This window comes from Ambystoma mexicanum, chromosome 2q (assembly GCF_040938575.1).
Source record: "Ambystoma mexicanum isolate Mex_15411 chromosome 2q, UKY_AmexF1_1, whole genome shotgun sequence".
Classification (NCBI taxonomy): domain Eukaryota; kingdom Metazoa; phylum Chordata; class Amphibia; order Caudata; family Ambystomatidae; genus Ambystoma; species Ambystoma mexicanum.
Genome location: NC_090924.1, coordinates 742,711,171 through 742,783,259, shown reverse-complemented (window position 1 = coordinate 742,783,259; position 72,089 = coordinate 742,711,171).

Below are 72,089 nucleotides of genomic sequence, written 5' to 3'. Positions count from 1 at the left end.
TAGTATGATTTGCTCCGGTGATCTGTTGCCTCCCGGGCCATAGGCCTCTTCTTTGTTCTTGCACCTTTTGTACCTCTTTCCAGAAAGGTTCTATTTTTGGACATCTCCACCAGATGTGCTCTGCCGTGCCTTCCATCCCACACCCCCTCCAGCAGGCTCCCGAGGTCTCTGGATATATCTTGTGAAGGCGGGCCGGCGTTAGTGCCAGCCAAACAGTATCTTATACCACCCCTCTTGTAGTTGGGATGCTCTTGCTAATTTGGGTATTCTCCTCCATAGCCTCTCCCACTCCTCTCTTCCCATCTCCCTCCCCAAGATCTGTTCCCATTTCCACATATATGGCCAGTGTTGTCTGGGTAGTGCGCTATCTAGGATTCTTTAGAGGTTTGATATTAACCCCTTTGACCCGTCATTGGACAGGAGAAACTTTTCAAACTGCGTCATGTTCCTGGTCGCTGCCTGTTTGTTTCCGGGGTGCAAGACCCAGTGCCGTATATGTGCATACCGCAGCCTTTCCCCCTCCCGCAGTCCGAAATCCCTCTTACAGTCCAAGAATGAGAGAATTTCCCCATACCGGAATATATCCCCCAGCCTTTTGCAACCCCCTTCCTGCCATTGCTTGAACGCCCCTTGTTCTAGCCCAGGTGTAAAATCCCCATTGTTAGATATGGGTGTGAAAGGGGAGGGGAAGGTTGTGATTCCTTTGGATCTTACCAGTTTATCCCAATTATCCGCCACTAATTTAGATATAGTGCTCACATAAAGATGCTTGGGTCTGAAGTGTTTCGGGAGCCACAGGACCTCTGCCAAATTGGGATGTATGACTGCTCTGTCCACTTTCACCCATTGTTTATTTTGCCCAGATTCCCCTTCTCGGAGCCATTCTCTAATTACCCGCAGCTGCGTAGCCTCAAAGTACTGTTGAAAGTTCGGCAGGGCCATCCCTCCCTCCCATCTAGGCACCATCAATAACTGCCTACCAATTCTTGCTTTTTTCCCTTCCCTCAAAAACTCGTTGGTTATCCCTGTTAATTCCCTGAAGAAGCCTGCCGGTATCGCCTAGGGGATTGCTTGAAAAAGATATAACATGCAGGGGGGTGTGTGACCATTTTAACTGCCGCCACCCGACCCATCCACGAAACCCGGAGGTTTCCCCACCTACGAAACTCACGCGTAATGCCCTTTAGCAGTGGGGGGTAGTTGGCAGCGTACCAACCCTCGAGAGTTGCTGTGATTTTTATCCCCAGATATCTAATCCCCCCCGGGCTCCATACAAATGGGGTGGCTGTCCTCAGAGATTCACGCATCTCTGCTTTCAAGGTCAGATTCAAGAGTTCTGATTTGCCCACGTTGATTTTTAAGCCAGAAGCGTGCCCAAACTCCTCTAACAGGCTTCTACTAGCTTGAATAAATTCCAACGGCATTGTCAGGGTGAGCAACATATTGTCTGCGAATGCTGCCACTTTCTGAGTGGTCCCCCCAAAAGGAATGCCCTGTATCTCTCCCGTTTCCCTTATTGCTTGTAGGAGTGGTTCCAGATAAATTGCGTATAACATTGGGTACAGAGGGCACCCCTGTTTTGTGCCCCTAGTCAGCCTAAAGGGTCTAGACATGGCCCCATTCACTGCAATCCTCGTGGATGGTGTTTGATAATTGGCCTGCACCATTTTCAAAAACTCCCCACCAGGCTCATCTTCTGCATAACCCTAAATAGGAAGGACCACTCCACGCGGTCCAATGCTTTCTCTGCGTCTAATGCTAACAGGACCGCGGGAGTGTCCGTCCGCTGGGCTTTTTCCACTAAGTGGGCCACCTTCCTAATATTATCCGCTGTCTGACGAACTTTTATAAATCCCCCTGATCCCGGTGGATCAGTTCTGGGAGGAAGGGCTCTAGCCTCGTATAGATCTTGGCGTCAATATTTACCAATGCAATGGGTCTTTATGATGTCGTTTCCTCAGGGTCCTTGTTGGGCTTAAGAATCAATCTTAGCTTGGCTTCTTCTATAGACGTGGTTATCCTCCCTGTTCGCCGGAAGGTGTTAAATAGGGAAGTCAGGTGAGGGGCAAGTTCCGCTGCAAACATTTTATAAAAGGCCGAGGTATAACCATCCGGGCCCACAGCCTTATTTGATGGTAGGTTGTGGATCACCCCTCATACTACTTCTTCCGTGATTTCCCTTCCGAGGAGTTCTAGTGACTCCATCCCAACTTTTCCGAACGCGACCCTTTCCAGGAATTCTGCCTGCCAGTGGGCTTGTGGGCTCTGGGACATATACAGGGATTCGTAATATTCCATCAGTGTTTCCTGTATCTCTCTCGCGAGTGTGACCCGTTCCCTTGTGCCTTTCTTGAGAGCCGTAATCGCGTTACTAGAATTCACCCCTCTCAGGAGGCGTGCAAGGAGTGCATCCGCCTTGTTGGCTTTTGCGTAATATTTTTGACGAACTCTCAGGAGCGCCTCTTCAGCTTTTTTCGTCCGGAGGATCTCCAACTGCCCTAGTGCTCTCCTGTACTCCCTCATGGAGGCCCTGGTCAGAGTTGCTCCCATCTTTTGCCTTGCTGTTTCCACCTCCGCCTCAAGCTGATCTTCAAATATCTTCAGCTGTTTTTCCCTCTGTGCCCTTGCTGCTATCTGTTCCCCCCTAAGTGTGGCCTTGAAGGCATCCCATCTTATCTCTTCACTCGAGTCCCCCTTCCTATTTTGTGCGAAGAAGTCTCTAATTTTCCCTACCGTTTCTTCTCGGATTACTGGGTCTCTAATTAGGAACTTCGGGTATTTCCATCCCCACACTCCTCTCTCCTTGCGCCCCAAGTCCATAAGCATAGATACCACCTTAGGTCCGCTATGCCAATGGGGCCCGTCATCACCTCCCCAATCTGACCCATCAGACCCGTTGACACCCAAATATAATCTATTCTGGACTGCAATCCATGAACACCCGATAGAAAGGTGTAGCCCTCTTCGCCTTTTTGCAGTTCTAGCTAGACATCCCTTAGCCCTGCCCTCCCAATCCTGTCCTTGAGCGATGTGGACATCCCTTTTGCTTGATGCTGCCCCCTTGCTCTCCCATATTGTCCCCTGGGAAACCCTGGACCTCTGCCTGCTGCATCCCATGTTCCACGTGAAATCCACCTCATCCCCACTCTGTCCCCGTCCCACCTCCTTCCCCCACCCCCCTCCCTCTTAACCCCCTTACTCCCACCCTCACTGGAGGGGCTTGCCCTCCCCATTCCCCACCTCACCTGCCTCGGGTTCCCTCGCCCTTATTGATTCTCAGATGGTTGCCCTCCCGCCTATGCTCAATTACCACCTTTAGAGGCCCACCACCCCTAAAGTACCGGTCTCATTCATGGCTCCTCTTGTTCCGCCGGATCCATTTCTCCTGCCGGCGCCCTGCTCTCATCTTGTGGTGGCAACTTGGACAATCTTGACCCCCTTCTCCTTTTCTCTCTCACCGTTGTCCATTCCCACGGCCTCGGCTTTGGTCTATTTTCCACGGCTGTTCTCCCCCCTCGCAGCTCCATCATCCAGGTCAATTTGCAAGATACTCGCTCCTTCCCGCGCCGTTGTGATGCGTTTCTGAGCTCCTTTCCAGTCGAACGCCAAACCAAATGGGAAGGTCCATTTGTAGCAAATTCCTCTCTCATTGAGAGCCTTGAGCACTGGGCCCATCAATCTTCTTTTCAACAGGGTGCTAGTCGCCAGGTCTTGGAACAGCGCTATTCGGTGATCTTTGTACATGATCGGTTCCTGTTTTCTTGCCACCTGGAGCACTGCCTCTTTCTGAGCGTATATATACGCCGCCAATACTTCCCTTGGTCTTGCAGACGGCCCCTTCACTATTCTCCCCACCCTGTGGATGCGGTCCAGTTCCATCCTTTCAGGCATTGACTCTCCCAGGATCTCTGCGAAGATTGACTGGGCCACCGCCTTTAGGTCCTTGTCTGAGACCGATTCCGGCAGCATTTTCACCCTGATATTGATCCTGTGTGACCTGTTTCCCATGTCCTGTACCTGGATTTCGAGGTTCTGTGTTGCTATGTCGAGTCTTTCAATCGCTTCGCTGTTCGCTGTTGTTTCTTTGTCCATTTCCTGTATCCCTTTCTCCAGGAGGTCTGTCCTCTCTCCTAGTTGCCTCATATCTTGCCAGATCTCCCCCGAGGCCAAGTGCTAATGTCTGATCTCATCAGCTGAAATTGTTCATGCAATGTTTTGGACAAGCTGTTCTGTAAGGCCTGCATTTCTCCTTGAAAGTCCTGCCTTGACATTGGGCCGTGCGCGTCCCCCTCTCGTGCTGCAGCTCCTCTGCTGGGGCTCTCGGTCGTGACTATGGCCAGTTCCCTGCTGTCCTGTGAGGGCCAGATGCTGGGTAGTGTTCCTGGGGCGTCCGCCTGGTTTTGTGGGCCTTTCCCGCCCCTTCCCTTCTGTTTCACTGACATTGTTGCCCCTCCTGCTGGCCCTTTTCCCCCAGTGGGAATCTCCGGGGTGGATGCTCTGCTCTTCTCACCGGGGCCCTATAGTCCACCCGGGCTCTCGATGTACTTCCGGGTATTTCCCCCTTGTCCCCCGCTCCCTACAGGGAAGCCCCTCACTCCTTTAGGTGCACTCCTCTGTTCACCCTTCTCGCCTTCCGCCATCACAATAGGGCTTAGCCTCTTCCAAATTCACCCCCTTAAGTCGTGTCCCAACCTGGGTGCTCGTATGGCAGGTTTCAATGCCCGCGCCTGTCTGCCTCTCCTCCTGGCTGCTTAGATGGCAGTCGTGACCCAGCAAGGACAATTAGTGGATCGGTGGTCGTTGCCTCCCGCCACCGGCCCTCGGATAGATTTGCCTCAGGTTCAGTCCTCCCCGTGGGTGTGGGGGCTACTCAGGGTCTTCTCTGTCCTCCCGGATCTTATATGTAATCCCCTAGCGGGGTTGCAGGCAGTTTGAATGTCCGCTTTGCTGACTCTTTTTAGGGGTGCCTTGGCAATCTCCCCCACACGCTAGTTGTCCCCAATGTCCCTGGTGGGTTTGTGGGATCCTCTTCCTCACTGCTCCCCCACTGGCATTGCTTGCCCCTTCTTCAGTGCCCCAGGATGGAGCGTCTTCTCCTGTACTTCGGGGCAGGGAGGTGATCGTGCCGTGCAGCAACACCACTACCTCCACCCGCGCCCATGGCTCCTCCCCACCTCCCTGCTCCAAATCGTCGCATTGATCAGGCTCTGGTGCGGGCCAACCCCAGCTGGCCCGTCTGCCCTGAGTCTCTGGCCCAGAGCCCCGGAGTCTCCCACAAGCAGCGCCCCCTCACCCTCTGGCGCTCCACCTTCTCTCCAGAGCACACACGGGAGTCGCAGCTTCAGGTCCCGCTCTATCTGCATACGGGAGAGGCCTCTTCTCCGTCGCTCTTCTGAGCTATTGGCGGGGGCTCTGCTCCTGCTTCCCGCTGCAGCCTCTACCGGTGGGCAATTACGCGAGGCCACATGGTCCCGCAAGCGGGGGCCCCGGTCCGTCCCGCACCGCCGGCTCGGCTTTCGCTATGGGGTGCCGAAGGGTGCCTTTTGCCGTCAGTCTCCCCTCCGGCTGTCTCTTCCTTGTTGGGGGGGGGTCATTGCGTCCCCCCTCCCCAGCAGTCAGACGGGCTGGTGGGCACCTCTATGTCGCTGGGTCCAGGAAAGCGCTGTCAGCACGTCATCCTGGTGCTGGCAGCCATCTTTGAATCGGGTTTGGTAAATTTTAAGCTTCTACTGCCTTGATTTATATTAAACTTCTTACACTTGGTGATTTTAGTAGATGGTACGATTATATAGCGCTGTCTGACTGTATTAAACTGAGAGACCTATTACATTGTCATGCATTCATGTCTTTTCTTTAAAAACCCTTCTCAAATGACCAGCCATTTCCTCCACCTCACTATACATGGAGATCTTACTATCACAGACATCGCTGCCACTCCTGTGTCTTGGAAGGATCCCTCTATAAGGTTTTTTACATTGATCATTTGGTTAAAGTTGAACAATCAGAATGTATCATGGTCACGCAAAATTCTGCCTCCTAGCCCAGAAAGGGATTTAAACTGTGAAAATGTCTTAGAGCAATATATGTTGGGTCTCCAACGGGTAGTAGATCATTTTGCTCCTTTAAAAAATATTGGAGAAAAAAATAAGTCTAAATCATGGTACTCTCTGAACCTAAAGATCCTAAACATTTTTTATAAAGCATTAGAAAAGGTGGTAACAATGAAGAGAACTATCCTCCCAGCTGCTTATATATACCAGCCTTAAAGCCTATAAAAAAGCGATTTTTGAAACTAAAGTGGACCATCTCCACAATCAGATACTTTCAGCTGGCAACAAACCTAAAGAACTTTTCACCATCACTAAAAACTTGACGTCTCCAGATTGCAAACTAGCCTTCCAGCTGGTGAATGATTTTAATATATTTTTCATCTTCAAAGTAGCTGCCATTCATGAAAAACTGCAAAAGGAACAGATATCATTACATGCAGTTACAATGGTTTGGGCGCCTTATCTTGATGTACACAGATGTAGTCTTGCATTTGTTAAGGGCACTCAAGCCCTCTCAATGTTGTCTTGATACTGCGAAGGCATCATGAAGTAGACACAGACAACAGATTCAAAATTGGTACTCAAATTAACTTAAAAGGCAGGATGGAGTAAGGCCTAACGTGCCCTATTCTAAGGTGGGATTTCCCTACCTAAAAAACACTAAGGATAGTCTGTGTCAGGAAGTCCAAATCGAAAGTATGTCTGTGCCCAAACCCTATATTTTCTCTCACAACTAACTGTATACAATGTGTAGGGATATCAGCATCAAAACAAATAGTGTTCAAAAGAAAGTTTAGAGCTTCTTCCAGCTCTTGGTTTATGGTCAGATTCCCCAAGCTCAAAACAGTTCACAAGTTATGGGGGTTCCCTTCCCCAAGTTCAAATATTACAGCTTTCAAAAACAACACAGTTCCTTGGGACACTTCCCAGCTTCACTAATATCAGTACTTTTCACCAGGGCACATATGCATTTCTGTTTCTTGACTTCAAAATCACACCAAGGTTGTTGCAAAACACAAGATTCTTTATAGATTATTTCATTGGCTTTTCCATACAGGGGCACTTGGTCGAGGCACAGTTGTCAGACCACACGGTCCACCCATTACAGGTCACGCAACCGGTACACCTTCTTGACTGCTTTCATCAACAATTAGCCACTGCTTCCATTTGACAGTGACATTTAGTTGATTTCTCAGTGTCACACTCTTCTGACACTGTACTGTGGCTTGGTAGGCCACCATCCGCTTTGTTACTGAGGATATGTCTTCCTAGTTGGTTGCTTCCTCATGCCAGTATTGAGGTGGTGTTTCTGGGGGACAGTTTGGGGGGATGTTCTCTCCCCATTCCCTGAGTTCCCTCCACCCAGGTGATCCTCCCTCACATATTCACCCCCAGGGTTAGTATCCAAAAATGATGGCCATTCCCTGGCCACCCGAGAGGAGGATCCAGGGAGAAAAGAAGTGAGGATGCCCTCAGGTTCCTCACAATACCATTCATTCTTCCCTGTTATGGTCTTTCTAAATGTGTGTCTGATGTCGCTAATCTAGGTTTGAAACTCTTAATCAGTGCTAAATTCCCCTTTGCTAAAAACAAATCTAGTAACCACAAAAAGGAGTTATAGGGCGGTTCCCTCCTGTTTATGCCAATCGCTTATAACACTCAAAACAACAGAAGGTAAAGTTATTGTAAGTTATTCCTGTAGCTAGATCCCTAGCCAACAAATAAGTCTCCCTATCTGTGAATAATCTCGAACCAATAAGAGGGGTCCCTAGTTAGTGCTGCTGGGCCGACTACAAATGGTGTCGAGATCTTCTCCCTGGTCTCTCTAAAACACTTTCCTGGTGTCTAGTATGTGCACACAGTTTGGAGGTCGATTCTTGAATTTTAATATGTCGCCCCCAATTTGTGTGTCTTATCGTTAAAAAACACAACAAGTGCTAATCCCAGAGTATCTGGTTGAGAAGCCAGATAACAATGGCGAAAATAAAAAAGATTTTTTTGTGTTAAAAAATTGTGTGGAAAGTGAAGATATTAATTCTTCATAACTCCCAAAGGTTCAGATTGAACAATAAATTATATGGATAACGAATTAAGTTTTCCTTGAAACAAGCCCTTTGTTTTCTTTTAGAAAGGGAATGTGGGTCTGGGTTATCCTCCAGGCCTTTTCTATGGTCAACCCGTTTCAGCGGGATTCTTGAGTTGCCGCTTTCTTCAGGACGAATACTTCAAGTTGAGGTATCCTAAACAGTGTCTTCAACACTGTTTAGATGATAGAGGGTGTCCAGGGTTTGGTAGGGTAATTACTTCCTAGTCCTGTATGGACAACAAAAACAAGAAAAAATGGGGACTATAATCAGTCTCTTGTACCAACAGTTTCTACTTAAAAAAGATTTTACTTGAAAGAAGGAGATTTTTTAAGGTACTTCTATCAGTACCACCTCTATAGTGGAATCATACCTCTGTGTTGTAATTCCAGGTTAGCTGCTTGGTTTTTCAGCGGTATCCACTTTGCAGCCAGAATACTCGCAAGGTAGGTCTTATTTCGTCCTTACTTCTGGATATTGTCCCTCTGGGTGCCGGTTTGTTCCTTCCCGAATCGAGTCGTATCCAATACTATGTTCCCCTGTGTCTGTTGTGCTTTTATAGCAGTGTGCGTGGTCACGTGACCGTAATGTCCGATCACGTGATCACGCGCACGCAATCGCGTCTAAAGCGCGAGATCGGGCAAACATGCCCGATGTGGAACCGTGACTCTTAAAGGGGACTTTGTCAAAAGCAGATTGTACGAAGTAAGGGCTTAAGTGCAAGGTGGGAATTGCAAAAATCTGTACCCTAAAATGGGTCATAGTTAGCTAACCCTGTTCATCCAAGGGTCGCCAGAGCCTGCCAGCAGATCTCATCATTAAGGCCAATCACGTGACTGCGTGTTCTGTATATCCACTGTTGTTCCCTCTTTAATAGGAGTGCTGTGATGTTTCCACCTCTTGCCGGTGCTTTCACTTTTTCTATTACGGTCCACATAATATCATCTGCAGTGTGATGGTTCTCGATAAAATGTTCTACTAGAGGAGCCGTCCTTTTGCATGTCCTAATATTGCAACTCCACCAATGTTGTGTACCTCATACAATGCCCCTGCAATAAAAAATATATTGGGATGACGACTCAAACAATAAAACTACAGATAGGAGAGCACCGTTCCAATAAATAAAATTAAAGAATCGACCTCCAACCTGTGTGCACATACTAGACACCAGGAAAGTGTTTTAGAGAGACCAGGGAGAAGATCTCGACACCATTTGTAGTCGGCCCAGCAGCACTAACTAGGGACCCCTCTTATTGGTTCGAGATTATTCACAGATAGGGAGACTTATTTGTTGGCTAGGGATCTAGCTACAGGAATAACCTAAAAACAAATCTAACCTTGATCCCATGATTATGAGTAACTTCGTCCAATCGTTCAGGCACCGTGGCTAGCGAAGGTACTGAGAAAATTGGAGACAATACAACTTCAAGAATTAATTAAGGAAAAGGGTATATTTGAACTATGTCAATCAGGCTCAGTGCTGTCACAGAGCGAGGTATGGTACATGGAAAAACATTTGGTGAGGCCTCTTCATTTTTTGCACTTGGCCAGTGGCACCGTAAACAAGTGAAGCGATGAATCTATATTTGAGTTTATTTATGGAAGAACTCGAATATGGTTTATTTTTATGAATGCAAATCAACTTAAGCAAAGCCATGCTTCTAAGCTGAAGAAAGGTGCATTCCAGACTTGGTTTTGTATCATATGCATTAATATAGATCGTCGAATGTTGCACAATGCTTTTAAAAATCCTACATAGTCAGCCACTGCACAGTCTCCACGTTTGCCATAGCGATGTGTATGGGAGGTCATCCAATCCCTATGCTTTCCTCCAGTGCCTCCATTACAAACATTGCTCCAAAGACCGAGAAAACCTCTTCAAGCCAATGTAATTTTGTGTGAATTGGGTTAATGCAGCCATGTTTATTCAGGCCTGAAATAAGTCTAGCAGGTGAGTTGTGAAAAGGTTGCATTTGGGAGAGACTTGAAAAGGGGAGCCCTAAATACAGAGCATTGTCATAGTCAAGAGGCGCGTGTCACAGCAATGCATTTGGCACTGTTGAGAGTAGTGAATGCATTATCTTCAAGCGCTTATTAGAAATAAATATCTATATCAACTAAACCTGTGAAGATGTGCTCAGTTGTTTAAATTGTCCACATCTCGGTTTCACCATTTAACCAAATTGTGTGATCCCGGGCAGATCATTTAATCACACTGTGTCTTATCTGCAGCTCTGTGATTCACATCAAGCTTATGTTAATGTAACATGCTGTTATTTAAACAGTGCAATTTAGGTATTTTGCACCACAAAGTTATTTGCCACTTGGCTTACTTATGACAACTTATTCTAAAGTCACTTCCATGGTGCCCCCAAGTATGAAAGATTGATGATGCTCCTTGTGGTGTCCTTTTCTGTGAAGTCACTTCTGTTTGTGCAATCCATATGCATGTATTTTGCCCCAGAGCGCCTGGACAGAGCTCTAATAGATGAGTTTCCTGCATCTGTAATGGCTCTGCAGTTTTCTTTTGTTGTGTTAAAATGCCATCTGCCACTAATGTCACCAGAAAAGTAGATTGTGGGGGCGAATGAGACCATATGGAAATGGGAGCATTACTTTTGGAGAGAAAGTAGCAGGACCTTTTTCGTGGCTCGATCCCCCAGCCCTCTCTGCATACCCTATATATTGCGCTTCCATTATTCCCGTGAGCGTGCGTCACCTGACAAGCTGACATACCCAGCCAAGCACGCAGCGTACCAGCTCTACTATTAGTTTGGCAAGCACTGGCTGCCAGAGGCGACAGCGGTGTGCATGCTCTTAGCTGCCAACTGGCCCCACGTCGTGCTTGACACATCTAGCGGCAAGTCCTCACTTTTCACTTTGCATGTTGGGTCTTGTAGTTGCTACAAGGCCCAGCATGCAAAGTGAAAATCGCAAGCTGCCTTATGGTGTCACTCGGCAACTATGTGAGCCTTGCTTTGGCGGCGAGGGTGACGTAATTATTTATTAGAGCCCTGAAATAAAGTAAAGTAAGTGTAGAGATATCGCGAGAGCCGCAACTCTCGCGAGATCTCGGCCGCGGCCACTAGGGCCGCCCCCGCGCGCTCGGCCGCATTACGGGAGCAGCAGAGGACGCGTGAGGACGTGTCCTCCCAGCTCCTCTGAGAATTAGGCCCCCAGCCTAACAAGAGACAAGACAGCCTCCCAGCTGCAACACATTAGTTAAGAGGCACGTTGCCCAGTTGGATTTCCCCACATATACATCTATATGTGACAACTGATGTCGTATGCTGAATAAAGGACATCACAATAACTAAGACGCCTCCTGTCATCCTTACAACTATTATACAACAGTAAGCTCTATTGTCTACCCCGGACTTGAAAGTGCTGAGTGTGCAGTTTCTATTCAGAGGGGCACCCGGCTCCACTGAACCCGCATTGTGTATCCTGCAGCAGCGCTGAAGAAGCAAGCTCTGGGAAAATGGCGGCCTTCCCTTGGAAGGAACTGGGATCCCACGCAATCCTGTGGTCTAAATGTCTAAAGCGAATAACTCGAGAAACAACACCATTTAAAACATGATAACAACACACATTCAAGCCATGATTATTGAGAGTTACAGAACAGCATTTTTAAGAATCCCATTCTCTGCCAGAAGTTCGTGCTTTAGTGAAGAGACAGAACCCTTTACTGTGATGCCCAACCATGCTCTACTGAAAGATGCAGCCTGGCTGTCTCCCCATGTATACAATCCAAACTGTGACAAATGTGGCTTTGTGGCATGCACACGCAAGCACACACTGAAACACACACACACTATCTCATTTTGTTACTGTAAACAACTAAAGTTATAAAATAAACAAGTCTCCACGGAAAAATAATGTGTTAAGAGATGCCAAGGCCAACACTTGGTTTTGGTGGAGGGTTCGCACTGCCCAACCACAGACCGTGCCCACCCCAATAAACATTAGTTTGTATTTTGTGGGATTTCTCACACGTCAAATTAATATGGAAAATGACACAGTTTGGTCCTTATCCCTGGCCACTTATTAAACTTTGCATCAGGCCCCCCAACGTCAGTTCCTGCTTCTTTGTTAGTGAAGGTCCTGCATTTCTCACCTGAAGCCCCCTGTTTATTGTATAAGGCCCTCAGCAGCGCAGGTCCCTTGCCCTCGGCACCAGCCATCTGCAGATCTTAGCTCAGTGGGAGGTGCTCTCTTTTGAAGCTCCAACCCACTGCTCAGTGTGCTCCAAGGGACTGTCTGAGACGGTGCCCTTCGTGGCGACTTAAGGAAAAATGGAGCTAGATTTGATGAAGAGACTTACTGGCTTGGAGCACGCTGGGTGGCAGGTCACAGCCAGCACAAATCAAATGTATACATTTTTAAAACAACAGCAGCAGCAGCAGCACTTTAGTTGCTTACTTTGCAGGGGCACACAAATCTGGTCACACGAGTCTCATTGAGTTGTGGCTCCCTCGCCTCGTCGACTAGGGCCCTGAGCTGGAGTCACTACTAATGGCCAAACAAGCAGCCAGCAGCCATAGCTCTCAACTCACACGCTTTTGGCGGGTGTCACCCGCCTTGTAAAGCGCTGACTCACCCGCCAAACCTCCTGCACGCCCATTCATTTCAATGGGCGTCTCACCCGCCAAAAACAAAATCGGGTGTTTTCACCAGCCTATGCGACACAAATGGTTGAGAGCTATGCAGCAGCAGGTCAGGCAGCTCCATAAAACAACGTGCTGACGCCGCTCGTTGCGTGTCTCCTCTCCTACTCCCTTTGCACAGACTGCAGAATGCAGATTGTATCGACTACTAGGCCAGGTCCAGTCCCAGCCTCCCAGGCAGCAAGTGCTCAAGTGTGGTGGCGCAGCCAGCTGCCAGACCCAATGCCCATGATTGGCGGGACTCTGGAGCAGTAAGTGTCACTGATTGGCTGCTGGGCCTGGCTGGGCCGACCGAGCTCACACATCCCCGCCAGGCCAGGCAGCAGCAAGGCCAGGCCAGCCCATTTTGATGGTGTGAAATTGACAAGTTAATAACAGTCTTGAGTGCGCAGGGTGGACCCCTGCCACCCCCCATGCTTTGTGTTGCACTTAACTTTTGTTTTGTTGTATCTTCTGTCTCTGCTGCAGGCTGGTACTGCAGCCAACAAATCAATGGCACACTCACACCTCACACGCACACAATCTATTCTCGTGACACCACCAGCCACGAGGCCCCCCAAAGTGCGAGGCCTGGGGTAGCTTCAAAAGAGCACCTCCCAGTGAGCTAAAATCTGCAGATGGCTGGTGCCTTCACCCTAGACGATTGCTTGTGAGGGGTTTGCCACTGGAAGACCAGGAATGGTCTTCAATTGAATCCACCTGAAACTGAGGTTATTTATTATTTTATTTTGTATTATATTTGTTCATAGCGACAAGACCCAGAGGTATCACGGCACTAGAAAGGTTACAGTACGGGTAGCAGAATTACTGCTAGCATTACAGGAAGTACGTTTCTGGATCGGTCAATATTGTACAGGTAGCAGAGTTATAGATGTTTGTTAACAGACAGCACATTTCTGGTGAAGTTGTGCAGTAAGTTCAGGGATGTTTATGAAACCGTGCCATTTGAATTTTTTATTCGAAAGGTGGGATAGGAGGCGTCATCTTGGATACACGGTGGTGGGGCGTTCCACGGGGCAGGAGCAATAACGGGGAAGCAGGATCGACCCACTCTCTTTCTGTTGAATCTGGGGGTGGTTAGTGAGATGGAGGTGCACAAGCTGCGTAGGTAAGGCTTTTTAGTGATGCGATGGGTGAGGTACACCCAATGCTGTTGGGTCCGCCTTACCTGCTTAAAGACCCGGTTTGATCACTCGCACTCCCGATCCTTCTTGGCCTCTCGACTTCTTATGTCAATATAATGACAGATTTGGGGTTTATCTGGGATGCAGACCTTTCCCTGACAGCCCAAGTCAACAAACTATTCAGAGCATCCTTTTTAGTTTGGGCTGTTAGGTGGTACTGCCACCTATAAGCTTAAAATATTGCATTGGAGTATACAGATAGGGAGAAATGGCATATGAGGAGGGACACAAAGCATGAAGGTGTTGTGTGTTTATTTGGCCACCCATTGACTGCCCACGGCCATGCTTATCCATTTGGCAATTCCCACCCAGTTCCTGCCCCTCCCGCCCAAAACACCTCTTCATGGGAACTCTTTGAGCTTGCTTTAATCAAGCCTTACCATCAAACTTTGCACTTGAAGTGCCTACTGTTGGTTTCTCAAAGAAGTCTTCTGAGAGTCAATGACTTAGTTGGAGCTGTAAACAGCTACTGATGTAATAAAAATGTCTAAACCAGGTCTGCCTTGAGCCATTCCATTTATAAGCACTATCTGTGTCCTTCACTGAAGTCCTGTTAAAAACAAGCATTGGCAAAGCCAAAAGTTTTGGCTTGTGTATAAGTATTAGGCATTTGCTAGGCACTGTATTAGTTACCCAGCTACTCGTACCCTTTTGAAGCTGCTACCATCAATGGCCAGTTAATACCAGTATGGCAGTGCCTGGCAAGTGCCTTTTCCATGCTTGCACAAAAGCCAAAACTGATTGCATTGTCAATGCTTGTTTTTTTGTTGTGGTTGCTCAGGAAGACCCTTCGGTTTCTTCCCAAAGAACTGCATGCTCTTGTGGCAGGTGCTCATATAAATTTCCATTTTGATTCTGCCAATGCCCTTTTCATAGACATTTCTAAAAATGTCCTATACAATTGGATCAAAACACTGCAGTCCATTTGATTTTCAATCGCCTCAAATTTGCTAGGGTGTATACTTATCGTAGACAACTACTCTGGCTGCCTACTGAACAACGTATATATTTCAAACTCCTGTGCCTTACTTATAAGTGTAGTTATGTCCTAACCACCCCCTAAGTTCTACATGAAGATTTTTTGGTATTGTCCTATTGGATCTCTTCGCTTGGAAGATACAAATGTACTGGTAGTGCCTAGATCTTGCTTTCATTCTCGAGGCGACAGTCAATATTAGGCCCCAAACATTGGAACCAGCTTACACACGAGATTCAGAATTCAGATTCCCTTATGCTATTGACGAAAAAGTAAAAGACCTTTCTTTTTTCAATAATGCTTCTTGCTGTGAATTTTGTTTAAACCTCATCTGTGCCCAGATGCAGGTCTACTGCGAGGTTCCCCAGTCGCGGGGCAATGCGTGTTACACATTTTTTAAAAAAAACAAATACAAATGCAGGATGGCCTTGAATAGTTTATATCCGTTGTCCCCTACAGAGTCAGAAATGCAGAGGAAAGTGGAGATGCAGACGGAAATATAATGCAACGCCACCAGAATGTTCAAGCATAGAAGTGCCCAAACTATACTTGCATTAAGCAAAGAACCACAAATGTTCAAAGACAAGGGGCACACACTGGGCAAAATGGACAGTACAAAGGCAATGCAGGGGATGTTCAAGATCATTAACCAACACTCACATTGGTCTTACTTGAGCATCCACAAAGGTCCTCTGGAAATCCTGCTTAACACAGTTCAAATCAGTGCTCTATGCTCAGTACTATTCCCTCACAGCCAGTCCTCAATGAGTCTCTGTAATAGTACAGCAGATAGGTGAGATAACTGGGAGAATTGTGCTATTGACGATAGAAGCATGAAACTCGGGGCACATGCACTATATATGGCAAGGTTTTATTTTGGCTATGAGGCCATCCCAGATTTTCCCCTGAACAGTAATGGCAGAGAATCAAAATGGCGGCCTCGTACAATTGTGTATCTGCTCTTTCGTATGTTATTTGATGCCATTACTTGCATATTAAACTTCTAAGTATGTTAGGGTAAAGTCAGGGTACACGTGTGCTAGGTTACCCTCTAATAAATAAACGGTTAGCTGCAACCGCAGGTGATATAGATGTTACCCTACACCTGTTGTACAAGTTTGGACACAGAGACTTTCAACTCAAATGATTGCGCTATGCCATTAACTATATAAACTATATTTTTACTTCCAATATTAAAGGGTAGCATACAATTAGGTACAAAATTAGGAAGTAGTTCTTGTCAGTTCCAACTACTTACAATACATGAGACACTGATTAGGTGCCACGCCTTGGGGATCTCACCTCTAGATTGCAATGGTATGAAATGAAAAAAATGTTGAAGTCAGTAGGAACTAAAACAATTATATAAACAAGGTTCTTATTCTTAAAGTATAGTTCATCAACAAGAGTTCTAATATATTCACAGTAATGTCTGGGAAGCGTGCTTATGTGATTAGGACTGACAAGTATTATTTTAACCTCAGCCTTTCGAATCGAATGGTCATACTAACCATTGAGCAGCAGGAACAGTGGTTAAACATATTGGTGAGTTAGAGCTAATATATATATATTTATTAACATAACACATGTTATTAAAACATAGATCAGTTGCAAAGGATCTTTAAAATTACACATTAAATAATCAAGAAATATGCCAACAGATTGGACATTTTGGTGAGTCCAGTCAATTGGCCATGCTGAATAATGGGGCATGTTCAGTACTAGAAATATGAGCATGAGATTCACCAGTTTACATATGGCATGAATTGAATCAGCCATGAGCACACTCTGGTGAATGGGACCTAGTGCATGTCATAACGGTGTGGTGGGGATGCCCTTGCTTTACTGCGAAAGTCTATTAGGTGGTCTGAGGACCATAAACTGTAATTTGACATGAGAGGTGCATAAATTGAAGATAATGAAGGATCAGATTAATGGAAACTAGCTGATATTTAATGTTTCTCTTTGTTTTCTCTCTGGTTTCTTTTGTGTTCTTTTTTAAATGTGGAATGGTTTTACTGATCCATGATCAATGTCAAATTACATTTATTTCTTCGAATGGTATTTGGATATACATATTTTCATAATGTCAAATGACATGTTATCAGAAAGTGCCTTGATTAGAGTGACAGTCTTGAGAAAGACATATGGATTGAGACACATGTCGCCTACAATCTTAAAGGCACATAATCATTGTAACATGTATGATCACAAATTGTAAAGGCACCTAATCAGAGCTTCATATATTGCAAGTAGTTGGAACTGACAAGAACTACTTCCTAATATTGTACCTAATTGTATGCTACCCTTTAATATTAGAAATAAAATCCAGTTTATATATTTAATGGCATAGCACAATCATTAGAGTTGAAGGTCTTTGTGTGCAGACTTCAATATTAAACGTGATTGTCCATGCATTTATGTTATAGATATGTGTGCAAAACATCCAATAGTTCATAAACATGCATACAGAAAACAAGTGTGAAAAAAGGGTAGTGTAATAGTATAATTATTTTGTTCACAGATAAAGGAGTTTGTATGACAATTTAAGAAGAAGAAAAAGAAAAAAGAAATATGGAGAAAGCTAATAAGCTGATTAATCTGTTCAAGCCTGATACTTCTAGACAAATCACAGAAACAGAGTGAAACTAGTGTTTCATCTATCAAGAAGATAATTTGGAGGTTCTTCACTGTCCAGCAGAGTCTAACCGTGATACAAAGAGAGCTGGTTATCAGGCAATATTCGATCTGCTTGTGGGGATTAGTAGTGTTGGGTGTTGACCAAGGAAAATGTATCTGTCGCGTCTGGATGAAGGTGGCGGTATCGAGGAAACATTGGTGCGACGTAAAGCTTGGTTTTACAAATCATGTAGATTGCAGTTCAATAAAACAAAACTGCAAAGAACAGAGAAAAGGAAGATATCACCAGCGGATAATGCTGATAGTTCTACAATATCCACCTGTCAGAGTGTTCAAGAAAAAAGTTAATTGAATACAAAACCAAAATTCTTTTTTGTGACATGCCAGCCCCAGCTGGAAGATCATTGTGTACAGCATCTATATTTGGCCTTGATACACGCGTTTGTTACAGCGCCCTTAAACTAGAAGACAAACAAACCCCTGTTTGCTAACCTGAGTGCAGGCGATCATATTGGACAAAATAGCATGTACCATATTCATTGCCTCATATTATTATATAATAGAGCAAGAGACAAAAAAAACACAAGAAACTGAGATGGATCAAATTAACCATGGTTTTGCATTTGCTTACATCATACATCAAAGAGGCTCAAACGGACAATGAAATTGCACCCATATTTAAATGTGTTGACCTGTTCAATCTGTACAGTATGTGGATGAAACAACTTGGCAGTGATCTTTCAGGATACATACATTCCACAAAACTGAAAAACTGGTTTACTTTCCTGACATGGAAGCGCATAAGGCTGTAATGTGATGCTTATATTCAATAATGATATTGGATCTGCACTGAGCAAAGCTTGTGGATACGATGCATATAGTAACAGTGTTCATCTTGCTAAAGCAGCAAATATAGTTGGAAGATACATCTTTAAAATGAAAAATCACTTCAACCAATCATTTGGAAACAAGTGTCAGGAAGACTCTGTGTCAGCATCTCTGTTAGCACTGGTTGCTATGATTACAGATGGCCCAAACATTAACGCACATGCCACAACCAATCCTCACTGTTGCAGTTACTAATGTAAAAGAGTTTGGTGAGATGTGGGGAGTATGAGTCTGAAAGAGCCTTCAGGTACAACAGAGAACGGAAACTCCCTTGCTTAACACCTTAGGTATTTTAATCCATAAAAAAAACTTGCAAGTGTAAACTGTTTGAACCCTGCACATGCTCAGGTTAAGCATATCATACGACCATGTGCTGCACATCTCATCAGAACTTGGCAGTGAAGTATGTCATCACTACCACACTAAAAATTCTGTCATTCCTCTTCAGTTAAAAGGAGGGCTCTTCACGACCACTGTGGTTGGCAATATAGACCACAATCCAAGTTCTACCAGAGCTCATGACTCTTTGCATGGTACAGGAATATCAATATTTCACCATCCAGATCGGACTATGACTAAAATGCCTTGTGCCGAGAAAATGATCAAACTTCTTCCTGAGTGCTACACCAGCATACCCCGTTCCTCCTATGCGAACTGATTGTCCTCTGCCAACAGAAGAGGAGAACTTAGTTGACTACCAAGTTACGCTGCACGCTACAGTGAAAGAATACACATGGCTGGAGCATGTAACACAGGTCCTGGATAGTGACAACCTACAAGGGGCTGAAATAATCACCTGAGCAGCATACCACACAAGTCAACAAGAAGACACTCCAAAGGATTGTGAATTAACATTTTCATCCCTGCTTCCTCTATTTCCAGACCATGCTATGTCAGTGGCCATGATTTGCCATGCAATTGATATTGTGAAGACAGCAGCTACAGGCCTTAATCCTGGGCAGATTACAATCAATATGTTTGACCAGCCACTCTATGCATTGGCAAAACATATCCAGTGGAACTGGCCGACAACTCATGGCGAAGATCAATTCATTGTAATATTTGGTGGTATGCTTATTGCGATGGCAGTTCTCATGGTTCTTGGAAATCTCTTGGATGAAAGTGGGTAGACTGGAGCACTTGTTCGTACTGATATTACCACAGCTGGAAAAGCAGATATGTTTATTTTATTTTAACATGTTTTAGTTTATACATAAATATTTTACACAAAGCAATCAATCAATTCCAACATTACATCAAATTGTTAAATCTCTAGAAATATAGAAATATAAACACATATTAAATAAAACCTAAAATGCATCATACATGCAATACGATTCCTGATAAAATTCATATTCCAACCACCTCTCAAACCTTTGTCGCGCCTACTCGCTTTACCTAGGTACACCATATGTCTTCCCAGATTAGATAAGTATTTAATTAATGAACTTCAATTCTTCATTGGACAATTTCTTTGCCACTGTGCTCCAGACTCTAAACAGAGCCATTTGCAAGGCTCGGTTCTTAGTATTTATACATCGCTTCCAAAAGGTTGGAGACTTAATCATGTCAAGGTGATGTACATATTTACCTAAATGGTTCATATATATTGGACCTACATTTAGGCATTCCGTGAGGACAAGTTTAGGAGTCTCCAAGGCTAGCGAATTTTGATATATACGACCAAACCTTTCTTCTTCTGTCAAAGTGAGCGATATACCAATGGAATTTAAAACAGGGAGGCGGTTTATGCGCAACAAGAGTATAATCTCTGAATATATGTGGACGGCATATGACTAAATAAGGCTGAGGCTTTTTATATGAGTATAACATGTCGATGACAAAGGTATATATCTTTAGGGTTAATAGATGCGAGAAATGTTCACACCAATCCCATAAATCCATCTGCCTCACCAGATTTATTTGATGCACGATAATCCCAATTGGGAGTCCATCAAATACATTCGAACAACTGTGTCATACTTTCCTTAGAGTTTGGTTTTACTCTATTCCCATTAATCACTTTACCCAAAATATCTAGTAGAAGGTTTGTGGGGCTACTCATTTTAATATACAGGAGTGAAAATTTTTTCAGGACCACGGCTTTAAGCGGAAAAAATCCCTAGCTCAAGATGGATAATGGCCATAGGTACACAGCTGGGAAGACAAAGAAGTATTTTCCAGAATCTCCCTTCAATACACTGGAGCCATTATAAGTCTTGGCTTGTCAGGCACTCGAGACCATATATGATAGACGGTACTAGGCATTGTAAGTAAAGTCGCCTGGCTCCCACATTTGTGAATCCACCCGTTCTCTTAAACAATTGGTCTATTAGGGAAGTTAACTGTGCCGCCTTCCTAATGTGAATCTCTATGCATGTCTTATATCCTTGACACTGATCAAACTCAAATCCTAGGTTCTTGTATTGCACCATATATTCAATTTCAGCACCTTGGATGATTAACCTAGGGCATGCTATTTTTTTTAACGTAAATATCCTTATTTGAGTATTACTCCTGCTAATAGGCAAGGAATTCTGCACAGCGTAATCCCATAATGCAATAGCAACATGTTGCATGCCTGTAAATGTATGGTCTAGGATTACAAGATCGTCCGCGTAAGCTAAGACACCACACTGGGTCACATCAATTATTGGTGGGCAGCCTCTAACACCTAACAAGCACTTTGGAAGGTCTGAAAGATACAAATTGAAAAGTAGGGGGGGCAAGACACAGCCCTGCTTTACTCCCCAACTAGAGGGAACAGCGTCAGTCATGGCCCCCCCAACATCAAGCTTAACTCGAATTGTGTTATTTGTATGAAAAAGCTTTATGTAATGAAGCAAACCAGAAGGACATCCATATTGTTACAACTTCCACCATAATTGGTCCCTACACACAGAATCAAAGGCGGCTTTGAAATAGACAAACAACGCATACAAGGGGGGGCACGCTTTTAACATTTGCTTGTGCCACTAGAAAATCCATAAACCCTATATTATGGCTTGTGGAATAATCTGGCTGGAAGCCACTCTGATATCTATTCAACAAGCCCTCCTTGTCCACCCACTTCTGGAACATTTCAAACAGCTTGCCCGTACAGTCCAACATAGATACGAAATGATAATTTCTCACATCTGTTGGGCACCCCTTTTTTAGCAAAGTAATTAACGTTGTAGTTTGCCAAGAAGTGGGGATTCTTCCTTCCTCCATGACCTTATCAAAGATGAACTTTAGCAAAGAGGACCAAAATACAGTATTTTTACTCAGAACCACATTAGCAAGGCCATTTGGCCCTGGCGCCCTTGATTTTAATTTACTGATCTTCATTCTGAGGTCCTCCTCATCGCTTTCTAAAGACCAATCAATTGGTTTTAAATCCATGTGCACTTACGGTGCAATAGTAATCATGGTATGACAACATGAGAGAAATGCTACCCATTTATGCTCATCAATGGGATTAACTAGCTGGAGATTCTTACTACCTTTACCCTTCCCTAACATTGACCATATACCCCTCGAATTATTGTTACTAAGGGCGGCAATGATACGCTGCCACTGGACACACCTAATGGAATTTTTGCGACCAACGTAACCAATTACGGTATGAGTCCTTTATTGATTTCATTTCCCACAGCCAAGCCGTGTGGGACTGCTGTTTGACTTTAGCTCTTACATCGATCCCCGCCAAACTTGCGTTTCCTATCTCTAATGACTATCGTAGATGGGGATTGCTTTATCTTCTCTAGTAACCATACACTGGTTACTAGAAGCATGGTGGCCAGCACAAGTAGAAACCCAACACTCCAATTTCCTCCATATCCTTATGCTTAAGTTCCGAGAAGACAGAATGATTCATAGACTTAAGTGTGGATCGATGTATGTTATTTTCAGACCACTTGATCCGATTACCTGAGTAGTTAACTTCCAAATCCCCTAAACCCTTTATCAAAATAGCCGGAACAGGTACATTTAACTTAAGGATTAGTGCCCCGTGGTCGCTGCATACATTATCCCTAACATACATGCCAGTTACCTTAGTGACCACTTCAGTGTTAACGGAGAAGTAATCCAAAGTTGCAATAGAGCTGCCCCTGTTCCATGTGTAACCACCATGTGTATCCCACTTGGTGCGGTCATTTAAAATTGCGAGGTCCCAACTCTGAAAATCCCACAGCATCAGGAATAGGCTGCTTCATGGTACGTTTGCTAGACAATATTCCATCTACTTGCGTTCCTTCACCACCCACACAATGACAATTCAAATCACCACCCACGATGATACAGTAGCATTACTTCTAAACCAATACACAAAAATATCATGCAATGATTTCTGAATCTATTCTCTAAATAGTGCTCCGGGAGGATTATAGATGTTAACTAACAAAATATGATGTTACAGAAATGTCCCCCTCCACAGTCAAAAGGTTATCCAGACCAACAAATGTTAATTTGTGAGATTTCAGGTGATGGGCAAATCCAATAACCAAACCCCCAAAGGGTCTCCCCCTAGTGCCCTTATTATTTGCTACAGTTTGGTGGATTGTATACCCGTTTATGAATTTGCTGTCGTTAACCAAGTCTCCTGTAATAGGAAAATCGGGTGTTGAAGAGCAAAGGACAGAGAGCCGCAAATGGATAACAAATGGACAAACCGTTGAGTGTTCCACGAAATAAGAGAGGGTATTCAGTGCTTAGTAAGCGCCACCAGCAGGGATTCCTCCAAGCAATTTTAGCACAAATTGGATAGCAGATATCTGAACCTTATCTTTAGATGGCAGTTGTGAAATTGGCCTCTTCCAAGAACTACAAGCGTCTTGGATAGGTGGTAAATCTGATTCCACTGTGTCAGTTTTTACATCGAGCTCAACCCTACACCTCAACAAATGGGTCCGAAAATGGCATAGCAAATGAACAGTGTCCATATGCTTAGCCGACACATTAGAGTTAAAACACTTCAACGGCTCAAAGAAGTCCAACTCTTGAGACACCAATTCCCAAAGTTGTGATACTTGTTGGAGAAGGGAAATAAAAGCAGAACGAAAAAGCCATTTTTCACAGGATTTTTGTTAAGTGTTTTTCAAAATTGTACTCTCCAGCACAGTCGTTCTCAGTGAATCAGCTACTAACAGACATCCCTTCTTAATTGGCATTCTTTGAGCCGGGGCCCTACATGGCAAGTTAGGAGTCGAGTTATTATCCTGCCCCTCTCAGATACATTTGTCTCCAAGCTTGTATCAGGTAGTTCAGTCTGTGCAGATATTTCCTCCCAAATCAACTAGCTTGTTAAATTGCCCTATTGTTTTCCTTTGGCGCTTTTTATGATATGCAACCTTACTACAGGTTTTCTTCGATTTTTTTCACTGGAATATCCATGACGGGTATAGAAGCTGCACTAGTGCATGGCAATTTGATGGCCGCAGCACGTCTCGCTAATTGATGTTGGTTCCTCAAAAAAATATATCAGACCTGTCCGGCAACCCCACCATCGTGACTGGCAATGCCTCTGTCACTTAAACAAGAGGAGAAGGATCACCAGCCTTGCTCGTGGGAGTTTTGGCTGGTACACTACTACAGGGCAACCTGTCTTTAACAACCACTGGGGAGGCCACAAATCCTGTTGGGGACTGTAAGTCATGAATGCCATGTATTCGCCCACAAGGTTTTAACAAAATGTTCATTGCAAATTGAATTGACATCATAAATGATTGAATTACCAAAAATGCAGTGTCCCCAGATATGGAATATTACAGTAGAGCCTCCCCAGTGATGTCAACTAACCCTGCCATGTTCTGTTGGATAGATACACAAATCCAATAAAGAGTTATCAATGCTATCAATAGTCATTGAGTCGTGAGGCACTATCGCCTCGTTTGGGTGCACTAACTGCTGTAATTACCAGCTCCGGAAGGAAAAAATAAGTTATTATGCCCTTATGCCTCATAGGCGCTTGCGTGCAATCTTCCACACCCACTGATACCTTATTTACAGAGTCGGGTTCACACAGTACTCCTGAACCACTTCGCCCAGCCACCCCCTTACTCGGGCCCTATCTGTTCGTTTTTGCTCTGCTCTTATATGGCATCTTGGTTAATGACAAAGTTCAACTGAGCATCCTTGGGCAGATACCAACCGCTGTTTAAAATAACTTACTTTGCTAGAAATTCAGGATAAAGCCACATCTCGTGCAGCCTGCAGCCGGCAAGCCTACAGAACTTTTCCCAACGGCATGCACGCTGAATGCGTGCAGCCAACTGCTTTTGTAGGTTTCTGGTTCGGAGCGCAGGTCTTGCCCTAACAGCCAATGAAATGAATGACTTTTGTGCTGTAGGGCCAATCAGCAGCAACTCGGCTTGTTTTAGTGGCAGCAGCAAAGAATAAATACTTGTGTCCAGCTCCAAGTACAGACACTTTCATGCACAGATGGACACAGCGAGACAGCACTCGCCCACAGCACTCTTCCCAACTGCGCACGCGTTAGTTTATAAAGGTTCCCATTTTACTCGTACCCGTGGGGCTCATCAAATCACAGCCAGTAGTCTCCATTTAATTCTGCAGCAGGCCTAAAATGACTACAGCCAAGACAAAGGATAGCAGTCAAGTTAAATCACTTGAAGACAGGTGTAAAGAAAGAAGTAGAGTCTGGTACATCATTCTAAAACTAGAACTTCTTTTGATGACTTTTTAAAGAGAGATTTCCAGATCTATATAGAGGTGCTATCCAAGAATGTTCCCTGGTTCTTTTCCGTGGACCATACTCACTATGTATGATGTGTTCCTGTCCACTTAAGTGATATGGTTTCATTTAAAAAACATCACCCTAACAACTATGGAGAATTCATGTAAGGAACGTTTGTCACAAAAAGTCAAAGCATGCGTTCTCTGCTATTGCCATTGACCTGGCCAAGGAACACCATAACACATCAGCAAAGGTAATGGAGGGGCTGTAAGCCTGACAGGAAACACAACAGTTCAGCATGGTTGGATAGTCTCCGTTCCTAAAATGGCCTGCTTAGTTGAAGAATGTAATTCTGCAAAGACAAAGAGATGGGAAAAAGATGAGCGTCACCACGAGGCCAACAAGCATTCGGCAGATGGCTTTTGCAAAAGATATCAAGTATCTTATTCATACAATACAAGATATGGGAAATCCTTTTAGCGGTGATCTAATGGTACTTGACAGCAGAAATATAGTACAGCCAGCAGTAGCAGACACATTGCTAAATATTAAACACATTGGAGTTGACCAGTATGAGTTATATGTCAGCGACAGGCTTCTTAATCAAACTAAACGTATCACAGACCAAGCGGAATAACCTCCACCTCTTCAGCCGTCCTCCAGTTTGTGAAAAGTCAAGTAAACAGTTACAACTCACATTGCTGAGGAATGAGTGTGATGCAATGGAGAGTCTAGAAAATAGCAAGCTTATACATAATGGAGATCTGGATGATTTCTTTGGACAGAAAAACCCAAACATATATTCCAGTACTGTCGAAGTTAGCTAGTCTGAGAACCTGAACAAAGTCTGATTTATTGATTTGCCTGGAAGAACTCACATCCGGAAAAAACACTATTTCCAAACCAACAGTCCAAATGACCACCCTTGATGGTGCTGCAATTGTCAACATGTTGCAACCAGGATTTGCGAAAACATTTGAAGATTATGCCAGTACTGTGTTCAACACGCTACATCAATTCTCTGCTTCAATATGTTAGCACGCTTGATTTCATCTGGGATGTGTCCAGGCGTGACAGCAATAAAAGGGGGAAATGTGCTGAACCAAGAAATGCACTTCCTAAAAATTGATAGGACTGAATTGTTCTCTTTCTTGGCAAAAACCTTAACAGCTATTAGTATCTAGCGAGGGAGAATCGGAATGGAATAACCATTCTGATTGGCCCTCGCCGTGGCATTACCCTGCCGGGAATCCCTCGGATTTCACTGTTATGTCCCTGGCGGGGGTCGTGGCAGCCCCTCAGCCAATGAGGAGGCTCGAAGCGGGGCCATCCCCACTCGTGCCTCCACAGCTGCAGACCGCCTTCATCCCCCACCAGGGATTCAGGTAAGTGTATATTTTTTTTCCTCCCCCCGGTCCCGCCCTCCCAACCCTACTTACTTTCTAATTTCTTCTTTTCTTTCGGGGCGAACGCGCTGGGAACACTTCTGTTCCCAGCGTGCCCGCTCCCGATAGCCGCCATGGAAAGGGAAAATGGACTTCGTTTTCCCTTTCCCGGCGGCCATTTCCTTTGACATTTTTTTTTTCTTTTCTGTTCCGAAATGTTTCAGAATGCTATTAGTACCCCGGTCTGTGGGCTGGGGTACTTATAGCAACATGCCCCTCACAGCGGGGGCATTACTGAGTCTGGTAATGCCCCGGGGCCTTTGTTAAGCTTCCCTCATTACGCTTCCCTCGGGCCTATAACTATGGGCCCTGGGGCATTACCTAACTCGGTAATGCCCCCGCTGCTCAGGGCATATTGCTCAATTGACAAGAGCAAGCAGGTAATTATCACAAATAGTAACAACATTATTTCTATGAATCATTGAGATATCTTGGGACTGGATCCATACTCGCATCCCACTCCATGTATGCAATGCTGTGCAACAAGGATATAAGAAAGCTGAAATACGCACTGTGGATACCGACATTGTCGTTCTCGCCATCACATCTGCACAACGTCAGAACATTGAGTAACTATGGGCTGCATTTGAGTTGGGAAGAACTTCCGTTTTTGCCGCTCATGAGTTTGCAAGAGCTTCGGGTCCTGATCGTTCTACTGCCTTACAGCTGTTTCACGCAATAACTGGGTGTGACACTGTGTCCTTTTTTGGAGGAAGAGGCAAGAGGACAGAATGGGATACCTGGAATGCATACAGAGATTTCACCTCAGCTTTTTGAGGACTGGCTGACAGGACTAACCAGTAGGCAGCAGGAGAAATGCTGAAGCCATTGGAGAGATTAGTAGTTTTGCTATCTGACCCTACTAGCAGCAACAAATATGTTAATGAGGTAAGAAAAAACCTATTTACTTAGAAAGGTAGAGCAATTGGCAATCTACCTTCCATGCAAAATGCACTCCTTCAGCACTCAAAAAAATCTGTCTACCAGGCTGGTTACTGCTGGGCACAAACGATGGTCGCAACACCACAGCTTCCATTGCCAGGTGATTGGCGGTGGAAGAAGAAGGATGAAGGTCGATGGCAAATATCCTGGACAGCTCTACCAGAGGCTACACAAGCTTACAGGGAACTCATAAGATATGACTGCAAGAAAGGCTACACACTACAGTGCAATTGTAGGAAGGCTGCCTTTCACAGTGGCGTAACACAAAATGTGGGGGCCCCCTGCAAGACTTCCCAATGGAGCCCCCCTAAGCTCCACCCCAAAATAGGTATGCCACACCCACCAATTTAGAATTGACCCATCACCATATGCCCTGCCCATAAAAATATGCTCCGCTCTTATATGTATGCTGCACTGATAGCCATTCGTCCCACTCATACATTGAAGAGCATCTGCACTCAAGGGCAACGTTGTCACTTTTATTTCTTAAACATTGCTACCAATTAGTATCCTTTCTTGTGTGCCAGGTAGTGTATTTTTAGTAGGGTGATTACTTCAGTTTTCTCACAAAATCGGTGTCCAGTCAACAGTTTTTCTTATCATTGCTTGTATTTTCTTTTACAAGTTATCCAGAGAAGAAGATTATTTCTTAGCTTTAATATTCACAGGTCTCACACCATTTTTCCTTTCTGCCCTCCCTCCTACCTGGCACAACATGACATTATCGTTTTGGGCTGGTACACTGGCGCCTGCCTGCCTCCCTGCTGGACAGTCAGACATGCTAATGACGTCTTGTGCTGGTACCCTAACTCGACTGGCCTACCCTCCCTCCTGACATTGACGTTCAGCACTGGTATAACGGCTGGATAAGCTTTATCTCCCCCTTGTGGCATTCCTTCATGACATTGACGTCCTAATGGTACTTTCACTGGACAGGCCTGGTCTTCATCCTGGCCCAGTCCTACATGACACTGACATTGTGTGATGGTGCAGGGGCTGTGCAGGCCTGTTCTCCCATCCTGTCGCAGTACTTCATGACAGTGAATTCCTGCACTGGTACAGTGGCTGGATAGACCTGCTTCCCTCCTGGCCCAGTCCTACATGGAATTGGCATATGCACTGGTACACTGGCTGGAGAGGCTTTCCTCCCTCCTGGCCCCTTCCTCTATAATTGTATGGTAGAGTACTGACTGGACAAGTTTGCTTCCCTCCTGCCCACTGTGCCCAGTACTACTCCTATATGGATGCTACACACACTGCTATACTGGCTGGACAGGCCTGCTTTCCCCTTGGCCCAGTGTTAATCCTACATGGTATTGACTCATGCGCTGGTACACTGGCTGGACAGGCCTTCCTCCCTCCCGGCCCAGTCACACACCTACATGGCTGTCACATCATGTGCTGATACACTGGCTGGACAGGCCTGCCTTCATCCTGGACCAGTCCTACTCCTACATGGCTGTGAAGTCATGTGCTGGTGATACACTGGTTGAACAAACCTGCCTTCTTCCTGGCCCAGTCCTACATTCCTGTGACATGATGTGCTGCTACACTGGCCAGACATGCCTTCCTCTCTCCTGGCCCAGTTCTGTATAGTCGCATGGTAGAAACATGTCTTGCCCTTCTCCATCTTGGCACAGTGCTGCTGCATGCAGCTAAAGTCCGAGTGGTGTGCATTGGCTGCACATGCCAGCCCTCCCCCCACAGGCGCTGTCCCATGGCTAGAGAGCATGGAGAGCAATCAATGCTTAAATAAAGAACACCAGTGACGAGTCCCATTGTCCCAACAATTATTAAAGGCGATCGGGGTTCGCGAGATTCTGTGTGCACTGGGGGTGCTCCTGGCCCCTGGGTAAATATACATCTCCAGAGGTGTGTGTTCACGTCACTGCATGTTTAATGTATGGAGGTAAAGGAGAGCAGGGGCGCAATAAAACCTAGATTTGGGGGCGGGGGTGGGGGGTGAAGAGGGGAGGCTAACCCTTTAAATATTGGGAGAAGTGCTAATTTCAGATACAGTGGGGAGAGGCAAACTCATTTGTGTGGGGGGCAGCTAACTTCTCTTTGCATTCTAATGACACTATTCTAGTGCAGCTGCAATGTTACAAGCAGTTAACTCTCTCCTTTAAATCTGAAAGCACCAACTTAAGGACCTCTGTGAGAATGAGCAGACTCCTGTCCCTTCTCTACCATTCCAATCACTAACCTGGTATGCAAGTATTAACCCCACAGCACAATTTTAATTGCCTAAAAATGTATGCATATGAATGCAGGTTCTAACAATGAAAATTCCTTACGTTAGTAAGTGCTGCGTTAGTAAGTGCCGGGTATTTGTTAAAAGCGAAGCCCAGGCGCTTAACATATGTGTTCTGTTCTGTTCATGGCTATAGGTCAGCCAGGCCGAGTCAACATAGCCCACAATTTCAGGGGTGGGGGTCTGAGGCAGTCAGCTCAATGGTGCTGCACCCAGAGGTCGAAGTGGTTGGGAGAGTTGCTCCTATACTTATTTTCAAGTTTCACTGTCCCTATACTTTTATTTTAAAAAGAAACCCTTATGGAATGGTTTAGTTTTAAAATTAAAGTGTAGGAAGAAGTTGAAGCTTGCACTTCAGTGCGCTGCACTGAACATTCCCTTAAATAGCAGCTGTTTTTGTTTGGGAGTTTGGATTGTGTGTGGGAGGGGGCGTGGCAATGGGGTTTGTGGAGAGCGGGGCAGACCAGCAGGGAACATAAAACATAAAAGCAACCATCCCCACCATATCACTAGAAATATACCATATGGAGAACTTCTCAGGATTAAACCGAATTGCACCAAAACTGAAGATTTCGAATACCATGCTAAGGAAAGAATCAGAAAATGTCTCAATAGAGGTTACAATCCCAACCTTTCAATACAAAGCTATTCCAAAACAGAACAAAGAACAAGAAGTGATCTTCTTATTCTTAAGAACAAACCAAAGGAACCCTTGACAAATGTAAAAATAAGATTAATCACAACTTATACCAGCAATAACAAAATTCTTACCAACATTTTAAAGAAAAATTGGAATATATTACAAACAGACAATGATTTGGATTCTATATTAGAATCACAACCAAGTATAACATACAGAAGGGCTAAAAACTTCAAAAACATACTGAGCCCATCTCAGTTCATCAACAAAAGCACATCAAAAAATATACCAGAATCTATGCGTCTCAAACCACCAACTAAAGGTAACTACAAATGTGGGTCTTGCAACCAATGTGCATTTTCAGATAATGCGAAAACCGTATTCAAACTGCCCAATGGACAATCAAAGCAAATCCAACAGTTTATAAACTGCAACAGTAAATATGTTATTTACGGAATTCAATGTATCTGCGCAAAACTATATATTGGGAGTATGATACGCACTTTAAAAACCAGAATTGGAGAACACATAAGATCTATCACAAAAGAAATACCTCAAACACCTTTGGTTTATTATTATCAAGAAAATCATCTCCTAAAGGACATTGAAAAATTAAGATTTTTCGGAATAGAGAAAATACCACCACCGAGAGGAGGCAACATAGAAAAAATTCTAAGAAAAAGAGAAGCATTCTGGATTTGCCATCTGGACACCTGCCATATAGGATTGAATAAAGATCAGGAGATGCATCATTTCCTATAGTAACTAAAATACAACATTGGGCAACCTATATATTTCAATAAGGTAAAGGTCTGGCATCTGAAAGGAGTAAAAATCAGAGAAAATAAGGCTGTTTGGAAGAGAAAACCACAACATGAATAGACCTTACAAACAAATATTATAATTTTTTTTTCAAACAGAAGGGGATGTACATAAGAACATTAGCAAACACACAGAAACATAAATCATTTTAAATAGCTTCAAAGATGACACCTAGAAGGATGAGAAACCAAAATATAATGTACAAAACAAAGGCATAACTATATATAGCCATATATACGTTCCCAAACCAAGATGCCGTTTAACAATAGAATCGAACGTGAAACAACGTGGCCTTATGCAGGAAAGCCTATGGCACAAGGTGCAAATATATCGAGAACCAAGACAATCTGATGAAGAAATCTATAAATATGGGACAAAATCATTATACCAAGATGTTATTTACAAGTACTCTTTAATTTACACATTAAATGAAAGCAAGGAATTCAAGGTTAAAGAAATCAAAGACAATGTAAAATAACACATGAAAGCAATTAAAACGCATAAAAACGGAGGATTACTACATGGAGCAACGTTCCCAAACCAAGATGGCGGTCAACAATAGAAGGTAACGTGAAACAAGGCGGCCTTGCGTAGGAAGTTAAATCATGTGATTGGAACTCAGAATCTGGACGAGGAACACTCGCACAGATCGGCGAACAGCACGAACAACAGCGGATGCAAGAAAGAAGCAATTTAAAAGGTAAAAATAATGTTTACTTGCAGTAGTTAGGATTTTTTTAAACTAAGCACAGGAGCATACCTAGAATAGATATAATTTAAAGTGAAAATTTCACGATTGACACAGAATGCTCAAACTCATTACCCTATGTTTTATATGCATAGGTAACTGCAACAAGACTCTGGCTTACAGCAATGTGTTCACGAAGATTCTGAGGAAAGATTTTCCTTTTGCAATCATTTGGAGCAAAAAGGTATATTACAGTCGTATTACAATTGTAATAACATTGCCACAATAATGTTGATAAGCATAAGATAAATGAGGCATAAATTCCTTTTCATTTTCAATAATATACAAATGACCATTCTATAATAGGGCGATTATGATTTTGAGTTTAAAACACTAACAAAAACCAAAATGTGGTTTTCTTTTTCAGAAACAATGATTCTGTGCAAGTATTCTGTGAATGTTAACAGAATATAAACATAAACCAATTGTGAACAATGACCATCAACAGAATGTTGAAAGTATAACAATAGCAATCAAGAGGAACGGACACAAACATTAGAAGCCAATTAAGGAAAATATAAATATCTGTGACTAACAACAGAACAATAATTGGAAAATATAAGAACTTTGAGTGATTTCTAAAAATACGTTCAAGTGTAATTAAAAGTGGAACTGTGACTAAACAACAGAACCAAAGAATTTCAAGTGACAAGCTAATTACGAGTGACTATTTAACAGAACAAAAAGCGAAGAACAGTTTGATACAAAAACGGAGAAACACGTGTCGAGGAGCCTAAAAATAAGAGGAATGTACTAAAAGAAGAGTGTGATAACAACTATTAATGGACAACATTTCCACAAGATAAATACTGTAAAGAGTACATTAATGCTAAAATAAAGGTGCCATTTCTTAAATACAGAATTTGTCTTTTGTTTTCAATACTTTTACACCCTGGTCAGCCTGAGGGTATCTGTATTTAGAAAAAGAGCTGCCATTTCTACTTACTACTTTTTCTAACACCATTGGGCGCCAGTAGCCGCTAAAAGGCTGACAAATAGTTTCTAGACTCCAGCAGGGAACATAGCTCCACTACTTCTTTTCGTACACTTCGACCCTGCACCGCTGAAGGACAATAACAAAGGAATGCACAGCTTCATCCTAATGGCTGTGGAGTCGGACATGAAGGAAACCCATGCAAAACATGGGTACAATGGTTACCTCAGCATCAGCAGATTAATTTCGGATCCGAGGAACACCGAAGCACGCTTCATGCTTGCAGATTATAAGCTGCCGATCATCACATAATTGGGCTGTGGTTAAGACGTTTATCTTCTACATATGGCATTTTGGCTTACTGCACAAAACACCCAGACTCTCTTGTAGTGGAAAAGGTCCCTTTAATGTGACAGACCAAAGCTCACAAATAACCGCTGATCTGGCTCCCATGGCCTTACAGACTAACAAAATGTTTTAAAAACCAATTTAATAATTCAACACTTTCATTTTTCCCCAAAAAATAAATAATTAAATAGCTCTGCTTTCTCCCTAACTTTCCCTTGGTCCCTACCGTCTCCTTACCATCTTCTCAAGGCGTCCCGCTTTCTCCCCGGGGCCATGCCCCTCCAGGTTCAATACCTGTTCCCCCGGGGTAGCTTGTTTGTGCAAACAGCACCACCCCTATCCTTTCCCACGCTATTCCCCCATTCTGCTTCACTCCCCCCACACCTAAAGGGGCCATGCCCACGGCAACAGAAAAACCCGCCACCAAGGTTTTCTTTCTGCCCCACCCCTACCACTTCTTCCTACTTCCAACTCCTTACTATCTCTTCCACATGCAAGGTCAAATCCGCCAGATAATAACTATTCCCGTAAATTGACAAGTCGACGCCATCCTCTCTGAAGATCTTGAAACCTTCATAAACTATTTCTTTGTGTTCTCAAACCTTCACCGCTACCGAGGCACAACATTTTCCCATCTCTCTATTTATTCCTTTCCTTGCCCGCTCTATTGCTCCCTCACTTCTCGCTCCCCTCCAAACTCTCTGCAGCAACAACTTAGTCCGAACTACATATGCTTGGGGCCACATTTCCCGGACCCATACCAAATCCCTTTTTATTTTTCTAAGAAGAGCCACACCTGTATCTCTTACAAGGTCATTTTCCTCTGCATTAATGATCACCCCCTCTGGAGACCAATAGCGTTCCCTCAACCCCGCCAACGTAGGCAGCAGATGATCCCAGCGAAGCCCCCCTATACCAGACCATTTTACCAATGCCACTTTGTAGCTGCAACCCAATTGCCTGCCAAAAACCCTTTTCTCCACCTCCTTCCCTGCCCACTTAACAATAGATTGGCCCACAATCCAAATCTGCGGCATCTAAACATTCAAACCTTCTCCCATTCCTCAAATCCAATTACAGACAGCCCCCCCCCCCCAAGTCCCTAACGTACCCTTTGTATTTCCCGGATTTCCATCGACCCAAGCTTTTCACCTTATCCTCAGATAAGCCTAAACGACAGCCTTCAGATGCCACACCCATTCTTAATGAATGAGTCCCAAACTCCTCTGCCTTTTTCCGTACCGCTACCAACACCTTCCTTAGCACCCCCAAAACTTGTGCTGCTGATACTGCCGCCCCGTCTTCATGCCGAAAAACCAAACCTGACCTTTCCCCACATAGCTCCTGTCCTCACCGGGCACAAATCCTTACTACCCCAAATCAGCCAAACCCAGCAGCCCTTCCCTTTTTGATCCATCTTGGACCTCTTAATCCTGATGTCCAGCACTGACTCCGTAAAATAAACATCTTCCCAATGCAGGCCACCCACTCCACTCTTTCCTCCCACCAGCTCAGAAACCCTAAAGGCCCCAAAAATAAAAATAAATAAAAGTACAGCCATGTAAAGCAAGTCGCAAACAACTCTCCCTTCCAAACTGACCAGCAGACCCCCCCCACAGCCCGACACAACCTAGCTAATAGAGCTGCCGATACCAGCCTCCTACTGTCCTTCTCCCTCTTACTCTCCCTTGCCCATCCCTCTAACATCCTGCTCACCATTTCACCACCGCTCGGCTGAAATCCCCAAAACCATTTCCCATAGAAAGCAATCCCTGCCAACTTCCCCGATATAGTTGCCTTAGACCAACCCTTATCCACACACCTCAAGAGGAAGTTTCTTTTATGAAATCCTCCCATGCTCTCCTGTATGCCTCCCTAGATGCTGGGGCAAGAGAACCCTCCACCAGAGACAGCGCTCTCAGCTTCCTATCTTCCACAGCTCTTCTGCAATCCGCTGCCCGTCCTGTTCCGCTCCTGGAGCCAATCCACGGAATGCCTGCCATTGAAAACGAGATAATGCATCAGCGATGCCATTATCCTTCCCCGGCACATGTGTTGCCCTAAACACCACATTCCATTCAATACAACGCAGAACAAACTCTCACATCAATCTCGCCACCCTCTGATTCCTTGCCGACTTCCTGTTCGCTACATGAACCACACATTCGTTGTCAATGTTGAAGTTCACTTTCTTGTTCTGCAACTCCTTCCCCCAAAACTCCATCGCCACCAACAAAGGTAAAAATTCTAGGAATGCTAGGCTCCTCCCTTCATTCAACCAACGCGATGGCCACTTCTCCGCGCACCATTTTCCTCCCCAAAACACTCCAAACCCTCCTTGCACCTGCTTCATCTGAAAATATCTGCACTTTCCATGACACCGGATCCCCTTACAGCCACGTGGCACCCCTTTAAAAATCCCCAGCAAACGCAGCCAAATCCTACAGTCTTCCCCAACTGCACCTAACACCCTTACCCGATGATGTGGGCACTTTGCTCCCGTCATAGACCGTGCCATGTTTCTACAAAAAGTCCGCCCTGGGGCCACCACCTTGCATGCAAAATTTAAATACCCCACCATTCTCTGCATTTCCACTAGCGTCATCCTCCGAGTCCCCACCGCTTTCTCTAGCAATCCTACCAGTTTGCTCACCTTGTCGTGCGGCAAGCGTGAGGTCATGGCCACTGACTCCAATTCAATCCCTAAAAAGGTTAACACTGCTGCCGGTCCCTCCGTTTTGTCTTCTGCCAACCGCACTCCCAACTTTCCCATCAGGTCCTGAAACATCTTTAGCATCTCCCTGCACACTTTCTCTCCGTCCGCCCCACAAATGAACAGAAAATCATCTAGGTAATGCAGAACCCCTTCCAAACCAGAACTATATGAAAAGCCAATGCAAATAGGAACTGAAACGCTTGAACAATGCGCAAGAAATTGCGCAACTCATCGGCAAGGCTTTGTCAATGTAGATGCGGTCCTCTAATTGCATTCCCAACAGCCAAAAATCCTCCGGGTGCACCATCAACAACCTGAAAGCCGCCTTAATGTCACACTTGGCCATGAAGGCCCCACACCCGGCTTTCCTCACCAAACCCACCGCCTGATCCACACTTGCGTATACAACCCCACAATCTTCTGGAGCCATGAAATCGTTGACAGACATGCCCTCAGGCCATGACAAATGGTGTATCAACCTAAATTCCCCTGTGGCGTTTTTGGGTACAACACCCAGAGGGGATACCACTAAATCCCCTGGCAGATCATCAAATGGCCCTACTACCCTCCCCGCCGCTATCTCCTTGCTCAATTTCTCTCTTACCACCTCCACATTTTACCTGGTGGACTTCAAATTCTCTGCCCAACGATGCACCCTTGGCCCGTGGTCCCCCAGCCTGAAACCCTGACGAAAACCGTCTGACAAGAGCTCTGCTCCCTCCCTGTCCAGATAGAACTCATGCCACTTCTCCAACACCTCCAATTTAATTGGAGTAGAAGCCTTTCCCCACAACCCCTCTACCCGATCCTCTCCCTCTCCCCCTCCCCCTCTCTCCTTGCTGGAAATACTGAGTAATTGGGTGCTTCCCTGCACACTTACTGCATTCATGTCTGAACCTGCACACCGCCCTTGTGCAGCCGCCCTTATTTATTAAAGGCCCAGCATGCCGATGAGGGGTGCCTTCTGCCTCCTCCCCCACCCCCTCCTGGGCTCCTGGGTGGGGCGACCAAGAAAGGGCCAGAAAGGCACCGGCAAACCATTTGCTGTGTGCAATGTCGGGGCAGGCCTCGCCGGTGCCATCCACTGCAGCCAGAGATCCATATCTATTTCATTACAGACAGCCTGGTTGTCCTCTGCCATCGTTGCCCTAAATTCTTCATCGTAGCGCACCCATGTGAAACCCCCAAAATCCATAAATGCATTTCTAATCACATCCATGTACTTTAGCAGAGCCACACATCTCTCCGGAAATTTCTCACAATAGACACTCGCGTAGATAATAAATGCTGGCGTCCAATTCTCGATCGTCACCGGTACCCTTGGTCGCAAGGCCAACTCCCTCTCTTCCTCCTTAGAACCCTCTTTTGCTCTCACTTCCCTATGAAGCAGCTTAAACAGGTCCACAAATTCCTTTGCCTGTATCTTATCTTTCGTAGTTGTCATCAAATGTGCTCCCAATGGTTTCGTAATGCCCATGTATGGTAGCTTTTTCTCCTTCACCTCTGCCTCTTTCTCCTTTGTAGCCTGTACCTCGAGCGCCAAGGGCTCAACTACTTTGTCTGTCTGCACCTCCACCGAGCAAATCTTCCTTTACCTAAATAAGGCTCCAATGGCCTGTATACCAATATCTCTCCTCACCCCTTGAACCCCTGACCCTTCCTTTCTTGTCCCCATTCTCGTGTCCCCCTCTCTGCCATGCAGTTGACCAGTCAATTTCCCGCTCACCTCTTTCTGCCCTGCCAATGCCCGTCTGCAGCCTGGCCTCCACTCCGATGCTCCTCATCTCTTTCTTTACTGGGATCCTGCTGCGGGGACAAAACATGTCAGCAGTCTCACCCATCCAGTTATCCCCCGACCTCTTGCCCCCCAGGCCCCTGCTCCTGTCTCTCATAATCCCATCTAAGGCCCCTTCTCGCCCTCCCCCTCCTCCATGATGCCCTAAAACTTTCATCCTTCTACTGCCCCACATAATCTTCCATCCCTTCATCATCACCCATGAAATACCATTGCTGTTGCAAGCACATGCTCGGGCCGGGGAGATCCTCCTCTTGAATCCAGGGCGTTGGCCCTGCCACTCTTTCGGCGTCTTCACGGCGGGACTGCAGAAACCCCTTCCTGGTCTTCTTCTCTCGGGCGAGGGGTCCTCTCCTCCACCCTGTGGTCTTCCTTGCTAGGGGCCGTGCTGTGCCCTCTAGACTGTCCTTGCGTAGTTCGTGGAGGGGTAGTTCTTAAACTCTCTCCATATTCCTTGTCTACCATAGCAGGGGCTCCTCTGTGCCCTCCGCTTGAAATCCTCCTACCCAGGTGGGCCGTTCCGCGCCCCTCCCTAACCTCACTAATTGATGGGGACCGCTCTCCCCTCCTTCCACCCGCACTCTTCTGCATGAATTTGCCCCCCTTTCCTGTCTGCCCAGTCACACCTCTCTGAACGCCATCACCTTCACCTTCGTGCCCCCCGACCTACACCTTCTGGACACTGCTAACGTCCCCTTCATCCGCCTGATCTTTAGACCCCAAACCCAATTCTGGTGTCCCACCCAACTGCACTCCCCCCTGGACGTTCTCCTATCAATCTCCCTGCGCATCTTCCTACCCTTATACTCCCAGGCCTCCCCCCTGCCTCCCGAGGGGCTGCACACTACCACCGCCACGAGCGCCCCATCTGCCGCTGCAGTCTACCAGCACCTTCCTTCCCCTCACCGTAACCTCACCCACAGCCCCCTCAAGCTGGGCTTTGGATGCCCTGCTAATGATCTGCAAGGCCTTCTCAGGGCCTTCGCATCCACCAGGCCCTTTTTTTTTGATCCCTGACCCACCATAGTGCTTGATAAGTGCTACTGCGCACCTGACCAATGCAGCGCTGAACCACCTAACTAGCCCCGAGCCTTCCCCCCTCAAAAGCGATGAGCAGCCAGGGAAAAAACCTGGTGACAATAATGACACAAATGACCCCTGGAAAATAATCTGACCAAGTTTACAATAGAGAGCTGGCCAGATGATTTTTTTTTGACCCACTAAAATAACGGATTGCCTGCCTGTCTAACCTCGTTATATTTTTAATTATTTAATTACAGGCACCTGCCTGCATGTAACCACAAGAGCAGATAAGCAGGCAATATCCTCTGTATGCTCAAAAATACAGGCCCCGACTTCCTCAGCTGAAGCTAATATATATGTATATAATTATATATATGCCCACAGCCGGTGAAACCACGTTAAGTGATTAAAGTGGGGAAACCAATCCAAAAGAAAGCAATACGCTGCTCCCAGCCGAATAATAACAGCGAGGCCCCTTTAAGGAGAACGCACTGCCACCTCTGGCTGCACACAGAAACCACGCTGAAATGGGCAGAAATGTGGGGATGGGAGCACCTGGAAATAATGGATCCTGAAATATAACTCTATGGCAGAGGCACCACAGCCAGAGAAAACTGCCCAGGATGCCCCACTGCCCATCCGGCCGCATGTTCCTAAAATGATACTACCGGACCTACGAGCAGCTCCCGGCTGGGCGCCAAGAAAAATTGCAAACGGGCTAACGCTCCCTCCCACAAGCAATACAACTGATAATGCCACGCTCGACGTACTGAGGTAAGGGGGGTGCCTTATATACGGTACCCTCGGCTATGAATGAAATCCTTATATATATTATAATTATTATTTTTTAATACATATTGCGCAAAAGAAAATTAAACCCACAACCACCTTCACTAACTAGCAGCCCTACCTCACCTACACCAACTCCAACTTGGGCCCCGATGTAGGAAGGCTCGGAGCAGGCGACCAGGACAAACGCACCTCCCAACTGTCTCCTGCTCCAGAACCTTCCCTGCCCCCTTAAGTACCCTTGAGGGCGCTCTATGCACAGGCCAGCTTGCTGGCCTGTGCAGCGCCAAAAATCACCTCGGGGGGAAACGATCCGCATTCCCCTCGGAGCGCCCCTAAAGCCCACTGGGTGGAAATGAATGGCGAAATGACAGCTGACCTGTTTCGGTATGGTGGCCGCTGTTATGTTCTGACTGATGTCAGGTGGAGGGTTATGGTGCATTTGTATGTCTGCGCCGTGTAAGAATACACAAACACACCTGATAATGTTGGTGGTGTTGGCAACATATCTTGTGCCCTCTTTTATTTCATCAGCATGATGTCCAAACTCTGGTCAACCCACTTAAGGATATGCATACGGCACAGTGGTGTAAGAGTGGTTACACAACACGAAACAGTAATTTAAAGCGACACAATGATTCATCCAACATAACTTACTTTCCAAGTCGTCTTGATCCAATGAAGGACTGTCTTGTGCCGGTAGGGCGTGTAGTCAGGGTGCGGCTCTGCTGCTGAGGGCTCGTGTGACTGGGACAGGAGGGGGCAGGCTGTCATTGCTGCGCGTGCGTGCGCCATGCAGCGCGCATCGCATTCACAGCAATGTGCAAACTGACTGCCTGCCTGCCGGACAGCAGTGGTGACAGTTCACCAAGGCAGTGTCAGTCCAATGGCACCTGTCTGACCCGACGGCACTGTCCGTAATTCAGGTTCAAGGTCCCTCCTCAGCCTGGGTTATTATTACAGTGCTGCTGTGAGGGAGGCACTGTTGCTGAGCAGCGATGCTGCAGGGGAGCGGCCATGTGGCCCCCCTCAGCGCCTAGGTCCTTCAAGGACCATCCTTGGTGACGGCGTGGGGGCCCCCCGCACCGCAGGGGCTGTGCGGGCCCCTGTTACGCCATTGGCCCTTCGGTATACTGCCCTTTGTACGTATGCCGCTCTTTGTACTGATTGAAAAAACAGGGGGTGGGAGGTTTACAAATAATCTGTTTCAGGAATAGTACCAATATTCATTCAATAATGAGCAATAACATAAAAATCAGTAATATAAGACACTGTATTTGCATTACATAAACATCAATCAATAATTGTTAATGGTTTTGTTTTCCTTCCCTTGACTAAATCAATGAATTTCTATATTATGTTAGAAAAATGTTCATTAGGGTGTGTTCTAAAAAAGTGATAAAATTCATGGTTCTATCATCAAAGTCACAATTGATTCACCTATCTGCTGTACTATAATCCTTACTATCGCCTCCAATAATGGCACACTTATAAAGAAGTGTTGGCCAAAAACATTGCCCATATCAGACCAGGCTAGAGATAAAATACATATAATCCACCAGCCCTGCCAGCCGCCAAACTAGCACTCAGGGTGTTTTTAAAGTGGATACAACAGGCTCAGGTCGGGCTTGCATTAAAGGCCCACTCCACCTCTCGAGCACCGGCACTGCCCGGAAGTGCAGCGCAGCTGCTTACACCTGCCAGGCATTTTTTTTTAAAGAAGAGGCTGCAGGGTTTTTTGGGTTTTGAATTAAAGGTACAGTTCACCACCTCAGCTGCCCAGAAATGTTGCTTAGCTGCTGCCGCTGATATTATCTTATATGAGGCCAACTTCCTCTTACATTGCCAGAAATATGTAATTTCAAGGAAAGGGTACTATGAAGAATTCTCTAGAAACAATCAATGGCACCGAACACTTAAAGATGAGCACAAAATCCCAATGCTGCTAGGAGAAAACCTAGTGACAGTAGAATATTTGGAAGCCAGTAACAGCATCAGAAAATCGAGACCCCTCTTACAGAGCTAATCTGCAAGCTTTGGCAATGCTTGTATCTCCATGTGTCAGGCCAATACATCATTATTAAATTGCAGTACATTGAATGAACCTGAGGGCAACTCCCCAGAGAAAACAGTAAGGAACGGAAAACAAGCACTTCTGCCCACAATATGTCTTGTTCACCTAAACTAAGACCAAAGTTTAAGTGTATGTATATACAAAGGAAAAGTGACAGGCTCTGATATAGGAGTGGAGTGAAAGGCCAAAATATTGGCATTAAAATGCAATACAATATCATTGTAAGTCTGCAGCCGACTCGTTCCGTGCTGTTCCCATCACAACATAAAGTGTTGTTTTGTACAGAATGCCAGCTAATTACCATGAACAGGATAATGCAACATTTAATTTGATTTATTTCGAAGGGCCGCGTTTTAAAAAAACAATGTAACTAATAGTTATCCAGAAAGAGGGTTTAATCAATCACGGGTTATTAAAGTTTGGCCGAGGGAGAGTGTTTACCATTAATGCAGACTTAATACCTTTTAATCTTATCTAGCTCAGAAACCCATGCATTACGAATCCAATTAGGTGTAATGGTTGTAGTTACATCAATTACATAGCCATTACTGGGCTAGATAGCTCATTTCATGTGGTGCTATCAGAAGTGCAGATATGGAAACATGTCAATATTTCCTTTCGCCTCGGCATGTTCACGGGCCATGTATGTCGCCACTTTCAAATTCTTGCAGATAGTGATGTTGACTTAAAATATGCAGGCAACTTCTGAGCGCGAGCAATCTACCTTAATGGAATGAAGGCGGCAGGAGAGCTGGGCTGAATCTGTACTTCCCAATGAATCATTTGCCTACACTGAACTCTCACAATTGACGTAGGTCGAGTGCATTCTTAATGGTGTTGCACAGGAATGTTTGTTTTATTTTGAATGGTGAACAGATAACCAAAAATGTTACCTTCTGTTCGTATTCCTCTAAAATAACCTCCCTCGCTACAGACTCCAGCATCCCACATTACCTGCTGAAAACAAGTGTTCCTATGGCCACAGGCGTAAGAATGACCAGATGTATTTATGGCAACAGGTCAGCCTTTTCCAGTCCCAGGCTTTCATCGGAAACAAGTAATGCCTTCTGGGAATGGTAGTCAGTGGCAGCTGGTGATTTGTGATGGGAGGGCTGTAAACATTTCCAATGAATATATGGGAGTGACCGAATGCAGCGAACCAACCAAGGGGCTTTGGGGAGGGCGGTGGGGCTCAACCCCATAGAAAATGGTTTGAAAAAAATTTAAAATGGTGCATTTTACAGCACGCGTCCTGTAAAAAAATCAGTTTGGTAGCATGAGACATTAAAACATCCCTGTATCGCGTTCGATTTCCCTTAATGTCAGTGAATAATTTCATGCCACAGGGAGAAAATATGTCCTTGCCGGATGCACATACTCCTCCCCTCAAATAACATTCACCATGTGGGCTTTGCCATTAACACCATCACAAAATAACATGCCACAGTAAAAAAAGAAACATGCCCTTACTGGCTGCCCAAATGCCACCCATGTGAGGACACCCACCATGTTGATTTTGCCCTTAACAGTAGTAAAAATTGCCATGCCACATTAAAAAAAAAACATATCCTGGCTGGCTGCTCAAATGTACACCCCCATGTAAGAACACTCATCATGTGTGCTTTTTGCTTTGCCCTTAACACCAGTAACAAAATGTCATGCCTCAGTAAAATATAATGCCCTTGCTGAGTGCACAAATGTACTCCTGCCTCCATGTAAGAACACTCATTATGTTGGCTTTGCCCTTAACTGCAGCAAAGCAAATGGAGGCCAGAGTAAGAAAACATGTCCTTGCAGGCTACAGAAATGTTTTCCTCTGTTCCATGGAAAAGCACTGATCGTGTTTACTTTTCCCTTAATTCCAGTAAAGAATGCCATTCCACAGTAAGACAATCTGTACAGCCTGCTCCAATGTAGTTCCATTCCCCACACCCCAGCCCCTCCTCCACAAAATAACATTCATAAATTGCCATTAAAACATGCCATCTGACTAGCAAACCTTAAATATGACGTCCCAATGGCCCCCAACCTTGTAAACAAACCTACATTCATACACAAAAACACGACACATACGGCTTCTCTCACAATCATTCACATGTGCATGCAGAACATTCACACTGCATTCTCCTTTATACCCATACTTACACAGACACCCTCTCACATGCCTGCATAGATACATACATACACACGGTCCCATGCACACATGCTAAAATGCATTTTTCTTACCTGCTCTTGATTCGCCGGCGCTGCTGCCTCCTCAGTCACTCTCTAGGCCACCGGCTCCTGTGCACCACGAAGACAGGAAGCAGGAAGCAGGGAGGGCTTCCTGGTTCTTACAGATGTGTGGTGGAGCCACTGCCTCATGAGATCCAAATGGCAGGGTTGGGGGTGCATGAGTGACTTCTATGGACATTTGGGCCCGCTGTTCCGCAGCCAGCTTGCAGAACGGGCTGGGGAAGCAAAGTACCTTGCATGTCCCATTGAGCATGTGCACTGGAGAACTGGAAATCTAAAGGGAAACCACATTTCCCTGCATTCCCTCCTCTTCCATAATCAGTGGCGGGCTGTAATTGTAATTGTTTATTTGGACAGCGCTTATACACAAGTGAAGTGCTTCAAAGCGCTTCAAGGTGGGAAGGGAGCAAGGGGATACAGTAGTCATTCTTAGGCCATGAGGTTTCCGTACGATCTAACAAAAAAGTAACTAGTGTACTAGTCCTGACAGCATTTCTCCTAGTGCAAGTGAATGAAGTGTTTCAGGCGCAACCAAACTAGGGAGGGAGACAAAGGGGGACAGGACAGAACTTACTAGCCTAGTAAATCTAGGCCATGCAAGTGTACAGATTGAAGTGCGGGGGTCGGGGGGACAAGTGCACCCAGTCCAGCAGGGCCCTGGGTTAAGTGAAGAGAGGTTACCCCTCTCATGGAACGTATGCTGAGAGTGCAGTAGTGCTGAACATAGTGCAGAGGCCCAGAGGCAAGTGCAAAGACTGGGGGCATCCTGGGACCTGTAAAGCTCTGGAGGTGAACCAGGCGACCTGTCAGCAACAAACTGAAGAGATTTAGGGAAGAGAGGGAGGGTTGAGACAGGAAGGAAAAAGAGTGGAAGTTAGCAGGGGAGAGGGAGAGAGAAAAAGGAAGAGGAAGGTCTTGAGGAGTTTCCGGAATTTATGGAGCTCCGGCTCAAGGCAGAGAGAGGCAGGGAGGTTGTTCCAGAGGGAGGCACCTGCAGAGGATAAAGATCTACCCACAAATCTCTGCTTGGAAAAACGGCTTGCGCACAGAGAGTTGGTGGACAAGAGGAGGGCTCTAGAAGGAGAGTATTTAGGAAAGAGCTTTGTAGATGACACGTGCCCTGGCCCAAGAAAGCCTTGTGGACTATACAGAGGGTCTTGAACTTGATCCTAGCTGCCATAGGGAGCCTGTGCAGGGATTTCAGTGCTGGAGAGATGCAGTCCCTGGGCTTGAGGCCAAGGATAAGTCTTGCGGTTGTGTTCTGGATGAGTTGTAGCAGATGGAGAGTAGAAGTAGGAAGATTGAGAAAGAGGCTGTTGCAGGAGTCCAGCCTAGAGAGAACCAGGGCTCTAGAGATGGTGAGTCTTTGGGGGAAAGTGAGAAAAGGTAGAATACCTCTGAGGAGGTGCAGCTGGTAGTGGGACTTTTTGGAGATGTCCAAGATGTGAGAAGAGAAGGAGAGGAGTTGAAAATTAACACAGATTTTTTGCCTCACTAGCAGGTGGGGCGCAGTGCCAAGGGAGGCCGGCCAGTGCGGAATTGGAAAAGCGGGAGCGCGGGTCCCAGTGAGGACGATCTCTGTCTTACTGGCATTGAGGCAGAGATCATTAGCAGCACACCAAGACTGAATGGCGGACAGACAGTCAGGAATGAGCAAGAAGAGACCAAGGGTAGCCTGAAAGAGAGCTACGTGTCATCGGCATAACACTGAAAGTTAGAGGTGAAGGTTGAGATCTTGTGGCCAGAGGGGCCATGTAGACATTGAAGAACCAAGGGGATAGGTTAGATGCCTGGGGGACACCACAAGTAGAGAGAGTGATAGAGGAGAGAAAGGACCCAAGTTCCACCTGGGAAGGACGGTCAGAGAGAAAGGAGGCAAACCATGCAAGGGCCAGATTTGTGAGGTCCAGGGTATCATGGAGATGGGAGATCAGGATGTTGTGGTTTACTGTGTCGAGAGGCAGAAGAGAGATTGAGAAGAATGAAAACAGAAGGAGAGTTAGAGTCAAGATTTGAGAGCAGGTTTTCACAGGTGTTCAGAAGAGCCGTTTACGTGCCAGGGTTGGTGCTCCATTACCCATTATGGATGAGCCACTCCTTATGGTTGTCTTGGTTAACTTCTGTTGATCGAATTGAACAGAAGGTTGTAAGATTTATAAGTGGAAAGCCGAGGTCTGGATATTTATGGAGTGCCCCTCTTGAAAGGATCACACTCGTTTACATTTCTCTTTATTTCTTTAACACCTGCCTTCCCTGACCCCCTCTTTAATCCCTGATATCCTGTGTCATATACTGTTCCTCTTCCTCATTCATGTCTAATGAAGCTTCAGAGACATCTTGTCACAAGAGACTAACTTCTCCTTCATGCTAATTTCTTGCACCAAATCATGTTTCTGCCAAGCATCTACTTCATTAACATAGTTTTTAGCACCTTACAGATGTTTGCCTTTTGTAGTCGCATATTGGGCCTCATTTAACGGAAGGCGGTAATGGTTAACGGCCACCGTTAATGGTAACGGTGACCGTTAACCATTACCGCCTTACTACGAGGTCCCTTAGCGGGTTGGTGCTTTAACGCCTGCTTTTTGCAGGCGTTAAAAGCCAACCCGCTAAGGGACCTCGGAGCTAATTACGGCACCGCAAAATTGCGGTGCCGTAATTAGCGCCTTCCCCATTCCCATAGAGCCCTATGGGGCAGAAATGGGAATGGGGAAGGGCAATGGCGGAAGGGGGATTTACCACCCCACCAACCTTGGAATGGGGCGGTAAATCCCCTTTCCGCCAAGGCGGTGCCGGTATTTTACCGGCATGAGCCATGGCGCTAATAGCTAATAGCGCCATGGCTCACCGCCTTCCGTGTAATGAGGCCCATTGTCTCCAATATCTTTGTGCTGCATGTCTCCGGCATAATACTTATTATTCAGGCCCATCAGTTTAGAAGCAAATCCCACATTTTTCAGAGAGACATAACAACTGGTGAACAAGAACTGCTATTGATGGTGTAGAGCAGCTACCAGATTAGCCGGCTCTGTCCAGGTCACCCCACATGTATCTCACTTTGCAGCCCTCTCCACTCTTTTCCTGGAGTTTGATGTCCATGGTACACCCTCTGAATTAAATTCCAGAATGACTATGTAGGTGGAAAGGATGAACACGTACTTCACACCAATCATAGAGACAGATGATGCTCCAAAGGAGTCTTTCTGCTGCGCTATGCAGCTACTTGAGTGCGTAAAATATTTGAGATGCGGACGCTTGCCTTTGAAAAACAGTGCTGTCACAATACTAATAGTTCAACCCACAAGACTATGAATGTGTTTAGGCAAGCAAGACAACCATAGATGCCTGTGATGTTCAGCTTCAACACCTAGCTTTGTCCTGCACATTGGATGTCGAAACTGATGAAGTCAGAGCTCATCCAATTCAAGGCTGTTTCTCGAATCAGGGCTGTCCTTGCACAAACACTGCTAACCAACTCATGTGTAGGAAGCATGGAAGTAGCGCTCAACATTCTTGATGTTGTGAGGTTGCAGAGGTTCAGGCAGTATGCAGGCAAATCGATTTGTCCAAGTACGGACTTGGATGGAGAAAAGCATAACAATACACCAAGACCCAACCATGAAAGTGACTATTCTAGAGGGACACGCACAACCCCACAGAGGGGTAAAATGTTCCAATTCAGATGCAGCCCCTTGCAGACATGTTGAGGGCTTGGATAAATTATACTATGACTACAAGGTGTTCCTAATGTTCGCGCTGGGGAAATACAACCAGGGTCGATGCGGCCACTGAAATGCAAGATGTAAACATTCAACATGAAGATCCCAGCTATCATAGACAACAGCATATCAGTAAATGCCATGGGCAATCAGAGTTCATACACCTCAAGCCATAACTTATTCTTTGCAACACCAATTTGAAGAACTATGCAAATAACACACTGATAGCCCTTCCACACTGGGGTTTGCCACAATAACACCAACGATCCCTGCAATTTCTACATCATGATGACCAGCACAGCCATGACACTCAGCTGTGACAAGGCCAAGGATTTTGAACTAATCCACTTTGCATTTGGAGCATACATGGATGAGCTGGAGGACTTCTGTGTGAGCATGAAGACCTCTTTCAAGGCATCAGTTGTCCAAAGGGCCTGGGTGTCCAACTCCATATTGATAAGACTGTGTAACTGGTAGACCCTCAAACAAAGGAAGATACCATTTTACTTAAGAACCAAATTTGAGAAGGAATTGTGAAAAATAGTGGAAGCTGACATCATCAAGCACATTCAGGTTCAATGGGTATCAGCCATTGCTGTAGCTCGCAAACCATGGCAGCCAGAGAAGGTATGCACCTGGACAGACATGGGCCTACCCAACAAGGCAATCGAAAGGGAGCATCAATCCATGCCCACCATCAAAGATATTGTCTCCCACTTACAAGAAGCTCAATATTTCACAAAACTAGATTTCAAGGCCGTGTTTCACCAGATTCCATTGCAATAGGACTCCCACTAAGTTGCTACCTGTCCCTCTCCTGTACGAATCCTTTTCTATAACAGTCTCAGCTTTGGGGTATCTTCAGTCACTCAAGTTCTTCAAGACGTCATCAGAGGGTTCAGTGATGGGATCCCTGTAGTAATAAATGTCAGCAATTACATTCTAACCTTCATATGACTCCTTGGTGTACAGATTCTCCACCACTCCAAGAAGAAGGCCTCATCATATAGCAGAAAATATTTTAATTGGCAAGGAACAGTTGATGTTTTTTGGATACATCTTCAACCATCAGGGTACCTTCACATACCTGTGCAAGTTAATGGACATTGAATTTGCTGCTCTTCCAGAGACAAAGTGCACAGTTTCTGCACGATGGTCATTTACTACACCAGATTCATACAAAATATGGCCAGCGTCACAGAAATACTAAGGCATCCCACATGGGTCTCAGAGTCAAAATCATGGGCCATCCCTAGCAAGAGGTGTTCCAGGATACTCTCTAGCAGCCTACTTTATGATGGAATATTTTGATCCAGCAAGACCTAATGGACTGTTAGTGGATGGCAGCTCCCATGGCCTGGTTACGGTCCTGACATAAGCAAGCCATTAACATGGGGCTGTCCCAGTTGCTTACACCATGAAAGATTTGACAACCTAGAAACATGTTATTCATACATTGAACAGAGGCCATTATGGTGCTGTAGTGCTTATGCGCAAGAAAGAGCTAAAAACAACATGACGCCGGTGCGCAGCCATTTTGGACATTCACTTCGATTACTGCAATGAAAGCCTACATTTTTGCAGTAAACGTGCATTTCTGCAGCAGAAGCAAGGTCACATAATGATGTCAAATAAACTAATTGTGGAGAATAGTTGTTGTATTGTCTGCTGACGATCCAGAAAGGGAGTCGGCGTGCTCTGCAGGTGCAGTGATAAGTACTACTGGGAACGAAGGCAAGGAGGGAAAGCTGGGTTTTTCCACTCTGTGCTCCTTATGCTTGTGATCTGCTCTTCGGCCGAGGCCAGTCATAACCAAGAGGGGTGGGGACTCCCCGATAAAGAGAAGAGGTATTCCTCTTGGAAAGGCAGTTAGAATTTGGACCCCCTGGTGATGAGTCTCGCTGAGAGGGAGGACGCTCCGCTCCAGACACTGTTAGCGCAAGTGATCTCTCTACCTGCCTGCTCTGGGACTAAGCACTGTTGAGGTGGCTGAGATGAAGGTGTCTTCTGCAACTATTCTAAAGGTGATGCATTTTCTTTATGTTTATGTATAAATACATGTATGTGTTAGTTATGTGTGCATGTATAAGGTGTGAATAAAAGGCCTGTAACAAGCCATTTGCTTTTCTTATAACAATTGGTTTAAGTGTGATTACTTGCTTATCTGAGTCCAATAACTTTTTTTGTTAGGGTCTAGGGGGACAAAGGTTTGAGGTCCCTCCACGTGGCAAAGCAAAAGCAAAACAGGTGCGCAAAAGGTGCACCCACTTCCATGTGTATGTCTATGACCAGCCGCTCACAGTCATATTTGATCACAAGCCACTCTTTTATCCGAGGTTCAACACCACAACATCCAGCATCCATTGAAAAGTGGATTCTCCAATTGCAGGACTATGAGTCCCACCTCATGTTTCACCCAGGTGCAAACACACAATTCTTGTCAAGAAACCCTGAGCAGCAACCAAGCAAGAAGTGCCGGTTTCCCGCAGATTAGTATAACACTTGAAATTTGTTGTGGTAGATGGCACCCCTGAAGTGCTGTCCTAGAAAGAAATAGAGAAGAGCAATCAAAGAGGATGAGTGCATCACATATATGCCAAACACGCACTTGCCAGCGGAAAATTGAAATATTTTCTCAACATGCATCACCACCACACAGAAAAGAAGACAGTAGGCCTCATTACAAGTTTGGCGATAGCCTTGCCGGTAAAACCGGCAGGTTGCAGGCAAAGTTGTGAATTTTTCCAGCCCCTGGCAATGGGGAAATACAGGGCCATTACAACCCTCACGGACCCTGTATTTCCCCATTGCCAGGGCCAGAAACTTTTACTTCCCATTCCCATTAATGGGAATGGGGAGGCGGTAGCATCGGCATTGTTCAGAATGGTGCCGAGCTACTGGCAGTGGCTGCTCGCGTGTGCCGGCACGCCCACCAGGTCAGACCTGGCAGGCGGGAAGGCACCCGCGAGCAGAACTCCTAGTTTGCGGGGTCGGTAACAACGGTACCGGCAAGCTTACCGGTACCATTGTTACCAGACCGGCAAAGCCTTGTCATGTTTTGCTTTCAACTGTCCAAAACCAAGGCCTAAAGAAAATAAAGACTCCAGAAAACTTTGGTTCCCTGAACTAACAGAAAGTGGAAAACCTTTTTACAAAACTACATCCCAGCTAAAGCTACAGAACCTCCAGACAACACAGCCCCCATCCGATAGATGGAACAACGTTTGGATCCCTTCCAGAGCCTTGGTGCAGATAGATTTTGGATCTCTACCCACTGGTCACATTGGACCTCATCTTCAACTGAGCTGTGACGTAAATGGAAGGCGTAAAAGCCTTGAGTAAGGCTTTAATGCGTTCCATTCACACCAGAGCTTATTTTCAATCATTTGTATGGCGGAGAGGCGGGGCAGAATACAACTTACGTTTTCACCGCCTCCCTTCCTCTCCGCCATATACATGCTGGAGATCCCTATGGCGTACGCCAGCTTGATGCACGTCGGAAAGGTTTAATTTCAGTTCAGTTCAGTTACAAGCCTTTATTCGACATAAAAATCACATAGGCAAACGTTTCATCAATACAAGTACAAAAAGAGCCATACCAGGTACAAAAACGAAAATAATTACCAAAATGATACAAAAGCAGGTTATCATTAGTCCGTGCTCCAGTTCATAATGGCATATTACCTAGCCCTCAAAACTTTAAAACTAACGCATAAAAACATAAAATGAGAAAACAGCTCCTCCCCAAAGCCACATATTTGAGAAATACTTGTTCCATTAGCTTTCGAATTGTGCATATATTTAGGATACCAGCAATCTGTAACACTGTTACCGGCACTTGGTCTGGCGGAATTACCGCCAGATTACAAGTGCCAGTAAGGGTGGTAAATCCCCATTCCATGGAGCCCCTTGGGACTTCATGAGGAGTAATAGCGGCTATTTTTGCTGGTGGGGTGGCGTTATTACCTCCAGCTCTTGGCTGGAGGTAATTTCAGCCACACCACTGGCAAACTTGTAGTTTGCCGGTGCGGAAACATGTCGGTATATGGAATTACCGGTATGTCATTTCTGCATCGCAAACTCGTAATAAGCCCCTTTAAAGTGTTCATCCTGAGTTTCATATCTAGTGCACGTGCAAAAGATAGACTAACAACATCCAAGAAAAGGTCATACTCAAAGTCCATCTTAAATTCGAAGTATTGCGACCCTGATGATAGCCAGTCGCATGCGTAAACCATTGTAGTAGGTGCTAGGAAGACGGCTACTTCTTTCACAAGTGGCGCACACAGTGAAAAGTAAACGCTGCCCAGCATCAGTGGTCGCAGTGGGCGGGAGCGATTGGGAGCGGTGCTCCTCTACTTTTTGAAATTAAGTTTTACTGTTCCTATACTTTTATTTTAAAAAGAAACCATTCCTGGAAGGGTTTAGTTTTAAAATTAAAGTGTAGGAAGCAGTTGAAACTTGCACTTTCAATGCACTGCACGGAACCTTTCCTTAAACCGCAGGTGCATCCGTTTGGGGGTTTGTATTGTGCTTGGGAGGGGGTGTGGTGATGGGGTGTGTGGGGAGCGGGGAAGGCCAGTAGGGAACATAATTCCACTATTTCCTTTCTTCTTACACTTCGACCACTGCCTAGCATGCGAGCCTTCCAGGCATGGAGCATTCACTCACTTTGCACTCCACTGTGCAAATTATGAAAATTTGGCAGTGGGGAGCTGTTTACAATGCAGTGCAGACGTAGAGGCTCCACGCCGTCAAATTACGAATTTTTAGAACATGAGCTCCTATGTAATTGTTGGTAACTGATGAATTTTCAAGGTACCCGGAAGTGGAAATCATTTTTTCCATAGCCATTTCAGCAGTCCTCCCCAAGCTAGGCAAGATGTTGGTGACACCTGGGTTGCCTGAAACAATCAAAACAGTCAGTGGTCCTCCCATTCAGGAAGGGGAATTTCAAGAATTCCTGGATTTGCAGGGAGTGAAACACATTTGCTTCACTTGATGCAGACTCCAAGACAATGGAAATGAGGAACATTTTTTGCAAACTCTAAAGAAAATGTTACTAACTGTGCAAGATCAAATACTGACGTTGAAAATGTTCTCTGCCAATTCCTGCGTTCAGGGGAGTGGCCCCTGTCACAATCTTAATGCGGCAAGGCCCAAGAACCACCATTCCTAAACATCCGTTGTGGTCCTCACCAACGTAAGCCAGCTCTGAGTTTCTACAAAAGCCTTCACGAACAAAGCTGAAGAGAGTGCATGTCAACATGCCAGAGAGCTATCTATGTTATTAGGAGACCAAGGGTTATATGTAATCTTACTGACCACAAAAACAGAGTGGTACATAACAGAGTGGACAAAACACTGGAAAACACTGATTTTTGTTGTTGTTGTTTTAATTTGCGGTGCAACCCCAAACCCCTTTTTTCACGCTTTTAAAGCCACCCCAAACCCAGCCCGATCCATTTTAACCACTTACCCCACTACCCTTCAGATATTTGTTTACATTTTTCTGTGTTTTTGGACACCGGATCAAGTACTAATAAGTACTAATAAGGAACTGGAGAAGCACCAACTAATTTATCATGCCATTCGAAAATATGTCACTCACACTGACCAAAAATAGTAACATGGTAACATGGTTACTGCCAAAGGGTGATCGTTGAAGGTAGATTGGAATGTATCTTACTTCAAGCAAATAAAGCAAGAAACAATGGATCATCATCCTAAATATGAGGAAAATGAACATACCAAACACAAAAGCATCAACGTACCAACTTTTCCAGAGGTGGCACTTTCAAGTCAAGAGGAGTTAATGGTCAACCGTCAATTAGCAATCCATTATCCATTAAGAGCCCAGAGGTAAATTCAGGATTGTTTCAGAGGCTTTGTGATTGAATACATTCCCTCAAGCTCTCTCCATGCACTGTACACCATCTGGACTTTCATTCCTATGTTGGGGACAGACTTGATGCCTACCAGGTTTGCATCCTGTGATGCGACTGTCCAGCACACATATATGAAGATACGATGATGTGCAGTGTTGGGGGGACATTACTACATCAATAGAGAGCTGTCTCCCGCTCATGGGTGAGCATAGACTGGAACCACACACTGTCTTCAGTATCTTTATTTGTGCAGAGTGGATCACCAATCATAGTTATTTAGGCCCAGCAGATCAGAAGTAGATTTCCCTTTCTTCAGAGAAATACAAAATGCTGCGTTGTGCCCTCTATTGATTTATAGAGTTCAGTTTATTGATCTACCCATTCCAGTCCCCATAGGAAGAACAGATGGAAAAAGCAAATACAAATGCCTAGATTACATACAGGTAAAACTATGAATCTGAGTACTTCTCTTCCTCGTCCCAGTGCTAACTTTGTGAGGTGCCACACCTCCTGAAATAGGCAAGCTCTTGCGAACATACAAACAAGTACCCCTGACCTCCACCTGTCCAGGGAAGAGTATGATATCACAGATACCCATGACCCAGCAGGGGGTGGGGGTAGATTGTGCAATTTTGGTCCTTAACGCATGACAGTACAGCAGAGCTGAACCATGGTCTGGGGATGCCTATGTATAGCTTGTAATGATTAATGAACTTGTCTGGCGAGACATGTGGCATCCTTATATTTGTCACCTAAGTGACCCTTTTAAATGTGCCCAGAGGGCACACACTGTTCTCATTAAGAGATCCTCTACCATCTTTGGAGTCAGGCAGATAAAAGGTCCTAGTGAGGGCAGACCTTACATTTCTGATAAGGGTAGCTGTTGTCAGCCTCCTGCCTAGCATCCTGGGCAGAATGCAACAAACAAGAACTTCCACTGTCTGAAATCCACAGTGAGTGATACTAACTCCTCATATTGATGGGAATCAGTGATTACCTATCTTTTTGAGGCAGGGGAACTATAGAGCACAATGTATTCTAGGATGGATCAATGCATTCTAGGATGGATCTTAGGTATGGCAGCGTAAAGAACAGAGCTACCAGTTCACCTGGTCTTTGTGCCAAAGCTTTAGCATCAGGGTAAATAACAACTGGAGATGTTTCTTTTGTTATGCATATCAGTAGCTTTGACAGATGGGCGGAAAGACAGAGAGGATGGAGTCTGGATTTGGGAATACCAGTACATCAGTACAAAGTGCTAGAGGCTCCTTTAAGCAAAACAGGTATCTGGGGAGAAGCATGATCAGTTGTAATGCAAAAAGGGCCACAATGGGCGCAGCAAATATGTTGCAAACAAATTTCCCAGAGTATTGAAGGTTTTAGAGAATATCACACTGTAGACAGGAAGAATTGGCTGAATGTGTATGTCCTTGTATTTTCCACCCCTGGAATGTTGGGGGTCTAACAAGATATTAAGTTTGCCTCTGCCCAGTTCAGTATCTAGTGGATAACTATCAGGAGGGATGGAGATGTTGTGCCCCTTTGACGGTTTACGCATATCTTGGCCACCATATTGTCAGTATGCATCAAGACACCCGTCCCCATTGACACTAAGGCTAGTTATGTGATGGCTACTGCGATGGTGGAGAGCTCCTGCCAATAAAAAGATGTATTTTCTGACTGTGGGGTCATTCCCCTTGGGCAGACAAAGGACCCAATATTGCTTCCCCTCCACCTTTCTGGTTGGAATCTGTCATGAGGACTCATGGCTGTGGGGTGTAGGTAAAGTACATTGAGGAGATAATTGTCCTCCAAACACCATAACAAAGAATCCCAATGCCAAAGTTCACCTGGGCTTTGTGGGTGTTATTCATTGAGGTGGCAGCCCAGTTTACCATTAGGTGGTGCACCACAGGCACATAAACTGCTACAGCCATGTCGCCTTGAACTGTCAATGACATATGCACCATTGCTCAGCCCTTTCCCAGTAGGGATGGCAGCGTGTTTTTCAGCTTGGTTGTCCTATGATGGCAAAGAGAGACTTGCCCCTTTTAATGTTGAAGAGACCACTAATGAACTCCATCTCCTGGGAGGATGTCAGAGAGGATTGTTTCAAGTTCTGTACCCATCCGCATATCTTTAGTAGGCTGCGACAGTGCAACTGTATTTCCATGAATGGTGATGTGATAAAACATGAATTAGTGACTCAGTGGGTCTCATTACAAATTTGCTGGTAAACATTAAACGTGCTGGAAATTCGGTTTACTGGCACTTTTAACGTACCAGTAAATTACAAGTAGGTGGAAACACTGTTGCCGGTAATACCAGCGACAGATACCGAACCTTTCAGAATTACTGTCACCGGTAACACTGGCAATGGAATACCAGATGTCCAAGACGCCATCGCCCGTATTACCAGCACAACAGTGATACCAGCAAATTGAGAATATCAATTTGCCGGTTATAGAGGCAAATCTCTGGCAGAGATACCAGCACCTCAGAGCAGACGGTAAATGGACACAGGTAATGTCAAATAGGCCAGACGTACACCCAATCCACACAGGTGCACCCAATGTACATTGGAAGAGTACTAACTGGCCGTACCTGCCCCAAAAACACTTAACAACACAACCTTGCTGCCACTCATTGCTGCTAGCATGGACCTGTAGGTGTTCTATGCTGATTTACAGCTGCTGGGGCTGGTGTACCAGCAGTGGTGACAGGAGGCCAGGGAGAGATGGAGGAGGAGAATGCTGCAGATGGGGATGCAGGTGGCGAGGAGGCATGTTGTGATCTCATGCACAAAGGCTGCACCATGGACCCTCACGGACACCCAAATCCTCACGCTGTACCGCTTTGACAGGGAGACCATCAGAGAACTCCTCACCCACATCCTGGAGGAGATAGGGAGCAGGATTAGCATCAGGACTGCCATACCACCTCTGGTACAGCTGGTGTCGGTCCTGCAATTCCTGGCCTCTGGCACATTCCAGCACTCTGTGAGCCACCTGCATGGCATATCGCAGTCTGCATTCTCCAGAGTGCTGGTGCAGGTGCTGGAGGCCCTCCTGCACCATGTGGGTGAACACATTGCCCTCCACAACCATCCTGCACAGCTCAACACCACCAAGGCCTGGTTCTATGCCATTGAGGGCATGTCCAATTTGGCAGCATCAACGGATTACACATATGTGGAACTGGTGCCCCACCCCCCCCCCATGTCTCAGAGGAGGTCTACCGGAAGCGGAAGCAGTTCTATTCTCTCACTGTCCAGGTGGCCTGTGATGCCAACCCGACCATCATACACTGCTCTGCCCGGTTCCCAGTAACAACCCACAATACTATGATCCTGCAGAACAGCACCCTGCCGGCGTACTAGTGTCTCACCCACTAGTCCCCAGGGATCTCTCAGGTGGCCAGGGCATGACCATTGTCTTTGGATCCAGACCCTGGGGGTGGACCAGTGTGGGAGGATCACCTGGGTGAAGGGTCTTCGGGGAGTGGGGGTGGGATAGCTGATGGTGAGATGCAGTATTCCCCCTTATTTTGTTTATCCAACCCATCCTATGTTTTAGGATGCTCTGAGGTCCCAACTCCCCCCTTGCCTTTTTACACAATCACTAGGCAGAGGAAGAGGATGACTGAGAGTAACAACATTAACTTTCACACCTCGTACTGGATATGTCCCACTAATCGGGTCAGTGCATACAACTGATACCAATTGGCTGTCCTCACATGAATAAAAGGCAGAACCCAAAGACACACTCTGAGCAAGGCGAAACAGGAGTATGAGCAGAACGTCCGGGACAAAGGCAAACCTACTGGGGCAGAGTGATGGACCAAGGAGCGAGAGCAGCGGGTCGAAAACCCCAAGAGTTCCCTACCAGAGGTCGTTGCCTCTGACAGGCCGTTGAAAACACGTAGAGAAGGCCAGATCCCACAAGTGAAGACTACATTGGGTTTCAAGGATGCCAGCGACTGTCCCGGGTGAGGTAAGGCCAATCTGTGGTACTAACCTTGACTCGGATATCACAAACCTAAGAAAAAGACACGCACAGCCAGTGAGTTGGCCAGCGACCTGAAAGACTGGTGTGTGATAAAGTTTGAAATAGCAACATTTTATCACAAGTGAAGGCTGCACACGTGTGTGTGAGACGTGAGAAAAGGAAGTCCCGTGAATTAACTTTGAAGTAAAAGACAGCTGCAGATTCAGCGATACTAAGTTATGGAGTGGTCCGGTGAAAGGAAGTAGCGCACCTGAAAATCTCGGTGAAAAGTAAATTGTTTGAGGTGATATAGCAAAAGAACAGCAAAAGTGAAATAACGAGGTTTAACTCCTAGAGAAGGGGAGAGTGAAAGTTGAACTGTAAACTGAGTCAAAGTGGTCCTGCAGTGGTCTGAAAAGTAAACCATGCACATTCAAAAGTCTTTGACATCCGAAAGTGGTCCGACCCCGACAGAGGGAGACCCAAAGTGAAATAAGATTGGGGAAAGGAGCTCTCCCACTCCCGACCCCTGGCAAGTTTGTGTTGAACTGTATCATGAGAGGTCTGAGGGGGACCCACAAGAACTGTGTGGTGAAAAGTCTGAGCCCGACAGAGGGGGACCGTTGCAAACTTTTTTGATGGTCGAGACTACTCTCCTCTTAGTTAAAGGGCAGAATAGGAGTTTCTCCAAACCCAACAATTTCAATAAAGGTTTTATAAAGTGTACCCTTTGTGTCAGTGTCATACTTGTGATTCCATGCCTCCCCTACAGGCGGGACAGATTGTATTGGTCTGTGCAATGTTGCACAATATCTGCATCAAGTGCATCATACCCCTACCCCAGATCTGGACATTCCATCCCAAGAGGATGATGATGCTGTGCCAGTTGGTCACATGCACCCACGCACTGAGTGCATTGAACCCAAGGATGGATGCATGACCCGGCAAGAACTCATTGATAACTTTTTCTGAGTTCCCCATCCACTCAGCACTTCCCTTGCACCTTACTGTATGTCATTAACAATCTCAGTAAACACTTGTTTGAAGAAATGGAATGTCCAGTAATTGCTTCAAGTGAAAAGGATGTATTTAACAGTAACTTGAATGTACCCATACCCTCCACCACCTCCCTAAACAAACCCCTCCACTCCCTCACCAAACACCCCTTCCACTACCTCCCCAAACACTTCCTCCACCCCCTCCTCAAAACCCCTTTAACCCTCCTCCAAACACCTCCCCTAACACCCATCTCCACCACCTCCCCAAATGCACCCAATAGAGGACCCAGTCGGTGTCAATGTCACTTGCGGGCCGTTCTGGCCATGGGGCACTTGCCAGGATCCTGTGTGGGCCATAGTCTCTGTGACCAGTGCCTTGGGCTGCCTTGCTGGGAGCCCTCAGTGGTGGTCACGAATGTGGGTGGGTCTGACCCCTTGGCCTGCAAGCAGAATTGGATGACATGTCTCATGACCTCTATCAAGGAGGAGGTGATATAATTCCCCTCCCCCACTCTTCGTGCAAGGGTGAGGAGGGCTGCGGTTGCATAGCCTTGGGACTTGGCACTCCTGCAGCTGGATGCCTGCATACACTCCCTCATAAGTCTCATGTCGTTGAGCTTTTCATGTGCAATGATATTAAGTTCTCGCTTCTGGGCCTCTATTGCACACAGGTGTGCATCAATGGTACAGAGGCTGGGCAGTGGTAATGGAGGGGGGCTATGGAGTGACGAGGGGCTGTACCAGGCAAAGGGGTATTTTGTTTCGTCGTCATCCTCCTCCTCCTCCTCCTTCTCCTTCGCCTCCTCTGTGGCAACCCAGACATGATGGCATGGTGGCTTCTGTGCCCGTGGTGGAGTGGAGGGCACAGGAGAGACAGTGGGACCACTGACCACATGTGTGGTGGTTGCAGCTGTGTCACATGCAGTGGTGGGTGACGATGGTGCTGGGTGTGGGGTTGATAGTGCTAGTGGTGGGGTTGATGGTGTTCATGGTGGGGCTGATGTTGTCTGCGATGTGGCAGTTGTGCTGCCCTGCTGCCTGGGCCTGCTTGCCTTTGCAGGTCTCTCTGCAGCTGCTGGGACTAATGACGCTCCTGGGCCGTCACTGTCGAAGGACCGTCTGCCTGTTGGGAAGATATGAGCATGCCGTTAGTATTCTGGGTGTCATGACTGCAGCATTCATGCCACATTGTGTGTGTACTGCTCTCGTCATGAGGCTTCTCTGGTCGGTTGCCTCTGATGTGTGCATCTACATGTGGGTGGTGGGCGTTCACGTTGTATGTTGGTCTGCTAAGGTGGCTTGTTATGTGTGCAGTGGGCCTACGATTCATGTTCTGTCCTCCCCTGGCACACATGTGTGGGACTGTATATATTGGCAACAGTGCTTGTGCATGGCTACTTCTACCCACAACCCTTTGCATGTGTCTTTGATCAGGCCATTTGCTGTGTCTGACATGTGTTGGATTCTGTGTCTGCGGATGCATGTATTTAGACAAAGGATTGACATTTACATAGGGTTTTTGTACTTACCACCATCATCTTAGGTCCCAGCTCCAGCCTCTGCCGTCCCAACACCCTTGATGCCCTCCAAGTGCAGGATGGAGCTGCGCCTTTCCTCCCAGGGCATGAGGATGAGGGGTGACAATGTCCCTCCTCCTGTGCCGGAGGATTCCCTCCTGTGATTGGCGATGATCTTGCGCATCCTCTGCCGCAGGTTGTCCCAGCGTTTGTGGCAGTCCCTGGTTGTGCGGGGGACAGTCCCCACAGCTGTCATGCTGTCCGCAACCTCCCGCGATACGGCAGTCTTCCGCGTTTGGCTTGCATCAGGGACATGTGTCTTCCTTTCTTGTGACATGTTTAATGCCTCCTCTCACACTGGATTGCAACAAGAAATGAGAGATTGAGAGTGGATTGTGTTTTTCAAGATGGCCACCGTCGAGCTTCCTGTTCCGTCAGTGATGCTATTTCTGGTGCGGGTTATACTGGTGCTGGAAACTCTGGTGCTGGTAACTCTGGCAGTTCATGTGCCGGTATCAGTGTTGCTGGCACATATATGCCGGCATTACCATTACCGGCGGGGGGATGTGCAAGTGACCACATACTCGTGATATGCTGGTAATTCCAGCAATTACCGCGCCGGTAATGATAATACCGGCATGCATGTATTACTGCTGTTTTACCGACATGCTCTTAATGAGCCCCAGTGACTTAAGAGCATCCCTACCAGTAGTTCCAGGACTTTTCTGAAGACTCTTATTGAACAGCAGAGTCCACATGGTTGAACACTCAATTGGTAGTGGACTGTGTCAACCACAAACGGTGGGAGCCCCTTGCGTCCTGGTAGTATGGGATGCGGAAGAAGGCATACTTAGATCTAGAATCTACTCTCCTTTTAAAACCATTGGGAAGATCCAATTCAATGTCTCCCTCCTTAATGGGATTTCATGGACGAATGCGTTCGGATTGCTTATCATGTTCCACTTGCCCGAGGTCTTCGACACCAGGAAAATTATAGAATTTCGAATTCACATTTTCCATTCAAATCGGAGGACTGCGTGATTGCTTCTTTGTATAAGAGTTTTGTTAACTCCTCCCGGAGAGCTGCTTTCTTGAGTCGATTCCTGAGGTGTGGTGTGACAACTAGTTCAGTATCCAGGGATTGAAGAGAATTCTACCCAATATTCCCTGTAACAATGTTCCATGCATAGACATCTTTCACTCTATTCTTCTGATGCCTGGATGAAAAGTTGGATATGGTTCCCCACTGCTGATATAATGTCATTTGTTCTGCAAATGGGTATGACTCTGCTTTAGTGGGTTTGAGGACTTCCTGTCAGCAAGATCTTCGCCTCTAGGATCCTCTCTGGCTCCTTTTGGGTGACATGGGTTGGTACGTCAAGCTAGTCTAGGGTTGTGTGGTCTTATGGCATTATCCTATTTAGCCTGTTTCATCAGCTCACTGGTTTCCAAATCAAAACGTTTCTAGCCAATGAACAGAAGGTGTAGCAAGATGGTCTTCTGTGATGCTTCCCCATTTCAGGCCTGAAGCCAGTAATGACTCCTAGCTGGCACTCGAGATTCATCATGCAGAAGAATGGCTCTAATAAGGTAGAAGAAAATATCAGATACTAACATAATTTCCTTTCCTAATATCACGCCGGTCTGCACGGATGCCGGCGAGTGTCTACAAATTACAGAGGGGGCACTGGGTCAGCAGGGAACCCTTGCCCAAATCCCTTTATGGGGTCATGTTTAGCTCTTTCCTTGGCAATTGCCACCTTTTCTGGTTCCTGACATTCCTTGGTTATTATGTTCCTCACACTTTGGTATATAGGGAGTTCTGTGTTAGGGATTGGGACACATATTTTGTACGCATCAGTAGTACCGTATGTGGGGGAGAGGTGGTGATGTCACACAGGTTGATGTTATGCAGGAGGTACTTAGTCAATCCTCCACCAAATTCTTCTTCGGGATCTTCCCTGCCATTTCCGTCTTTCTCTAGCCCCTTCTGGGCCTTCCCCTTGTAATAATTTAGGGCATCATGTCCTGGCTCTGAGTGATGCAATAAGTCACACTGAGTGAAGTTTTCAGCGCATCAGACATATGCAATGCTCTGAAGATTCAGGTCCACAATTCTTCCTGTTTCCTTGTTGTGGTGTGCGTGGATCTTATGTTGCAGGAAGACAGTGGAGCAGAGTGACCGGGATGTGTAAACCAGGAAAGCTGCTAATGAAAAAAATGGTGTGTGTGTGTGCGGGTGTGTATGTGTGTACATGTGTGTGTGTGCAAATGTGAGTATGTACATGTGTATATGCATGTATGTGTGTGCCCCGGGAAAGGCAGACTTCTTGTAGCACGTATAGCATGAAAACATACATACAGCGCTATAGGACCACTCCGGTGGTGATAGTGCACGGTACAAATATCCTTCAACATTAACAGAGTAAAGTTGACAGCCATTTTGGACAGAGATCTCATGTAAATATATTTGGGGCACAGGAATGAAAATGTGTTGGAGTGTCAATGTTGTCATGTATTGTGGGCTCAGGCATCTTGAAAACACATTTTAAAAATGGTAGTGCTGGCATAGATTGTGCTTATTAGTTTCATAAAAATGTACTTTATAGCAGCAATACAATCCTGAACAGTGGCAGTGTTGGCACATATTGTGGGTGCAGTATCATAAAGTGTTTTCTACATTAGAACTGCTGGCATATATTGTAGGCACAAACATCACAAAAGTAGATTTGACAATGGCAATGCTGGCAAATATTGTGGGCACAGGCCTCAAGAAAATGTGTTTTACAAAGCTCCTGTGTAATGTTGGCGACCTGGCATCTATTGTTTTCCCTGTGTTACCCTACAGAATCGACTGTAAATTACATTGTGTTTCTTCATTCAAAAATTCTTCAGGGCGAAACAAAAAAATGGATCTTGACAATTGTATACTTCTTAAAATCAATTCTAGAAGAGAAAAGTCAAGAAATAACTCACCTAAGGCTAATCATCAGCTCCTTGATTAGATCTGAAATATGGTTTAAACAAAGATGAAAGGTTTAAAATATAAACCAAAACATTTTAATTAAAAAAAATTAAAAAACATTGTGTTTACCAAATTTGCCAACAATGTGTGCTTTAAAAGGCACCAATTCAACCCATTATTCTCATATATTTCTCTGGGGCAAATGCCCTCCACCTGAACCACTTGGTTTCTTCAGGCTAGCTGTCAATCGGGTCAGATATGTCATTCACTTCCTCTGAGGACTCCGTCAACCCTTCCTCCCCTTCCTCCTCACCTGAAGATTTCCACTTGGAGTCCGGCTTCTTTTTTCCTCTCAGTACCGGTCTCTCCTTTTTTTTATGCAGATATGGCTTGCCACGGAAGGAAGCCGCAGTGGCCACTTGCAGTTAGTGGACCTGTGACTTCTCTCCCGTGACTGCCAGGGAATGGGGAAAAAGCCTTAGGCACAAAAAAAACCAAAAAACGGAAGAGTAGTTGGTAGTAGGATGAGCAATTTAATGGATCTGGCAATCCTTCCGGAGGAGAGTGCAACAATGGGTGTATAGCCAGAAGAGGTAAGGAATCGGACCAAATGAATTCTTTCCCCAAAATGGCAGAAACACCAATAGAACAGACAGAAGCAGAGGTGGAAGATGTACAGAGAGAGTAAAGTTAAGCAAAACTGTCCGTAACTAACAGCGAAAGAGAAGGTGGCAGGTAAAGGCAGGAGCGCGCAGGCACGAGAGAGCGAGCAAAAAGGAGGAGCTGCAAATGGGAGCCGCGGGCAGACAATAGGAAGATAGCAGGAGAAGAAGGATGCAAGCGAAGTTACCAAAGAGGAAACAGAGAGGGAAAGCAAGCGGATCACCGCCAAGGAGAAATTACCAAGGAGCATAACAATACAGGAGGAAATCCAGGACGTTGCAACGTGTCCGCTGTCGGGAAGGAACTGGAGAAATACTTCCGCCGGCGGTCGCGTAGCAAAAAACAGCTAGACCGGGCACAGAAGCGTGTGTAAACGTGATGGGAAAATCAATGGAAGCACCTTCTCCATCTGTTCCAAACACGCCACCTCCCTAAGGGCATGACACTAGCTTATTACGCTTGGCTCGCTCTCTCTCTATGCTAGGGGTGTTGCTAGGTCTGGAAAAGATCAGGGGCTAAGCTAATGTCAGGACTGGCGGGACTCGGGGCTAGCAGGCTTTTTGGTTGTAGCACCGGAGCTTCTATCTGGGGCTACAACCAAAAGACCTGGGGCAATAAACATCCCCCCACCGCCCCGTAGCAACGCCTCTGCTCTCTGCACTAATTCGGTTGACAGATTTACACACATAAAAAACGTACTAGGCGGTACAGCATACAACACACAAGTTAACACTTGTTGAAAGTTTAGAGTACACGGTGACCAGAGTTGTCATTATGGGCTTGAAAGAGGAAAGGGCTAAGGTGCAGTCTCGAGGTGGCCACTGACTGAGCTCCATACCGTTGGCATTGCATTCAGTCACACTTTCCTGGTACGTCTGGAGTGTGTCTACTTTCGACTGTGGCAGTTAAAGTTTAAATATCTAGGCTCAGGTAAACAGTTTTTAGAGTTTTAGGCACGTGTCAGTAAGCGGCTGGTGACTAGCATTACAGTTGTGTCGCAGTGTCTCCTCGTCATTAGAAAGCAAGTTGAAAAACAAAATAAAAACGTACCGGTATGAAATAACATCTTGAAAATTCACTTGCTACAGAATTCCCTGAAGACATTTGTTGAATGGACCAGGCATTAGAACAAGTTACTGCATCCAAAGGCGTTTGAAAGAAAAATACTTTTTTCAGTAAATAGTTGCAGTCTCACAGGTACGATTTGGCACTGGTGAAACTGAGAGGGCTTCGATGCAATCTCAGACACAAAGGCGGGGTCTGAGTCAGAGGACAATAACGCCAACATGCAAGTAAATAATGAATGGTGATCAGATTGCCGATTCTCATGCTGACAGCGATATGTGTGACACTATTTGCAGTTCGAGGCTTGAGCGAACACTACAAATAAAAGTACAGATAGGTGAAAGTAAAACCTCTGAGGTTTACTGACAAGGTTATGATCAAAGTTAACTAAAAGGACACATACTTATTGCAACGAATTGTAATGACATAAAGAACAGCATCAAAACATTGAAAAACACAAAAGTAGTTGGATACTTAGCCACCATCAATGAGAAACGAGCATCGGAATGACAATTTCCAGGCACTGTCATAATCGTACTATCTGCACATAACATGACAAAAGCTGGCAAAGGGCATTAGCTATATTTTGACAGGGCCTGGAAAATGCCTATCTAATGCCTACAAAAGAGCCAAAACGAATTCAGTGCAAAGAACAGATACAAAGACAATAACTTTGAGTATGAAGGCACACTTGGTTGGGACATTTTTATTACGCCAGGAGATGGCTTATAGTTGCAATACACCCCTACCTTACAAAAGACTGTTTAGAAATAACATGGGCTTCCCCTTAAAAGCACAGAGCTAGCTCAAAGAGATCCTGGGGAAAGGGTGTTTTAAGGTGGGGCGGAGCAGGGAGTGGGTATGAATTGTCATACGGACTAGCATGCCCATTGGCGGTCAATGGGTGGATAACAATCCAAATAATATCCAAAGCATGTGTGTCCCTCCTTCACTTCCAATCTCACTCCAGGCATCACTTCCCATACCAATAGTTGTGACTTATAGGCAGCTGTTAAAGTGACACCTAATTGCCAAAAGTAAAACACGTTTGGAGAATCCTACCCTAAGCCCTTTATCTCATTATTGTGCTCCTTTTTAAACTTGTGATTCCAGAGCACTCAAGTTTCAAGTGGCAATGCTTGACAAGAAAATGTAGGAAAACTAAATCCTCATAAATCCAAGCAAAAATAGGACTGGATAGTCTTCTAGTGCATGGCCACAGTAATCTTGATACCTCTCTGATTCCTGCCTCCCTGCTATATTAGGAGGTTAATCATTTGAGCTTGGACTGCAGTAGTATCAATGAGCTCAAATCTGCTTGAAGAAAACAATTTGATGTGCCTCTGCCCTTACAGTTGTCAGAGACCTCGAAATCAACAGATTGGCTGAAATGTGGCTTCTTTAGGAGCATTGCTTAGAGAATATTCCGTTTGGCCCGGGTGTCATGCAGATACGGACGAGCCTCTCCAGACGGCACTCTGCTTGTAATGTCACCTCAGGGTAGGTGACCTCCGAAGGAACTGCCAGATAAACCCAGGAAAATAATCTTCCCAAAGTAAGTAAAAATCTGAGTAGAGTAGCACAGATGGTGAATCCAGGACACCGTAGACGAAGTCCGGTGGAACAAGATTCAGAAGAAGAAAAGGCAGCAGGAAATTCTAGGGAAGGGGTATCCCAGATGGATGCAGGCAACTGACCAGGGAAGGTTACCTTCACAACAAAGGAAAAATGAGGAAGGACCAGTAAAGGGAGAAACACAGCGGTACCAGGAAGGAGGGTAAGGTGGAGTACCAGGGTAAACAGAGCACTGAGCTGGGTAAACCATTATCGAGCGTTGAGACGCATTGAACTGTGTTCGAGTTCCGAATTAGTAAACGAGGCCTGAGCTGTCGCCGGTAACTTCAGGATGACTAGAACGCTTGTTTTGTTTCTGCATGGGACTGTAAAGCGCCATCTTGGAAGAAAAAATGGCACCCGCAAACCCCAGCGAATTCCTCCAGGAAGACCACAGAGACCAGGGTCTAAAAGGTATGACAACAGTCCCCACTCCAGTCTCTAAAACAAGGCAACCTGAAAAAAAGGAGTTAAGGTGAATTTTTCTGAAAGGGTTATAGGAATTGCAAGGATATGATATGTGGCCACTCAAAAAGCAATCACGTACAAAGGCATGCGCAGGCCTAGACAAACCAGGGATGGACCTCATAACACGCCGGAAACACTTTGCATTACACTGAAATAATTAAGGATATGGAAATATTTACCCTTTGAAGGTTACCATTGTGCAAATGTCTTAGCCAAGTAACAAACCCTGGCTATAAATGAATAATTGCCTTTAGAAAATCAATATTTTCTTATACAGTTTGGACAAAAAATGACCAAAGATATTCATGTTGTAGCCAGTCAGAAAGCACAGCGAGCTAAGCGCTCGCTCCCGATATCTGTGTGCACCGTGCTGTGGCAGGTTTGAATCCGAGCAGGGTCAACTCAGCCTTTCATCTTTCCGAGGTCGATAAAATGAGTACTACTCTGTGGGACAATATGTCTTCGGTTATTTGAGCGCTCTGAAACCTATGGGTGTGTAATGCTATATAAGAAATAAATTATTATTATTATTATCATTATGTAACAAAGGTAATGTGTGAATGAGACATTTAGATTGGGTACAGCTCATTTATTGAGAAACAAAGTGATGGACAAAATAAATAGATGTAAAGAATACATTAAATTAATTAAATGTAATGATGGTTTGCAATGGGGACAGTAATTTTAAAGCTGCTCAGAAACAATCACAATGACATGTTCTTGTATCCAGAAGACATGCCTAGATCAGCACATTTTAAAATGGGGATTATGCTTTATATAATAGTCAAACGAAATCACATCACTTTACAGCTCTCATACTGCCCCATTTCAGGAGTGGGTAGTCTGAGAAAGTCAGATACAACTGTTGGCTTTATAAATGCTTGTTTTTAACAGGACTTCAATGCAGGGAACATATATCAATTAAGGGGCTTAGGGCACACTTGGTTAAGACATTTTAATTACACCAGTAGCACAAGCACATTTGATAACTGCAATTAAGCAATTAACTCTCAGCAGATAGCTTAGAAATATTACTGGCAAGCCGAAGTTTGATATTACAGCTTGATGGAGATAGTTGAAAGAGATCCCAGGAGGGATGTGTTCTGGATGGGGTAGAGCAGGTACTAGGCGAGAAAACGCCATAGGAATTAGCATGGCCATGAGCAGTCAATTGGTAGGTAAATATCCTAATAACACCTACAAGCTGTGTGTCCCTCCTCACATGCCATCTCCCTCCTAGCTATACTCGAATGCAATAGTTTTGGCTTACACGTGGTGCTGAAACACACACCTAATAGCCACCGCAACAAAAAAGTATTGGCTGAACCAGTCACTTCAGATTTTGTGCAATCAATTAAAGTCATCTGCAATGCATGAGGCAAAGAGGGGGTCGAAGGGAAGGTGACTGGTGAGGAGTGAGGGAAAGACGGGATGTGGAGTTAGGAGAAACATGGAACTCACTTCATGGTAATGTACCTGTGCTGCGGATTTGTGCGTAATCAGCCTGCTACAAGCTCTGTTCCTAATATTATAGCTCAGGGGTCGCACACCAGTTGTAGACATACCTACCATGTAAGGCAGTGAATTCAACATGACCATGATGATAGCTAACTGGGTAATGCCTATTCTGTAGAGATCTGTGTGTCCTGCTGAAGGTAAATACAAAAATTGTCTTCTTTCCAGAAAACACACATCAGTGAAAGGGCATGGGGTCATAAGGGCACCATTTGAGTATAAATAGCTATCCTCCTTCCAGCCCAGTGACTTGTGAACTTGGAGGCCCTCGCTAGAAAAAGGTGTGATGCTGCAAATTCACAGTAGTATATAGGTATAAACAATCCAATGTCTTAAAATCAACTTCGATTAATGTATGTAGTAAAAGCTGACATGGAGCTTTTTGAGCTATCCGACTCTTACTCAGCTCAGCGGTTGCTCTCATCTTCGTCACCTGAAGGCACAGTGCCATAGTTTTTATTTCAGATGTGTGCTACTGGATCCAGTTCCTCACATGTAACGATTGTGAGGCAACAGTACATCTCCTAAACTGGTATCAGAAAGATTCCAGAGGGAGCATGTGTTTTAACGGTATCTGCAGAATTCGAAAATACATACTGCAAATTGACCGAATTTTTTGGGTCGATTTTGTTAAAGGATAGTTCCGGGACTTTTTTTTTATTGTCCCTACGGTTCGGCCATGTGTTTTTAAGCATAAATCGGTAGATCGTAGAAAACTTTCCTATGGACCTTACCCGACTTTTCGTCCATTAACGCACTCGAAATCAGCCGCCATTTTGTGATAATCCTATCATTTCCCCCCATCGACCTGGCTCACCTGCGTTTGCGGCACTAAATCATATCCCCCGCCCCTGAAACAGACTTTATCAAAACATTCATATTCCCCGCCTCTATCCGTGACGTGACTGTGCTGCGTAGGCAAACGCGCCCAGGCGTCTTCTACGCGACTCCACACAGAACCCGGAAACCAACACAGATCAGCTCACAACACAGCGCGCCACAGTTCGGAATATGAAACTGTACTTTTAAATCAAACCGCAAGATTGTAAATTTGGTAAAGTACATTTATTTGACATCAAATGTTTAGAGAATATTCAGCGATTTGCATTTTTATTTGCTCACGTTCCAAAAAGTTCGTTTTGAGGCACGCGATGTTCCTTTGCTGTACACAGGGTCTTAGATCATCTCACAATACAGCGCCACAATTCGGAATATGAAACTGTGGTTTAAAAGCAAACGGCAAGATTGTACATTTGGCAAAGTACATTTATTGGACATCAAATGTTTAAAGAATATTCAGCGATTTGCATTTTTCTTTGCTCTCGATCCAAAATAGTTCGTCTTGAGGCAAGCGATGTTCGTGTGCAGTACACAGGGTGTTGGTTTACGATAAAATAAGCTCTTCGGTCGCACTGATAATCGCATGGCTGTTCCAACAACGAGGCACTAGGCCACCACAACGGTATGTATGTTGCATCTAGCCATTAGTACCGCGTAAGGGCATACTTGTACTTGGCGATCGTCCCATAAAATGGTCAGGGTGGTAACGTTGTTCACGCGGAGAAGCAACTGGGGGTTGTAAAAGCCATCCGCCGGTGTCTGGTACTCGTGACACAGACAATAATGAAGGATGTACCTGTTTTAAAAACATAAAAAATGAAATTAGTCTCACCATCAGATCTTTATTAAAATTATTCATTTTATATATTAGGTCGGGAAATTTTTTCATAGCTAGGACAGTGCAACTGGGTATTATACGTCATTTCCAGTAACCCACCCCCTCTCCTCCGCCTTTTTCAGAGCCGCCTGAGCGCCAGTGGACCACTTCGTCACTGATATGATATAATATGGCATTTGCAACGCGCCTATACACAAGTGTTTCAAGGCGTGGCGAGGCAGGGAGGGGGGGGAACAAGGAGAAGACAGACAACGATCCTACTAGGCCAGGTGTCATTCAGATCGCGCAAGTGCAGGGGTAGGGGGAAGGTAAAAGTGCAAGGCGAAGGGGAGGGGGGAAGTGGAGTACAAGGTAAGTAGCATAAAATAATAAATACATAGGGCCAGCTGGTGGCGAGTGCAAGGTAAGTGCAGAACAAGTGCTGGGAAGGGGGGGCTGTAGGATACTGAGACAGTCCCCCAGTGCAGGGGTTGACAGGGAGGCAGTGCAGGTGGAGAGTGGAAGGGCCCAGGACCGAGGTCGCAGACAGTGGACCAGTTGTAGCAGGGGAGAGGGAGAGAGAAAGCAGAAGCAAAGAGGAAGGTTTTTAGGTGCTTCCGTAAAAGGAGATGGTTCTCCTCAAGATAGTGCGCGGTACAAAACAATATGCCACATAGAACGAACAAGTACAACTTAACCCGTCTTTAAAGCTACTGTATAGTAATTAAATTGCGGTATAAACTCATCTAAAGAGTTACTTACATTATATTTGCATTTTCCATTGTGTCTGTGCGTAGGGCAGCCCCGAAATACCACTCCTTCTATGCCGACGTTATTTCTTCTAATAAACGAACATTAAATGGCTATCGTTTCTGAAATTTTATTCATTATCGTTTCTTACGTTATTGCACCACACCCCCAAAAAGAAGTCTTTCGGGATGGTCCCGGCCTGTCAAGGTCAAATAACAATAGAACCTTATACTGAGTCGTGGGCCATTCCGGCACCCGAGCAAAAAATCAAAGCAGCTGACCTTCACTTTGAACGAGCACACATTCCTAGTTAGCTACATTCAGTGTAAGGCCATCTCACAGGACTTGAAATTGACACTCCATCTTTGCATTTTGTCTGCGTGCTTTGCAGCCCCAGAGAACCATAAATACGGAGACATTCTATATTTTTTGAAAAATGATTTATATTACTGTTTGGTTTAATTTAATGCGCAAATGAACAAGGTTGGATAGACACATTGCATGTACACTGAGCAATCACTTTTATTTACACAATACATAGCTACACATATTCAATGGGCCTGCGACATGAGGAGACTCGAGAGCAAAGTCACAGGTGACACCCGGGTGGTTCGCACTACTGCACGGTGAAGGGAGGGGCAAGGGTGGAGAGACACATTGCATGTACACTGAGCAATCACTTTTATTTACACATTACATAGATACACATATTCAATGGGCCTGCAACATGAGGAGACTCGAGAGAACAGACAATCAAATTACAATCATTAAAACCGTGATGTGTATTTCTCAATGAGCTCTGCTTTAGGTGGACATGGAACAGAGGCAATGTTGGGTGGCAATGCAGTTGTCCCCTGCACAGGTTCGTTCACAACTCCATGTATGTGCCTATCTAGGACATCAACAATAAGTCTCTCAATAAACTCATATTGCATATCCTCAAACACTGGTTTGATCACCCATTGTTTACTTCTTTAAGTGAAGGCCTTATTGTAGCGAAGCGTCCCTAAAGCTCCGGTCGTCCTACTTTGTTGACGGCCAACATTATGGTTATGTGCCAAGACAGCTAGAAGAGTCCGATTTATCATGCCCTCCATGCCAAAATGCAATCGTTTTGGCCTGTACTTTAGGCACATATTGTGGAACACCTCCAAATCTCCTGTGTGGCAGAATTCCGTGAGTCCCCTCAAATCTCTTGTTATAGTTTTATCAAATACAATCTTTTCAATGGCTTTGTGAGTGGGTGATGAAGGAATCAACCACTTCTTCTTCCGTGCCTCCTCTGTGGACAAATGGCCATGTTCACAATTGTGGAAATGTTGGTTTGTGGTCCAGCGGTGAACGTTGCTAC